Source organism: Rhinolophus ferrumequinum, chromosome 10, assembly GCF_004115265.2.
Source record: "Rhinolophus ferrumequinum isolate MPI-CBG mRhiFer1 chromosome 10, mRhiFer1_v1.p, whole genome shotgun sequence".
Lineage (NCBI taxonomy): Eukaryota > Metazoa > Chordata > Mammalia > Chiroptera > Rhinolophidae > Rhinolophus > Rhinolophus ferrumequinum.
Genome location: NC_046293.1, coordinates 88,069,090 through 88,139,415, shown reverse-complemented (window position 1 = coordinate 88,139,415; position 70,326 = coordinate 88,069,090). Strand labels below are relative to the sequence as shown.

Below are 70,326 nucleotides of genomic sequence, written 5' to 3'. Positions count from 1 at the left end.
TTGGTTTAAATTCTCTGCCCTCACCATCTTGAGGTTACTAATAATTATATCTTTACATTTGTGTTTTGTAAGTGAAGTCCAGTGAGACAGTAGAGCTGCATGTGCACAAAGGAGCGTCGCGTCATGTGAGTGCCATGTCACCCATCCACATAAGCCTTCTCAGTGCCCACAAGCAGAGTTCTGATGGACCCACACCCCAGGGGCCGCGCAGGGACAGTCAAATCGAGCACAAGGGAAGGGTGTTGGCTCTGTGAGTGAGTGAGCAGATGCTCAAAGGCCTGAGAAGCCATGCTTCCCATTCAAACCAGAACTTACTCTGCACACAGGAAGAAGGCAGTAACATGTGAAGAAACGCAAACGACCAAGGAACTCTATCATACCCTTTCCTACTATTAATCCCTGTGTTAGCCAACGTGTATGCTGAGATGAAGGAAGAGCTAGAATAGCCTACAGCTCCTTTCCCTTCAGTGCTTCCTCACTCATCAATAACCCAAAGGTAGAGTGTGTGGGTAGAATGTGTGCAAGTCAAAAAATGAAATAGAGCAGCACTATACACAATAGCTAAGACATGGAAACAACCAAAATGCCCATCGGTAGATGACTGGATTAAGAAACTGTGGTACATTTATACAATGGAGTATTATGCAGCCATAAAGAAGAAAGAAATCTTACCACATTTGCAACAACATGGATGGATCTAGAGAACATTATGTTAAGTGAAATAAGTCAGACAGAGAAAGATAAGTACCATATGATCTCACTTATATGCGGATTCTAAAGAAAAGAATAAGTGAATGAACTAATCAGAAACAGTTTGGGAGACAATGAGGAAAAACTGAGGGTTGCTAGATGGGCGGGAGGGGTGGGGGGTGGGGGGGAGGGTGAGGGGATTGGAGGGCAGTTGGTGACCACAGGATGGCCACGGGGTTTGAAAATTAATCTGGGGAACGTAATTTGGTGGTTACCAGAGCGTAAGGGGGTTGGGGGGGGGGATGAGGGTGAGGGGGATCAAATGTATGGTGATGGAAGGGGAGCTGACTCTGGGTGGTGAACACACAGTGTGACTTATGGATGATGTGATACAGAATTGCACACCTGAAATCTATGTAATTATACTAACAATTGTCACCCCAATAAATTAAAAATAAATTTAAAAAAAAAAATGAAATAGAAACATCTGAGTTAATTTGTACAGCATTTTCACTGTTCTGGTAAGAACAAAACGGACAAGCTATGAAATGTGAATTGTGTCATTTTGGTGATTACACATCTGAGTTAAATGCTCATATTTCCATTTAAAACTCGTATCATATAAAGATGAATGGTAAAATTCACAATAATAATTTAAATTTATTTTTTAACTTACAAATAGTAAATAAAAATACCACAAGTTGAGACGGAGAACGTGGAAGAAAAAGCTATATATATTGACACCTTTAATGACATTTTTCCTGCGTTTTGAACAGGGCCACTGTATTTCCATTTTGCACTGGGTCCTACACATTACCTAGCTGGCCCTGGGGTGACATACCAGGGACACGTGATGAACAAAATACAGTCCCTGTCCCAGAGAGCCTACTAGTCTAGTGAGAGAAATGTTAATTGAATAACCCCAGAAATATATCATTATAAGTTGATAAGTGCCAAGTAAGAAAATTACAGGGTTCTCTGAGAGCATATAGTAGTAGGACCTAATCTAGCCTTGGGGTCAAGGGAGACTTTTCTGAGGAAGTGATGTTTGAACTGAGATGTGAAGAATAAGCAGGTGTTAGTGAGGTAAAGAAAAGGGAATGAGTGTTCCAGACAGGGCACAGCATGTGCAAAGGCCCCAAGACAGGAGAAAGCCTGGCATTACAGCTAAAAGAAAACCAGGTGGCGGAGGGAGTCACGGCCCAGTCTTAGAAATCACATGAAGGAATTGATCTTCAACTGAAAAGTTATGGGAAGCCACTAAGAATTTAAACAGGAGAGTAATGTGATCAAATCCGTGTTTTATAAAGTTTCCCTGTTAGAACAGCCTGAAAGAAGCATGACTGGTTAGAAAGGAGGCTATTGCAGTAATCCAGGTGAGAAGTAATAGTAATTTAGGCCAGGATGAGGAGAGGGAGAAGTGAACGGGCTCAAGAGATAGGTAGGAGGAAAAGTGACGGAGTGGATGGGGGTGAGGAGACTACAGAAGAAGAGGAGTCAGGGATGCCTTCTGAGTTTCTGGTCTGGGCCACTGTGTGGCTAGTGAGCTCATTTACTAAAACAAGTATCAGTAGTGGAGGCTAAGGTCGAGGAAGGAGGAAGAGGGCGGGAGGAGGTTTGCGTTTACCTTTATGTTCAGTTGAGGTCCCTTTGAGACATCCAAGCAGAATTCTCAAGAATGCCACTGACACAGTCACCCAGAGCCCAGATGTGAGTGAGATTTGGACAGAAGTAAACTGGCTAACAAAAATTGCTGTGCTGGAAAAGGCTTAAATAGGCACTTTACAAATCAGACTATGAAAATCAGCAATAAGTACATAAAAAGTGCTCAACATCATTAGTCATTAAAAAAATGCAAAATTAAAACCACAATGAGATATGAGATAGGATTTCACTAAAATGGCTAAAATTTTCAAAGATTGACAAACCAGGATGTGGAACAACCAGAGCTCTCATATACTAATGGCGGACGTGTAAGATTGTATGACAACTTTGGAAAACAGGCAGTTTCTGCAAAGGTTAAACACATACTTACCATACAACCCAGCAACTGCATTCCTTGATATTCACCTGAGAGAAATAAAACATTTGTCTACACAAAAGACCTGCAAAATAATGTTTATCACAGCTTTTCCATAAACAACCCCAAAATGGAAACAACTCAAATGTGCATCAATTGTGAATGGATGAATAAATTGTGGGACATCCATACAATGGAATACTGTTTGTTCACAAAAAGAGACAAAGTACAGGTACATGTAACAACATGGATGAATCTTGAAAATATTATGCTGAGTGAAAGAAGTCAGATAAAAAAAGAGTACATATATATAATTCAATTTATACCACATTCTATAATACAACAGGCAAAAATAATCTTTAGTGATAGAAATCAGCTCAGTGGTTGTTGGGGCGGGTTGTTGGAGTGAGGGCACAGATTTTTGGGGATGCTGGAACTGTTCTAATCTTGATTGTGGTGGGGGTTACACAACTACGTACATGTGTCAAAACTCACAGAACTGTACACTAAAATGTGTGAGCTTTACATGAAAATTATATCTTAATAAAATATATTTTTAATTGAAGCCATGAGTATAGATAAGATTCACTAGAGTGAGAAGAGAACCAGAGGCTGCTAATCTTACCTACAGGTAAAAGGTGTTGTTATTCCCGTTTTACACATGAGAAAAATGAAGCTCAGAGTAGTGAAGTAACTTCCCCAAGATCACACAGCTATTAACTAGTACAGCAGGGGCCAGAGACATCTGGTGTTAAGATGTATGTTCTTTTCAGGGCCTCCCATCAGTCAGGCCTGGACCTATAGCTGAGCCTAATGGCCAAGAAGGGAGTAGGACCCCAACTCCTACTCTTTGAGGAAGAAAGGCAGTGGCCTTGAGGGTTGGGCCTGGATCTGAAAAACCATGTGCTGTTCTTTGTATACGAGATGATGCCCCTCACCCGTCACCACCTGCACAGGTGCTTAGAATGGAGGATACGTGGATCACTGCGAAGACGGCTTTGTCCTGAGCCATCCATATCTCTGCACCAGTCCTCACATTACCTAACAGAAGCCCTAGCAAGATGACAGGCCAGGGTTAGGGGTTCTGCCTGGGTCTGCCGGACACCCAGCAAGCCACGGTGAGATCTGCTCCAAAGGAAAATCATACCCTGTCCCACTCCGCCAGGAATCTCAACATTGCCACAGGTCTTTATACTTTCCAACTCCAGAAGTATAATATTTACCGAGGACAACTACATTCGAAGCCTTGTCCTGGTCCTGGGCTCATTTAATCAATACCAGCCCTCGTGGTCTGATCTCTCCCTGGCACTGTTACCACAGCCTCATGATGGCTCACTCTGCCTCCCAGCCATCCCACCCCACTTCTAATCTTGTGTCACTACCTTCTTCAAAAAATCTTCAATGGGGGGCAGCCAGTTAGCTCAGTTGGTTAGAGTGCAGTGCTCTTAACAACAAAGTTGCTGTTTCGAACCCCATATGGGTCACTGTGAGCTGTGCGCTCCACAACTGGATTGAAACAACTGCTTGACTTGGAGCTGATGGGTCCTGGAAAAACACACTTAAAATAAATAAAAGTTTTTTTAAAATAGGAGCATTTAAAAAAAAAAAAACTTCAATAGTTCCCCATTGCCTAAGCAGTGCTTTGCAAAATGCAGACAGTAGTAGATCATAAAATTAATGTAATGAGTTATTTTAAAATGTAAAATAAAATAGAACAGAAAATAGAGTGCATCATATGTGATAAGTTTAAATATTATCTCTTGAAAATTGTGATTCAATTAGATCTACATATGTGTGCATGTGTGTGTGTACGTGTGTGTTTATTTATGTACTGACTAGAGATGTAACATATATTTCTTGCTGTTGATCACAGTAAAAAAAAAAAAAAGGTTTGAAAGCATAAATAATCCTGCTATGATGGAACATTGAGTTCCTTTCTTGCCTGTCACTATATATGCACCCACATCCTACCTTCCAGCCACCAGAACGTCCTCCAAACACCGTCCCGTCTCGTGCTTACATAGCTTGTTCACGTCACTGCTTCCATCATTGTCTTTCCATTCGCCTTCACCTATTGCAATTCTATTTTACAACACACTTCTGAGAAATCTCGACCTTCTTCCCAATCAGAACTCATCACATATTTCTCTTTGTTCCCATAATGCATTTTCATATACCTCTCTTTAGCATTTTTCGTTCTGCTTGAATAAAGGTCATTCAAATGTCAGTTTCTCCCAGTTGCCTTGAGTTTTGAGCATGTATTTAATCCATTTTTGGTTTCCTCTGCAACTAACACAGTGCCTGGTACGTTGCAATCACTAGGGACATGCTTATTCGACTGAACTGAATCCTCAAAAAACACTATGAGGTGGGTATTACTATTTTGATTTTGCACATAAGGAAAGCAGAGCTCAGAGTAGTTAGGTGACTTTCCCAAGGTCACAAAGCTTATGTAGGAGTGGAACAGTGGACGAGAACAGGTCAGTTGGTTTTCCCACACTGCAGTCCTGATCTTGGCTGTGCCTGGTCTCTGGCGTGTGGGCCCCAGTGAAGACTCCTCAGGCACTGGCTTCGCCAGAGAGAGGCCTGAGCAAAGAGCCCCTCATGCACAGGAATGACCCCAAGCTGTGCACACATTCTCCACAGAGCTGGTCAAAGCTCCCCACACACCCCTTCCAGCTCTGGAGCGTGGGGTGGGGGTGGACTGCCTTGGCAGAGACTGGGTCTGGGCTTGGAGGAGAGGCTGAGAAAGACGGGAGGAAGGGAGCAGCAGAGGGAGAAAGTGAGCAGGCAAGCGGGAGGTGGGAAATACAGAAACCGAGGCAGAGATGAACACTGAAAGGGACTGAGAAACCCAGGGAGATGAAGGCAAGGAAGAGGGAAGAGAGAGGGAAGGACAGAAAACAGGGCGGAAGTAAGGCAGAAAATGGAAGGAAGGGGGAGAAGGACGTGTACAGGAGACCAGGGAGAGGCCTGCCGAGACCACGTGTTCCGCAGTCTCTTCTTTCCCTGCTCCTCTGGGGCTCCAGGCTTCTTGTGTTGAGTAGGGTCCTCTAGTGTCTGGCAAATCGCTGCCCCTCATCTTTTGTCTGGTCAGAAAGTGACCTGCATTCCGCTCAGGTGCAATGTCAGCTCCTGTCCCAGGCGGAGAAAACTTGCTCAGGATATGTGGCACTTTGGTGGCAGAGCTGGATTGGAACCCACAGCTCCTACCCACACTTCAGGGCCCGACTGCTCCTAGGGAAGTTTTCGCAGGGAACCACTTTCTCCAGGTGCGGGCTGTGAGTCACGAGACCTCCTTTCTGGTTCCTAGACCTGGAACAAAGTAACTGAGTGACCTTGGTGAGGTTTACTGACTTCTCTGGATCTGCAGGTCCTCATGTACATAATGAGGGCCAGATGACAGCTGCATCCGTCACTATTGACCACTTACCAGTGTAACATTGTGTTAACCCCTCTACATATCTCAAGCAATTAGACGTACATAGTCTTTGCTATTTTGTAGAACATAGGAATAGACCCACAGCCCACCCTCCACCTGCAGGGTCGTGTTTGCTATAACAAGGAGTATGTCCAGGAAAAGTATGTTACAAGGTGGGCTCTACAGAAATCTGCCAGACAGAAAGTGTCCTCCAGATGTACAGTCCTTTCTCTTCATTGTCCTAAGCATCCCCGACATCTGGAATCTCCATGGTTCATTTATTTTCTCTCCTATGTAGTACTTAATGAGCACCTCCCATGATCTGAGGATGCAACAGTTAAAAAAAAAAAAGCAAATATAATGGTAAAAGCATTGGAGAAAAATAAAGAAGAAAGGGGGACAGGGAGTGTTTGGAATGGGGGTAGACATGGTGTCATGCGGGGCGGCCTGCGGGGTCTCTGGTCCCACTCACAAAAGAACGCAGGACATGGTGAGGCCAAAAAGGAACACCTACGGAGCCATAGGTAGGGGAGTCATACCACTGTAGTCTCTCTGGAGGCTGGATTCACACGACGTGAGACCTGCTGTCCACGTTGCTGCCAACAGACCGACTCCCCTACCAGTGCAGCCGCGGCAGTTATATTAGTGGCTAATGGCTAACCGGTTACAGCTGTCGGCCAACTAGCCACAGCCGACTACCATCTACTACCCGAGCCAGCACCTTTCCACGTGAGGCCGAGAGCCTGGAAACTGCTCTCCGGGGTTTTGTCCCCACACATGGGTTGCAATTTTTTAAAGGGTGACCAAGGAAAGGCTGACTGTGATGGCAAAATGTAATCGGAAGGAGGTAAGGGAATGAGTCACGCATTTATGTGCAGGAAGAGCATTCTGGGAAGAGGGGACAGCAAGTGCAAAGGCAGGAGGCAAATGCTTGCAGTGACAGTGCAGTGAGCTTAGGGAGTTCTGTGAGGCATGTCCTTAGTCTCTTGAACAGCCCTCTGTGTGACTCAATTCTACTCTGATCCTTTGATCTTCATGATGTTTTAACAAAAGATTGTATAGTCACATTTCCTGCTTTTTCTCCAGCCCAGGTTTAACTCTATTCCATGTGCTTGGAGGCCATTTCTTGATTTTGGCACCTTCTGTCATGTGGGGAGGCTGAGAATTTTCAGAATCATCTAGTCTTGATTCCTTCTCAACTGTTCTTTAAACCAGTTTTTCCCTCAATTTATCTCTCTCCTCTCACATTCTACTATAAGCAGCAAGAAGAAACCTGGCAGCACCTCCACAGTTTGCTCTTCAGTTTATTAACCAGTTCATCACTTACACATCCTGTTTCCACGTAACGGCAGGGAACCATTTTTCTAAGCTTTCTGCCACTACCTAACAAGGATTCCCTTTCTCCAGTTGCTATTAATGAAATCCCCACTTCCTTTGAATTCTCGCTGGCGAGTCCTCCAAGTCCACATTTCTACTAACAGTCTAATTAAAGCAATCTAGGCTTTCTCTTCACGCTTCTCAAAATTCTGCCAGTTCTGCCTACACCACAGTTCCAAAGCCACCCCCACCTTTTTAGGTATCTGTTACAGCAGCAACCCATTTCAGGAACCAAAATCTGCATTAGTTATGTGTTCCCATGTAATAATTTTACCACAAACTTAGGGGCTTCAAACCCCACACGTTTAGAAGCTCACAGTTCCTGTAGGTCAGCCGTCTGGGGATGGCTTACCTGGGTCCTCCGGAAGGCTGCAATAACCATGTCCATGGTGACAGAGTAGATCTGTAGTTTCCAGGGGCTGCGGGAGGGGAGCATGGGGAATGATTGCTAATGGGTCTGGGGTTTCTTTTTGGTGTGATGAAAATATTTGGAATTAGATGGTGGTGATGGCTGCCTAACTTTGTGAATATATTAAAAACCATTGAACTGTATCCTTTAAAAAGGGCAAAATTTAGGGTATGTGAATTACTTTTCAATTACAAACAAAAAGGTGTTGGTTGGGGCTGGGTTCTCATCTGGGGCTTGACTGGGGAAGGATTTGCTTCTGAGCGCACATGGCAGCATCCAGTTCCTTGCAGGCTGCTGGATGGAGGCCCCTTTAGCTCTTTGCTACACGGTCCTCCCCATATGGCGGCTCGTAACATGGCAGCCTGCTTTTTCAAGGCAGCAAGGGCTTGCCCTGGCAAGATGGTCCTACAGTTTTACAGTCTTATGTAACATAGTCACGTACATGTAATCGCATCCGTCCTGTCACCTTTGCTGTATTCTCTTGGTTAGAAGCAAGTCACAGGTTCTGCCCACACTCCAGGGGAAGGGTGTGCAAAAGTGTGAACATCAAGCAGTGGGGGTTATGGGAGTCACCTGAGAGTCTGTCGTCACATAGGCCAATTTAAGGGACGAGGGCTTTACTCTGAGATGAGGGTTTTGAGTGGAAGAGTCACATGATCTGCCATGTTTTAAAAGGACATCTCTGACTGCCATGTTGAGAATAGACTGAAGGTGTCAAGAGTGGAAGCGGGAGGCCAGTTCGGAGGCTACTGCAAAAAATATCCAGATGGAAGGTGGGGTGTGGAGCTACTACTGGGTTGACACAGTTTCCTTCCACTCCTCAGGGGTCCCCAGAACTTCCCCAGGGAATGAAGACTCTCCTCCCTCAGCAGCCTTTAGCCTTTTCTCAGGGCCTGCCCTCCTCTTTCCTTAAGGTCTCTTCAGCCCAAAACACACACTTGCCAACCCACTAAAGCAAACAGCAAACTTGACTGCTGCTTCGTCTGTCCGCAAACTATTTATCAAGTGTCTTGTAACTATAGCATGATGCTAATACTCAGAATACAGAGAAATAGGACATGATGTGTGCTGGAGAAGCTTATGGCCCAGTGATGGTTATGCCACTATAGATGAGACACACTCTGCCAGCACATGAACAAAGGTGGGGGGAGGAGGGTGCAGGGGTATTTAGGGATGCAGATTTGGAGAGAGCTAAGAGATATCACCTTGTGATATAAACTAACGAACATGGCCTGCCACACGAAACACATTTTTACATTGCCAGGTCCAGTTGTCTCTAACCCCTGCAGCCCCCACTCCCCTCCTATCCCCACCCCCAAGCTACCTTTGGTCCTAGCCTAGAGAGCCTTCTGCTCCCAGCTTTCTAATTCTTCTCTTTCACTTGAAGCCAGGGGTAGGTCACTCGTAGCAACCTTTGCATCTAGGGAAGAGCTGTCCACTAGAAACACAATGTGAGCAGCATGTGTGATTTTTAAATTTCTAGTAGCCACATTCTTAAAAGTTTTTAAAAAGTGGAATTGATTTTAATAGTATATTTATTTAACCCATATATCCAAAATATTATCATTTCAACATGTAATTGTATAAAAAATTATTAATGAGGTACTTGAACAAATTTTTTTCATATGAAGTCCTAGAAGTTTATTGTATATTTTACACTTATAGCATATTTCAAGTTGGATGCTAAATTTTTATTGGAAATACATAGTCTATATTTAAATTTCACAAAATTACATTGAAAAAGTCAATTCAGACACCCAAGTTGTCTGACACATACTTAAGCTTTCCAATGACTGAATGGAGTCTCTATTTTTAAGTTAATTAAAATTAAGCACCTTGACAGTTCAGTTCCTCAGTGATACACACAAGCCACATTTCAAATGCTTAATACCCACACGTGACCAGTGGCTACCAGACATCTCCTGTGTGGGCCCTGGGGCCACAACTCAGCTTCCTCTTTCTCCAGCCACCCAGCTCACCCAGATCCTGCTGTGCTCAGCTTCTCCACCCAGACATTCACAGGACCCTACCACTCCCCTTCCGCCCCGCACCCCCATCTCCAGCCAGCAGGAGCCACCCATGACTCATATCCACCCCTGGCTCCCCTCGCCCACTTCTCACCTGGTCCTCCTCCTACCTAAATTATCATCTCTATGCATAAACATTAGCATACCGGAAAACCAATTTGCATACTGATTACTTCTGCTCTAGTCAAATTCACACACTTTCAGGATCAAGAGCATATTCCCCTCACTGAATGAAGCCCCAGGAAATTGGATCTTGTTTTCCTGTCATCCATTGGAGACGTGGGATTTCAGTATTTGCTTGGTCTATGAGATGCAAAGGAGGAACAGAGAAGATACCCGTGCATGGGTGGTAGTGTGGGTTGGAGAAAAGGTACTCATGGGTGTGTATGGATGTGGGGGTGTGTGTGTGTGTGTGTGTGTGTGTGTGTGTGTGTGTGAGGGTGGGGTGGGGAGGACATTACATATGTGGTTCATTGTGTCAGAACGATTTGGTTATTAAATAGCACCTTAAGGGATTATTTCACATTTCATACTTTTAAATTTTTATAATTTAAGTTCTTTCCCCCTGGCTGGGTTTTTTTCAAGCTTCAGATCTCTGGCTGGAATTGGCTTGATTTGCATAATCCCACCTCTGAGATTTAGCCCCTCCCATTAGGGTCCCCTTCTTGCCATGCTCCAGAAGCCTCTGCTGGGCATTTGCCATCCCTGGTCTTTGGGCAGCCACCCTGCTCTGGTCTCCTCCTCCCTGGAAATGAGCCCGCTGTGGTGCTGCTGGGAGGCTGGGATGATCCTGCAGGAGCTCTTTCAAGGATTAGACCTACTGCCCTGTGCCAGCTCCCACACTAGTGGAAATTCAGAGTTGTGGACACTGTACCAGGAAGGGAGGGGCACAGCTCCTGTAATGCAGATCCATGTAGGGGAGTGGGCTCTAGGTTCCAGGTTACTTAGAGCATGTTATGGTGCATGGGGTTCAATGAGATGGATGCTGGACGCACACACACACACACACACACACACTCACGCACCAACCTCATTATGACTTTCATAGACTAAGCACTTTTGCCTTCATGGGGACCTTATTCTATAAACAAATATTAAAAGTTAAAATTTAAGACTATGTTGGCACATAGATGAATATATTAATATTTTATATTAAAATATGTCTTTGAATCTAAAATTCATTTTTGTCTTCTGACTTTAATTAAAATATTTTTGTGGGTCTCTACAAGTATTGTGTCTACTGTGACTAATGGATATCAGCCCTGCCAGTGGCCCCGCTTCTGCTCCCCCTTGCTTATGCTCCCGGTCTCTGTTTACCCAGCCGCAGGCCTCCAAGGCTGTAGAGAAGACCAGCATTGGGGGTCGTGGGAGAGCTGTAACGTTCTCAGGTGGTCATTTTGGGCTCAGAGTAGGGCACTGCAGCTCGCTGAGCTCTCCCTCTGAAAATGGAGACCTTCCTCACTGGGAGATCCAGGTACTGCTCCAAGAAGGATGCATTCATGGTTGCACGGAGTCCTTCCTGTCCTCCTGATACCACTGATTAGAGGTAAGTCTAAACAAATCTGAAGGAGCTCAAGTTTGGCCACAGAAAGAGCTGGCTCAAGTCTGGACTCCTTACTATACGACACATGAGACCCTCTATGAGAGAGAATATAGTGGATAAGAGTGCTTATTGTAAAGAGGTGGCCCTATCTGACCTTGAACAAGTTCTTAAATATCTTAAAACCTCATTTTTTCCCCAATTTTACATAAGAATGATGGGAATATTTTCCTCATCAAATACTTATAAGCATTAAACATTGTATATGTACATGTATTTTGCACTCAATGAAGATCTATATACTTGTTAGGAAATAGGATTGTTATGCAAAACAAATACACATAGAAGATCTCCTATCTCTTCTCCACAGGACAGATATTTCGTCATAATTGAGATTATATATGTAAAGTACCGAGCTCATTACCTGGCACAGACTAGCAACTCCAAAAATCATACCTAGTATTGTGGTCTGGTGCCTACTGACTTCTCTAATCCCATCCCCACCTCTCTCTGCCTTTGAACTTCAGCAACACCAAACTGTTTATGGTTTTGTCTCATTGCCTACTCCACACCCAACTGTGCATTTTCTCACCTCCTGATCATTATAGCAGAAACTGGCTAGCTCTTCCTCCTGGGAATAGAAATTGACTGTACTTCCCAGTCTCCCCTGCAGTTGGATGTGGCCATTTGAACCAGCTCCAGCCAATGGAATGTAAACAGGAGTTGCATGCTCCTTCCAGGCCTGTTCCATCAAACCTCCCACAAGGCTCTTCATGCTCTTTCCCCTTCCAATCTGGGAAGCCCCGTGTTGAAGATGGTAGAGTCTTAGATGGAAAGTACCTGGGTCCCTGGATTAAAATGTGAAGGAGAGCCATCCACTGTTTCAGACGTTCCATTAGTCAGAAATGAGCTTCCATTACATTTAAGCCATTATAAAGTTTTTATTTAAAGTTTTCAGTTTGTTGCAGCAGCTAACCTTACCTAAATTAGTACACTCCTGCTGTCTGATGTCCCTGGAATGCCTATAACTCCACCCTGCTTCACCGAGGTAACTCCTACTTATTCTTTAAGCTTCGTGTCTGGCATCATGTTCTCCAGGAAACCTTCTCCGAGCAACCCCCGAAGTCACAAGGAAGGATTAGGTGTATCTAGCAGACACTGCACAGCTGACTACCCTCTGTCTATTCTCCCCTTCCTCCTAATGAAATTCCAATTTTGTTCAGGGGATTTCAATACCCATTTCACAAGACTCCCTTGCAGCTAGCAGCAGTCATGTGATCCAGTCCCTGCCAATAAATTGTAAGAGGAAGTTGCTGGAGGGAGAGTCTTAGAGAAGCTTTAAAAAAAAAGGAAAAGATTGGCCTCCTACATGCCTTTTGCCTTTTTTCTTTGTGCTTCCTTTCTTCCCACCTGGAAGTCAGCTGCAATGCCCCGGAATGGAGCATACGTATTACAACCATAAGGATGCCTGCCATGTGCTAAGGCAGAGTAGAAAGAAGATTCCAGGTTCCGCAAGGCACCATGGAGCCACGAAATCAGCCCCGTTCTGTCTACTGCTGGTTCTCTTCCAATGTGGAAAACAGCATCTCCTAATGCGTAAGCCCTGTCGTGAGGTTTTTGTTTGCACTACCGAGAGCAGTCTGAACTGAATGCACGCCTTGCTCCGTGCTTCGGAGCAAGCCCTCCACTGCTTCCATCAAAATGCAATCACACCTGGCAAGCATCAGCTTAAGTGTCCGTTTCCCTGACTTGTTTGAAGGCACAGAGCAAGCACTCCACCAATGTGGGCTGAAAGAATGGTGACAAAGGAGACTGTTGCGTCTTCGTCATCTTCATTCTGGGGAAAGGAAAAGGTATCCTCGGAGGATACAGAGAAAAGGCCCTCAGTCTATCTGTGCTGCCACCATGCTCCTGTGTCCATGAGTGGAGCGTCACTCTACGGCCTCTGAGGTCTCTTCAGACTCTTGCGTTCTCTGATGTACCTCACATCCAGTACACGCTCCACACCGAGGAGGGTAGAAAGGGTAAGACACCGGCTTGGCCTCATATGGATACAGCATTTCCTGCTCCTAGCATCTTTTTGTTATTGTTGTTTGTTTGTTTGAAGTGAGGTGAAAGTCATATAAAGCAAACTTATATGACTGTCATGAAAGTTTGAAAGTGAACCGTTCAGTGGCATTCAGCACCTTCACAATGTTGTGCAACCACCACTTCTATGTAGTTCCAAACATTTTTATCACCCCAAAATAAAAACTTGCACCCATTAAGTAGCCATTTCCCGTTCTCCTCTCCCCTCAGATCCTGGAAACCACCAATCTATGCTCTGTCTCCCAGGATTTACATATTCTGGATATTTCATATACATAGAATAACACAATGGGCCAACAAAGGCAGGTAGGGCCATAGGGTCCACACATTAGGCTGACATTCAGCTTTTCTTTTCCAGGGCGAGGTCAAGGATTCCCATTGCAGCTTGAGTGGCTGAGGTCAAATGTCTTTGCAATCCAGCTCCTTGGAAGTTTTTAAAATTAGGTCTGGGATGAGTCTACAAATAGTAGATTTGGCAGAGAACTTTTATGTAGTGAAAGGTGAACTGTATGGAGGTGACCTGGCTGGCCTGGGCCATGGGGCACTGTCTAGCTGCACTTTTGTGAGAAAACACAGCTAGGTTTCCTGTCACGTGGTGTGTGTTTGTGTGTCTATGTATAGACAGACATCCCAGAGCACGTCCAAATTTCCTTTTGTCCTTGAATAAACTTTACAGATCACGAAGAACTTCTGACATCCAATGACAGCTCTCAAAAGGAGGCAGGGCAAGCACTTTTAACCCCAGTTTATAAACGGGGCAATCAAGGCCCAAGGTCATACAAGGAATGAGTGGCGAGGCCCCGATCCTGGGTGCTGTCCTCTGCACACAGCACATTTCCCCTCCTTTGATGTAACCTGGATACCTTAAGTTACTCGGTCATTGCTCAGGAGGAGTGAGGGGGAAATGCGTTAGCAGGTTGTATTCGTTAAAAACAAAATACCATAGCCTGAATGGCTTACACAACGTGAATAATTATTTCTCATAGTTCTGAAGGCTGGGAAGTCCAAGCTCAAGGTGCCAGCTAATTTGGTTCCTGAGAACTCTCTTCCTGGCTTGCAGATGGCCACCTTCTCTCTGTGTCCTCACACGGTGAAGAGAAAGAAAAGAGCAAACTCTCCGGTGTCTCTTCTTATAAGGGCACTAATTCCATCATGAGGGCCCCACCTTCATGATGGCCCCAGTTACCTCCCCAAAGGAGGTAATTACCTCCCCAAAGGCCCCAGATCCAAATACCACCACATTGGGGGGTAGGGCTTCAACATATGAATTTGGGGGGACACAAGTATTCAGTCCATAATATAGGTGGACTCCACAGCTGGTGGTGACCATGTACTACAGCTGGTGAGACGGTGGAATGTTCTTGTCAAAAGACAATTCAACCTAACTCTCTTGGAAGGAGGGGCAGGGAAGGAGGACAAAACTTGGAGAGTGTTAGGAAGAAAGTAGAATTGCCAAATTTAGGAAATAAAAATATCAAATACTTATTTGATTTTGAATTTCAAGTAAGCAACAAATAATTTTTTAGCATGTCTCATGCTTAGTTTGGGATATAATTACACTAAATACACACACACACACACACACACACACATATATTAGTTTTTTTTTATCGGAAATTCAAATTAACTTGGTGTCCTATATTTTCCTCAGGCAACTCTAAAAGAGACAGACCAAGAACTCTAAGACAAGCCCCAATGGACTCCAGGAGGGACAATTGTGAGATCTCTGGACTAACACTTCCACTATATATTTAACCTTTTTAAAAATCTTTTTTAAAAAAACTGTTAGGTTGGTGCAAAAGTCATTGCGGTTTAAAAGGTTAAATAGAATTGCAAAAACTGCAATTACTTTTGCACCAATCTAATAGTTTGTTTTTTGTATGTGATAACAAAAAATTTGCCATTTTAACCATTTTTAAGTGTACAGTTCTGTGGCATTAAATACATTCACATTGTTGTGCAACCATCACCACTACCAACCTCTAGAACTTTTTCATCATCCCAAACAGGCACGTCAAAGAAAACCAGATCTGGACAGTAGTTAAAGCAGTGAAAGCAGATTTTATCTAGGACTTTGCAACAGGGGAAAAGAGACCTCAGCACAGAACTGGGGTCAATTCCGAACATAGCATGGACAAGTGGGGATTTACAGCCAAGGAGCTGGGAGTGGTGGTCCTGGATGGAAAATTACTAATGGTGGGGTAATTCTTTGCTAAACTCACCTGACAGGATTCTTGCTGAAAGCAGGCCAGGGCGACTAGCTATCACCTGGGGTATGTTGGAGCATGAGGAATTTGGTCTGATATTTGATCAGTACGGAGGGTGATCTGATTAATACAGAGAGTGGGGGATTCTGTCTAAACCCACTTAACAGGATTCTCGCTAAAATTCGGAAACGTCAGTAGAGGCCTAGTTGGGAAGAGAATTCAGTGAAGCCTGACTACAGTTTGGTCAGAGGCTTTGTCAGAAACTGTACCCTTTAAACAATAACTCCCCCATCCCAAATTGCTTCCCCACCCCTGGCAACCACCATTCTACTTTCTGCCTCAATGGATTTGACTACTCTAGCTGTCTTATATAAGTGGAATCTAATACAGTCTTTTTCCTTTTGTGTCTGGCTTATATAATTAATTTTTAAAGGGGTGGCGGTGAGGGTGGTGGCGGAAACTTAGTGAATTCTATGGGGAAAACGGCCCACATTAGTCAAGACGAGAAAATAAAGGCGCGCTAAAAGACGTATTACATGTTAAGTGCGTAGGCTGGAGGGCGCGGGCTGTTTGCAGGCCTGTGCTGGGGTCGTGCAGGGGGTACACACGGGGAAAGGCTAGGGCGTCTCTGAGCCTCGGGCGGCAGAAAACCCAGGTGAGGCCAGAGGGGTGGGCAGTGAGGGGCAGCGACGGGGGCGCGGGCCGGCGGTTAGGTGTTGGGACTACAAGAGGCAAGCGCCCGGCGGTTGGAGGGAGGCTCCGAGTGCGATTCCACGCAGGGGTCGGGGACTGACCGCGCTCGGGGCCCGAACTCGGGGAGCCAGCGAGCGAACCAGAAGCCGCGCGCAGAGCGGCGGCGGCGCCAGGACCCGACAGCGCCGGCGGAGCGGAAGCGCGGCGGGCGGAGCGGGCGGAACGGATGGAGCGGCGCGGCGCGGAGCGCAGGTGACGAGGGGCTGGGCGGCCGGGGAGGGTGCAGGCCTCCCTGGTCGCACGCCGAGGGGACTGGGGGGAGCAGCTCCGGGGCGCGTTGGGCGCAGACCCGGGCCCGCGCGGGGCCGGGCGCGAGCGAGCAGCGGCGAGAGGCGGGTGGGACTGCAGACCCTGCGCCCGGGCTGACTTCCGACTCCGCCGCTGGACTCGCCAGCCTGGAAGCGGCGCGGGGCCTCCGCCCAGCAGTAAGGCGGATTTCCACCCCTGTTGGTCCCGGGCTCTCCGGCCCGGGCGCCTGAGCCTTGCCCTGGCCCTCTTCCCCGGAGTGAGGCCGAGGCCTGGCCGGAGGAGGGCCCTGCTGCGAAGCGGCCCCGCGCCGAAGGCCGCAGCCCTCCGCTTCCTCTCGGCCCGGCCCCGTGACCCTCACGTGCCTCTCCACCCTCGGGGCCGGGCTCTAGGATGCGGACGGAAGCCTCAGACCTCTTGCAGCTCCCGTCCCTCACTGAGGCCGGTTAATGCCTCTGCCTCCTTCGCCCCTCTTATGCGACCCCACCCTGATCACCTACAGCAGACGTTTTGGACCTGGGAGCTGGGTGTTCGGGGGTTTGCAGGAAGGATTTCATGCACTTCCGAAATTATAAACAGCATTATGAGAGAGAGGTATGGTGTGGGTTCAGTTTTTTGAAAGCGTCCATAGTTTTTACCAGATTCTCAAAGGTAGCGGTGTTCATTAGAAATATGTGAGCCACACACGTGATTTAAAAAAAAATAAACAAATGAAATTAGTTTAGTAATATTTTTTATTTAACTCAGGATAGGCAAAGTATGATGACTTTAGCACGTAATCAACATACAGTAGCCCTCCCCATCCCCCCCATCCGCGATTTCGCTGTTTGCAGTCTCAGTTACTTGGGGTCAACCACAGTTTGAAAATGGAAAATTCCAGAAAGAAACATTTCATAAGTTGTAAGTTGCACGCCTTCTGAGTGTGTGATGAAATCTTGCAGGTGTCCCACTCAGTCCTGCTCTGCCCTCCCTGGGTTGTGAATCATCCCTTTGACCAGTGTAACCATTCTGTAGACCTGACTAGGTTATCAGATCAACTTTCCAGGTATTGCTGTGCTTGTGTTCCGATAACCCTTTTGGCCTTTATTTTGCCAAAGCCATTCACATTACTGTTATTACAGTATCTTGTTATAATTGCTCTTTTATAATTGTTGTTAATGTCTTCCTGTGCCTAATTTATAAATTAAACTTTCTCATAGGTATGTGTGTATAGGAAAAATTTTACATAGTGTATATAGGGTCCAGTACTTTCTGCAGTTTCAGGCATCCACCGGGGGTTCTGGAACGGACCCCTGCAAATCAGGGAGAACTGTAAAAAAAATTTTGTTTTGTAAGGAGGGCACAGCTCACGGTGCCCATGCAGGGATCGAATTGGCAACCTTGGTGTTTTCAGCACCACTCTCTAACCAACTGAGCTAAATGGCCACCCAGGACTGTAAAAATTTTTAATAAGTTATCTTAAATTATTTTTTCCTACTAAATCTGAAATTCGGTGTATATTTTACACTTATGCCACATCTCAATTCAGACTGGCCACAGTTCAAGTGCTCAATAGCCGCGTGTAGCTAGTGGCCACCACACTGGACAATGCAGGCCTGAGGATTTCAGTCCAAACTCTTTGCTGTGGTATTCAGTGCTTTTTACAGTCTGGCCTCTCTTTATCTTTCTTTTTCCTGCTACTTGCCCAAGGATGGTTATACCCTCACCTCTCAGGACCACTTGCCATTCCCCTATACACCTTTGTTCAAGCTGTTCCTTCTACCTGGAATGCTTTCCCTGGGACTGTTAGGGAGGTACAGCGTCTGCTAAGAGGCTTTTCCGGACTCCCTTAACCCCAGAAGAGGTTCATCACTCCTTCCTCAGTGTTCCCCTAGTACTGTATTCACGGCTGGATTAGAACACATCACATGCTGTTTAATTGTTCTTGAGGCTATTCCCATGGCCAGTAGAGTGCCCTGTTCATCTCTGTTGTGATCATGGCAGGCACCTAATAGTTGATAAGTAGATGTTTGCAGACAGAACGAGTAAACCGCCAACCAGCTGTACTCAGTCTCTTAATTCCTGAATGGACCCAGGACTTCCTTGTTCAGGAGATTGGTGCCTGAATCACTCCCTCGTGTGTGTGTACACACACAGATATGGTGACTAGCCATGACGAATGCATTTCAAGATGTGCACAGGAAAGTGTCTTCTACCTGTGGTCCCCTCCCCATCTTACAGATGGGAAAGCTGAAGCTCGGGACTAAATTAGGGTGGCCAGCAAATTTGCATCAATATGAATACCAAGAAGTGGAGGGATTCTCCTTGAAAGGAGTTGGGGGGGTGTCTCAGGATTAGATTCCTCAGACAGTTAGGGATCAGCTAGCACCACTCTTGGTCGTTTGATAGGAGGCAAGAGAAGTGAGGAGTAGTGCTGGGCCCTGTTGAGGATTCAAGGGAGGTTCAGGTCTGAGAAGCCGAGGACATGACTGTTGGGAAACAAGCTGGGGAGCAGAACAGTCATCTCGGCTAATGAAAGTGCTGGCCTGGGAAGGGCAGGAGAGAACAAGTAGGGCGGACGGAAGGGCCAGGGGAACCAGCAGAGGGAGCGGAGAAGCAAGCACCTACTTGGTGAAGATGTGGTGCGATATATTGGGAAAACCCCTTAGAGAGCAGTGCCATTCTCTGTAGAATGGGAAATAGCATCAGATATTCAGAGCAGGCAAGCGACTTACCCGAGGTCACATAGCACTTTAAGCCCAAATGAAGCCCCCTAAGCCCTCCCTGCCATACTCACCGAGCCCCACCCACACCGCTGTTGCAACCAGGGGCCTTTAACATGGAGCCTAGGAAAACAGGTCTGGAGCACAGTGCCAGGCCTGGTGAGTGTCTTCCTCCCCATCTTCTGCCAAGGGGCTGTGATTAGACCTATTTATAGGGGTCTGGGGCCTTAATATTCTGCTTGGTGCATCTCTTGCCAATCAAATCAGTGCCGTCTGCAGTGCGATTGCTACTTTAGTGGCACCAGGGAGTGGAGTTAATTAAGCCCAGTATAAATAGACTCTGCCCTGCCTTGCAATTCGAAGGAGCGCTTTTCCTTCCTGTTTCCTGGCTCCACATACCCCTGCTTCCTCCCGGCCCCCCTTAGCTGGAGCCTGGGCGAGCAGAGTCTGGACACTGCAACCTAGAGTCACTAACCACTGCCTGTCCTATCTGAGGACTAAGCCCTGAGTTCCTCAGGGACCAAAGTGAGAAGAACCCAGGAGTCCACATTCTCTGTGCTTTTCCATAACCCAGGTACCGTTTGGCAGTTGACTGAGGCAGATTTTCTCCCCACAGCTATCCCTCTGCTTCCAGACTTTTTCACTTTGCAGCCAGGGCTTCTTTCTTGTTCATCCAGGCTTGGGAGGTTGAAAGCTGTATGGTAATATGTGACACCTTATGGGGTCAGTCAGTGTTGTACCTTCTCTGAACCCTTCTTGTCGCCTCGTTCCTACCAATTTCCCTCCCGCATTCACTCAATAAGCAGCATACCTGTGGGCTCCTGGCCTCCCACCAAATGCTCTGTCCCCAACTCCCCACCTGTGCGTGCTGAATCGGTGGGGTGAGGGGCTGTGCGCCCTCCTCCCGGTACCTTGCCCTGTGGTGGGTGGGGGTGGGGGAGTGTGGGGTGGCCCTCATGCTCCGGTTTCCCCCACAGGCAGCATGACTCCCATGAGGACCCAGCACTCGTTGGCAGGTCAGACATACACAGTGCCCCTCATCCAGCCGAACCTGCGGCGAGAGGAGGCCATCCAGCAGGTGGCGGACGCCCTGCAGTACCTGCAGAAGGTCTCCGGAGACATCTTTAGCAGGTGGGTGCTGCCCTGGGCAGTCGTCTCTCCTTTCCCAGGAAGGTCCCTCTAGGAGTGACCCTTCTGGTGATGTTTGGTCCTGGGGGGCCCCAGCTTAGAAGCTTTTTCTCTCACGTGCTCCTAAGAGCTACGTACTGTCCCACTTAGCCCCCTGCGTTCCCTCCCTGTGGATCCCACAGGCCCAGTGGTGGTACCGCTCTCCTAACTCCTGCTCTTCCTCCCTCTGGGGGCCCACGTGCACTTATTCCCGCAGTCAGCAAATCCTGTGTTCAGGCACTGTGCTCCTCTCCTTAGTTACAGCGGTGAATAAGGGAGATCCCAGAGGTAGACTGTAATTAATCAATTGCATGTTATTTAATTCTAATTGCGATAAGACCTATTTTTAATAATTTTGTAAAAGCTGGTATTTATATAGCATTAACCATGTACTTCCAATGAGCTGAAGCACATTAACTCATTAACCCTTACAACAACCTTATGAGGAGGTTCTGTTGAAATCTCCTTTAATAGATGAGGAAACCGAGGCACAGAATGGCTAAGAGACTTGCCCAAGTGCAGAGCCTGGGGTCACAGCCAGGTATGGTGGCTCCAGACTCTGGAGTCCCTACTGTCTCTCTGTGAAGATAAGTTGCTATGAGAGCTGTGAGTGGGAGGCCCGACTTGGTCTGGGAGGAACCGGAGGAGGCACATGTAGGGGAAACATTCAGGGTAAAAGCTGAAGAGTGAGGAGTTGTTGGGGGGGGTAGGCTGGGGACCAGAATGCTTCAGAAAGAAAGAAGTGCACGAGCCAACGCTCTGAGGTGGGAAGGACCTGAATTGAAGCCAGTGTGGCCAGAGCAGGAGAGTGAAGTGGGTGAGGCCTCAGAGGTCACTGATGATTTTGAGGTGGTGAGTGGCAGTTTTTGTATCTCCAGTGCTTATCCAGCATAGTCCTTGGGCTATAATGATTCTTCGCTTGGTGTTTATTTCACATGAATTAATGGTGTTTGCTGTGTCCTTGCAAAGGTCCCAGGTTTTGTCCTGGATACAGGGCCTATCCTTCTCTGGCCATAGCAACCTGAAGTGGGCTTAGGTCGTCTCCCTCCTGGGTGCCCACACCATGCCTCACACAGGGACCCTTTATCCCACCCAGTGTCAAGTATTTACCTGCCTGAGTTAGGTTCCTCTCGTGGTCCAGGTCACACCCCACCCTCCCGCTTGTAACCCAGCCCAGGAATTCCCTGCTGCGTCACCAGGCCACGTCTTCCTCCTTCGTCAGTTGGGAGTCCACCTCCTCCTGAAGCCTTCCCCAGTGGGAGCAGAAAATGAGGCCACTGTTTTCAGTTGGACTTCGTATAAACACCAGATACTCTGCACTCTTCTGCCTGTTACCTACCCGCTGACATAGCCGCCTGCCCCAAGCCTGTCCAGAACATAAATGTAACCAGGGAGCGGAGCCCCACGTGGTTCAGGGGCTTGACTCTGGAGCAGGCAGCCTGGGCTCCCTCTGGCCTCCCCATTGCTTGCTCTGGAACCTTGGGCAAGTAACTTAACCTCTGTGAGCCTCAGCGTTCTTATCTGTAGTATGGTAGCTTCCTCATGGGTTGTCTGAAGATTAAATGAATTAAAACTTGCAGAGGAATTAGCGCCGGGCATATAGCAGGCATTCAGTAAACATTTGCTCTTTATATCATCTCTGCTCATTTGCTGCTGATGGTGGTCCTTCATTAACCAGCTATCAGTACAGAAAGTGGTAGGTGCCCCCTTTGTGCTTATTTTTGTGCTAAATATGATCAAGGAACATAGAAGTTAGAGGACACAGGCCTTTAAGAGCTGTCAGTCCTAGATTATGGCTAGTGATTGAAATGGATGCCAAAACAACCCACCGAAAATACTTGTTTCCTCAAGGACTGTGACTGCTGCTTGCCTCTCTGTAAGGAGAGCACTGGTGTTTTTAGCAGGCTTTCCTTTCTCCTCCTGGTATGTGACACCTGTAGACAGTTTCCTGGGTGAGAGGGCAGGAAAGCCACCTCCTGGGAAGGGATGGAGAGCTGGTGGAGCGTGGGTATGGGCCCTCCATGTGGCCCAGGGGGGAGGATGCGTCCCAGGAGCCCTCACAGCCAGCTTCCAGGTGCCTCCATTGGTCCCACTACGTGCCCACTTGCCGGTTCCTGAGGGATGCTGAAGTTGTGTGCGACGTGGTTCCTGTCTCAGGACGTACCGTCCGGACCGGGAGAGCAGTAGGTCTCGGCTGATTCTTAACTGCATAGCCTCTCAGACTCTGGAGAGGAGAGAAATAAGTACGAATTAATGGCATGTTTGTTAATCCAAACACCCCAAACTAGTTTAAGCAAAAAGTGGAGCAGGCTTTGGAGCTGAAGGGCGTAAAGGACGTACATGACGTCACTGGGACCTGGTTTTGCGTTCGTTGCATCCTGGCGCTCTGCCTCTGGTTGGCCCCATTCTCAGACAGGCCTTGCTCTGTGGTGGCAAGGTCACAGCCAGCAGGGCCAGCGCTCCTGCATTGAGGTTCAGGTCCAGCATTTCCTTGGAAGCCCCACTCATTGGCCTGGTTTAGTTCTCATGTCGATCCCAGAGCCAGCTGCTGGGGCAAGAGGGCTGTGACACACTGGTCCCGTGTGACACACCTTGGTCACATGCATTACCCTGAGCTCTGGGTTTAGCCTCACCTGAAGTGCAGGGACTGAGCCTGAGGGAGTGATGGATTATGCCTGGACAAGGAGGAAGTCCACGCTAGTGAAACCCACATGCCCCGTGCACGAGGTAAGGGAAGGCCTCCTAGGGAGAGGGGCATGGACCTGGCCACGGGAGGCACAGGCTGTGGACAGGGAGGCTGGGACTGGGGGCCTGCAGGCATCTGGGGGGTCTGAAAATGGGTGCCAGAGGCTTAGAAGCAGAATTTGGAATGCGGTGCGTCCCGGCTCCCCGAGTGCGGTGCGCCCCGGCTCCTGCAGTGCAGTGTGTGCTGGCTCCCGAAGCACAGACCTTGCTGCTTGTCCCATACTTTCAGCTCCTCCACTGCAGAAAAGAAGAGGGTGTGAAAAGTGAACTTGCCAGCATCTGTGGGCCTCACCCTGATCCTGCGCCCTTGGGAGCTTGCTTCCCTCTCCTTTATGTTCTCCGCAGTGCTGTGGGGTGCTCCATGGCAGAGGAGTGGGAGGAGACAGGAGGGAGGGAGGGTGAGTGAAAAGTTGGGATAAGTAAGTTGGGGCCCATGAAGGCTTCTGCGAACAGGAGTGGACTTTGAGCTTGAACCAGGAGTTTTAGAGCCTGGGTAAGTTCTTGAGCAGGGAGGTGATGGGACAGAAGAGTTTGGCGAAGGTTCATCAGGCAGCTGTCACAGAGCGGACAAGAAGGGGAGATAGTGGATTCCAGGGACACCCTAGAAGCTGTTACTGTGGCCAGGCCATGGAAGGGAGAGGCTGCAGTCCAGGGGACTTGCAGGCAGGGAGGGCTGGATAAGTGACATTTCCACAGGAACAATGACGACGTGATGACAGGATGGGATGTGGATGAAGGAAAGGGAGGAGTCAGAGATGATTGGCAGTGGGGTGGGAGTGCCTAGACCTAGCTCCTTTTGCCTGCCCCCTTCCCCATCCTGCAACAGGCAACAAGCATGGGCGCTTTTCATTTCTCTTGGCTTTTTGTGGTGGGGATGTGACCCAGTTTGCAAAGCCCCCCCTTTAAATGGGCTCTTCCTGCATGGAAACCTTGTAGAGAAGAGACAGTTTCTCTCTCTCCTCCCGTTTCAGGCCCAGGCCCCTCAGCCCACTGGAGCCTGTGCCCGGTTCTGCAGGTAGGCGAGCTCATGGAAAATTAGCATTCCAAGCGGGCCTTCCTTCCTCCTGCACTGCCGCAGTGGGAGCTGTGCAGAGACTGGAGCGAATGACAAGTACCTCTCAGGCTCTCCTCGAACCCCTCCTTCCAGCCCTGTCCCTGGCTTCTCTTCCTGCTTGGCAGATCTCTCTGGCCCTCACCTGCCCCCATCTTCACCTGGGAGAAGCCAGGCCCCCAAATATCTGCCCCGAGACCTCACTGCTTCACAAGACTTAGATGACGAGGCAGAAGGTGTTGCAGTGGCATAGCGAAGAGGAGCCTGTGACAGTGGGGTGCTGTCCTTGTCACTCCGTCAGCCCCACGGGGGAAGCCACAGCCTGGTCTCACTCCTTCCTCATGGGAGAGTCCATTTTCTCTGGAAGCTTTTTCCTTTTCTCTCTTTTGTCCTTACACTTCCTACCTCTTCCTTTCTTCTCCTCTCTCCCCCTTCCTCCTTTCTTTTCACCTTCCCCACACTTTCCTCTTTTTCTTACTCCCTGCTTCCTCTCTCCTTCCCATTCTCCCCCCTTTGTCTCTACTGATTGGCACCTGGTGACTTCCAAGGTTTGGAAGCATTCAGTCAGCTGCCTGCATAATTAGCAGATCATTCCTAATTATCCCAGAGCTGAAAGATGACGGTGAAGGCAAGAGCCCAGGCTCACTGCTGTGCCCAGGGATAGGACACATGAGGGGAGGACAAGCAGCCATTATGGGGCAGGAGCTGGTGCTCCCTCCCCCCTCGCCGCCCCTGTAGACGGCATGCTGATCGCGAGGGGCCGTGGGCCTGCCTGGCTCATTGGAGGGAATGAGGGTCAGCTTTGGAGGTGGTGGGATGGGAGCGAGCACTGCCCCGGCTGCCCAGGCCCCTCCCTCTGCCACACCCGGAGCAGAGTGGTCCCTGGGTGTCTCCTCGAGTGCCTCCCACCCCAGCCTGGAGCTTCTTCTGTCTGCCCAGCACTTCCTCCTCTGGCTTCCCCTCATCCCTCTGTCCACTATGGGTAGTGACAGCAAATGTTAACCGAGTACTTAGGATATGTCAGCTAGTGCAGGAACGCTAGACATACATCCATGTTGAGCCTTGCCAGTAATTCCACGATACAGAAGTTACTACTCCTACTTTCAACTGAAGAAGCTGAGTCATAGGCCAATTAAGTGACTTGCCCAAGGTCACCCTGTTACTAAATAGATGTTAACCCAGATCTGTGGGATATTGTAGTTGTCTCTCCGGTAAACTGGAATCTCCGTGAGAATGGGCGTGTGTCGTATGATTCATCTTTGTCCCAGGCTCTGAGTGAGCCAGTTCTTCCCTGGTGCTGACGGATGCAGCCCTTCCTCTGCGAGTGTCTGGCAAACATGTCACAGGGACATGGCTTCAGTGATGAGCTTGGAAACTGACCGCCAGGCCAGGGGGTTCTAAATCGGGAATGACAAACAAATTGCCCTTTGGCCACCACTGCTCATTATTCATCGCACTCAGTCCCAGGCGTGTGGCCTGACGGTCCTTCCTAACACAGCCTTCCCGACGTCGCTGCCAGTCAACAGAAGACGGCGTACGAACTGAAAGCTCTTTCCCATCTGTGGTGTGTACTCTCAGCATCGTGGCACGTGACTATGAGATTAGAGTGTTTGGGAACTCTGTCCGCAAACAAGCCGTTAGACTCACAGGTCCTAGGGTAAGAAAAGAACCCTGGACCTCATGTCTTCCATTCCGCTCCCTTGGAGCATCTCCCTTGGAGCATTCCTGACAGGTGGTCATCCAGTTGGAATTTGACTGCTTTGGAGAGCTAGGCAGTTATTTACTAGAAAGTTCTTATGTAGAACTGAGAGCTACTTCCTTGTAACTCCACCCACTGGTCCTAATGCAGCCCTCTGGGGTGACAGCATAAGTCTCATCGCTTTTCCAACTCACAGTACTTAGGATATTTTTGATATGTGAAAGGAATGATCGTGTTCTCTACATCATCTCATTTCTAGCCAGACATCTTTCACTTACCTTTGTGTGACATGAGTTTCTCACTCGTCACCATCCTCATTATCCTCCTTTGGACGTTCATGAACTTGTCTCTTTTTATTCAGCCAGTATTTGTTACATGTCAGGCACTGTCTCAGGTGCTGGAGATATAGCAGTGAGTGAGGGAATAGTCTAGAAGGGAATTCAGAGTCCTCTTAAAATGTGGATTCCGTTTAAAGGGGACACAGCTGTGGATGAAACTGGTGCCTGGCATAGATTAGCTCATTAATTCGGGGCTCTGTTTTCTCTCTAGTGCCTCTTAGAGAGTGGATGTTCCCTGTTTATTGGAAGAAGGTAGGAGAGGGCTCGAGCTGTGTGCCTTAAGATTGCATTCCCTTTTTAAGCTGCTTAACATACTTTTAGCTGAAACTGAGCTTACAGTCAACCAAAACCTCAGGTCTTTCTTCACCTGAACTATAGCTAAACCTCTATCTTCTGTACTTATGCACTTGACTTTTTAACCTAAATACTGGGCTTCACATTCATTCCTCGTCAATTTCACCTTAGTGCTTATAGTCCATCCTTCTAGCCTCTCAGGATTCTTTGAGTCTTGATTGCATCATGCAGCCCATTTCTGACCCTTCCCCGTTGGATAACCCGTTTCCTTATCAAGTGTTGAGTGAGCTGGACGGGGCCCCGCCAGAGACCTTCGTGCAAGGCTGAAATCAATCCATTCTTCGGCAGTGCCCTTGGGGTGCTGGGGTTTGTCTGCTTTGATTTTCCTTAAATGTACTCTCCGCCAACCCCCACAGTTCCATCTTGTCCGCAGGATTTTGTGAGAAACCGTCAAAATCCTTGCTGACTCAAGATGCACTGTACTTAAGGCTTTCCCCTGATACACCGGTCTAAGCACCCTGTCAGAAAAAGAAATGCTGCAGATTTAAAGCAGTGCTGGCCCCTGGGATGTGCCTCTTCCTTTCCTAAGTGCTTACAGACCCTCTATTTAATAATCCATTCTGGAAATTTGCCAGGGCTCATTGTTCGGCTTGATGTTCACAGTTTTGAGAAAGCAGCCCTTCTCTCCTTAATGAAAGAACCAAAACAGAGCAGCCTCTGTCCAGCTCCGGCTCTCATTCCCTCCCTCTCAACCTCGGCTTCGAGTGGAGTGGTTACGTAACCACTAAGGCTTGGCACCCAGGGCCAGGGTGGCAGTTGGGGGCTGGAGGAAGCAGCGGTGCTCGAGTCCCCTTCCCAGTGGACGAAGACCTCTCCCCCTGCCAGAAAAGATGGGGCTCATGCTGGAAAAGATGGGTGGTTCTGCATTCTCTCATTGGAAGGAAACTATGCCTTCTTGTTCTCGCTCTGCATTGGAACCCCACTCAGACCATTGTGTCAAGAACTCAGCTGCTCAGCGTGCCAGCTTGTGCCCCTGCCCCCACCTCTGGACCGGGAGTAATCAGGGAGACTTTATCGGGATGGAGACCCCTGGGTTTGCGAAATTGGCTGATGCGGTGGGTTCTCAGGGGGCCAAAGCCTTCTAGAGTTGGTAGGGGTGTTTTAGAAAGGCTGGGCCAGAGTCTTAACTGTTCATTTCAACCTTTAGAGGACTCTCCGAGCCCCCTGGCCCTGCAGTCTCCGACCCCTCAGACAGTGGGGGCCCCCTCTGTTGTTCACCGTTTCCTCCCACCTTTCCCTGGGTACTCAGCTTGCAGCTCCACTCTGTTTCTCGTGCGTCCCTTCTCTGCTCGCTCCTGCCAGGTGAATGCGGACACGTGACCGCTCAGCATGTGAAATGTGGCTGTCATGGGCAGGGCCTGGTGTTCTTGGACGTGGGGAGGAGGGACTGGCACCTGTGAGCAGAGGTAACCCTGAAGCGAGAAGCCCCTTGCTGTTGCTGAATAATGTAGGAACAGCGTGCGTGAGGCTCGTGTGCATTTTCATTTAGGGCACACGAGTGTTAGTCATTCAGTAACCAGAGGGGCCCGTACAGGTGCCAGGCACTGGGAATACACAGGAAACAAAACAGTCCTCAGTCCCTTGAAGCACGTGTAGGCAAGACACATGTCAAGCGGCGCTGTGTAAAATAAAGTGGGGTGGGGGTTGGAAAGTGACAGGTGCATTTTCGGATTCCGTGGTAGGGAAGACTATAGCGGGGGGGCCTATGCAGTGAAGCAGCGGCTGTGTGGATATTGGGGGGGGGACATTCCATTTGATGCCAAGGCCACTTGACAACAGTGAGTTTGGCATGTCCAGGGAATAGCAGGACAGCAGGTGACACTAGAGCCGACTGATCAGGTGGGGGCAGGGGGTGGACTCCTACAACCACGAGAACCATGGTCAGGACTTGGGACGTACTTACCTGAGCCATTATCATGTCAGGGGCAGTTCCTCCTGAACGGGGACTGAACTTAGGTCCAGCCTTGCCTGTCAGTCAGCCATGCTCAACTCTGGTTTTGTCGTCGGGAAATAGGTGAATGTGTCCTGTCAGTCATGATGATTGTCTCAGCTTGCTCCTGCTTGAGCTTGTCAAGTCCAGGAGGCAGGACCCATGTCCCTTTAGATGGCATGTCCAGGCACCAACTCTGGGCAAGGTGATTGCCCACCCCTACCCAGACCTCCAAGGTACTCCATACGGTGCCTTCCCAGACGCTTCAGGTCGGATAATCCTTGCAGAGGCCACCGGAGCAGTTCCAAAACTGGCCCTGACAAGCAAGTAACACTTTTTAAAGAGCCCTTGCCCAGGCCCCTGGCTTCGCAGGTCTGCTGTGCAAACAGGTGTGCAGGACGCTGTGGGGGCTTGAGGAGCAGCCCCCAGCCCTGTCATTTTTTCTGTGGCAGGATCTCCCAGCGAGTAGAGCTGAGCCGGAGCCAGCTGCAGGCCATTGGGGAGAGGGTCTCCTTGGCCCAGGCCAAGATTGAGAAGATCAAGGGCAGCAAGAAGGCCATCAAGGTAGCCTGTGTGTCCTGCGGCCGGCGGGCAGTCGCAGAACCCCCCTTTCCTACCATATCCCTGTGCTTCCGAGGTTGCCAGGTCCCTGCCCGCACCGTCCAGCCACACCTCTAGCTTTCCTCTTTCTCCGAATCCCCCCACCTGAACTCTGGGCTCTCTGGAGCTTCTCAGGGCCTCTGAAGAAGTGACCTCAGACTCCCCCTCCGCCCAGGTGTTCTCTAGTGCCAAGTACCCAGCTCCAGAGCGCCTGCAGGAGTACAGCTCCATCTTCATGGGTGCCCAGGACTCGGGACTGCAGAGACGCCCCCGGCACAGGATCCAGAGCAAACACCGCCCCCTGGATGAGCGAGCCCTGCAGGTCTGATGGGCACACAGCTCCCACGCTTGCAGAGGGTGCCCCGTGGTGGTCCTGCATGTGGGGGAGGAATTAATGGCCCAGCCTCAGGTTCTGCCTGGGATGCGGTGGAGGTCACTGCTCGGCCCCAACACCCGCCATCCCTGTCACATCCCACCCCCCAGGAGAAGCTGAAATACTTCCCTGTGTGTGTGAGCACCAAGCCGGAGCCTGAGGATGAGGCTGAGGAGGGACTCGGGGGGCTTCCCAGCAACATCAGCTCCGTCAGCTCCTTGCTGCTCTTCAACACCACCGAGAACCTGTATGGCCAGAAGGGGGGCGGGCTGGCTTAGTGGGCGGACGGGGGGCAGGAGACTCGTGCAGCAGCCGTCCGCAGCTGGGGAGCCAGAACCCATTTCGTTGGCCTTGGAAGGCTTGGGATCCACAGTACAAACGATCGTTGCCCCTAATGAAGTGGGAAAGGTGGAGGAGGGCCCTGTGCCTAGAACAGGTGATAGATTGCCTGAGCTGCACCCCACCTCTACAGGTACAAAAAGTATGTCTTCCTGGACCCTCTGGCTGGTGCCGTAACAAAGACCCATGTGATGCTGGGGGCAGAGACAGAGGAGAAGTTATTCGATGCCCCCCTGTCTATCAGCAAGAGAGAGCAGCTGGAGCAACAGGTGGAGATGGCGCTTAGTGGTGGGGTTACAGGCGGGCGAGGAGGCGGGGCCCTGCTGGCCCTGCTAGGGTTCTAGGCAACGGGTCTGTTGAGCCCGTGGGCCCATCCAGGTCCCACTGCCATGACCCCTGCAGGCCCCACTCACGTATGCCCACTGATCCTGCAGGTTCCGGAGAACTACTTCTACGTCCCTGACCTGGGCCAAGTGCCTGAGATCGACGTGCCATCCTACCTGCCCGACCTGCCAGGCATCGCTGATGACCTCATGTACAGTGCTGATCTGGGCCCTGGCATTGCCCCCTCTGCCCCTGGCACCATTCCAGAGCTGCCCACCTTCCACACAGAGGTGGCCGAGCCTTTCAAGCCAAGTGAGCAAGAGCCAGGAATGGGAGTTGGGCCACTTTCTTCCCCAGACACCTCACTTTCTCACACTTGTTTCAGACCTAGAAAATGGGGTGCTAACAGCACCCCCACCGCCACCACCCCCACCGCCGCCTCCCCCAGCCCCAGCAGTGCTGGTCAGCGCCCCCCCACCCCCACCCCCACCGCAGACCGTGGCCTCTCCAGGTCAAGGTGCCGAGGATGAGCGCAGCACGTCACCTTCAGGTAGGAGCAGCACGGGGCAGGGGACGCATGTGTGGGGAGGGGAGGGGTCCTCTCCTTGGGGGTGCCGGAAGGACTTCTGTAGGCTTGCTAAGTGGTCATAAATTCAAGATTTTCAGAATAGTTCTAATTTCATATCTTGTTCCATTAGGTTCATAAAATAGTGGTTTTTAGGCTGTGTCTGTAATGGCCCAGGAATTCTATCCTCCAGGGCAGAAGAAGCCTGGCCAGATCAGCCAGGCTTTGGGTCCCCCATTCCCACTTAAACCAATGGAAAAAGGGGGGGCTACTAACGTAATTGAAAACTGCAGCAACAAAATATCCACGTGTCCTTTAATTGCAATTTCAGTTTTAATATTTTACCTCCCAGTCCTCTCCAGCATGCAGAAGTGGCACAGACCTCCTTGTTGGCTCATCTGTCACGTTTAGACACTCAGCACAGCAGTAATTCCCAGGGGCCACACCTGCAGGGTCACAGCTGACCCGGGTAGGGGCTGGAGAGGGACCAGGAGAGCCTGGACGCAGACTCCCCGAGCCGCCAGCGCAGGCGGACACGTCGGCATCCAGGCTCGTAGTCTCCGGAAGCCCAACTTCACTCTTCGGGAGGGACCCGTCCTCACAGCAGGCTGCCAAGGGCTCGCGGCCCCCCAGAACCTTAGGCTGGGCAGGCCGGTCCCACCGCCGAGCCCTGCCTGAGCAGCCTTCCTTCCTCATGCCCCTCCTCACCCCCAGCTCCAGTGCACGGAGCTCCCAAGGAAGTGGCTGACCCCTCCAGTGGCCGGGCCACTCTGCTGGAGTCCATCCGTCAGGCTGGGGGCATCGGCAAGGCCAAGCTCCGCAGCGTCAAGGAGCGCAAGCTGGAGAAGAAGAAACAGAAGGAGCAGGAACAAGGTGAGGGGACGCCGCCCCACTCCAGGAGAGGGCACTAAGAAAAGGGCCACCTCTTCTAACCACCATCAGGCTCCAGAAGGTGCTCCTTGCCACCCAAGTGTCAGAAGGCCAGCCCCCTGTAGTCCCCAGGGCGTTTACTGGCAGCCCTGGGTGGCCTCCCTGACATCTTCTCTGCTGCCTGGGCACTGGGTTCCTGCCCGGTTTTGGAGCCTGCTTAGTGGAACTCTGCTCTCCGTTGGTAGGGGTCGGCCTCATGGCTCAAACTATGAGAGAGAATCTTCTCCTGTCTGCCAGGTGTCTGAGAAAATGGTCTGGACCTGAGATATTTGAGAGACAGGGCCTGGAGGGGTAGCCCAGTCCTGCTTCTCTAAGCCTCTGGTGCTACAGATTACGTCTGCTGTGACTCCCACACACTGGCATAAATGTAACCCCTGGGCATAACGCAGCAGCGGTGCCCTGGAGGTCAAGAGTCCCGAGTGAGAGTCCCAGCTCTTTGAGCTTTGCACTGTAACCCCAGGCAAATCGCCTAACCTCTCTGGGCTGGTTTCCTCATCCATACAGTGGGGCTGCTCATAAGGGCCCCTGTCTCACTGGGTGGCCGTGAGAGTGTTACTCAAATGTTAACCATTTTCTCATCAGTACCGCAGAGCTGGTATCAGACAGACTGACCTCCAAGAGCTGGGGATAGCGTGGTGGCTGTGGAGGGCTGGGGTGTCAACAGTGAACGAAAAGAGGACACATGTGACTGAAACTGAGAACGTCCCCTCCTCCTCCCTCACCTGTGGTTTTCCTGTTGCAGTGAGAGCCACAGGCCAAGGTGGGGACCTGATGTCGGATCTCTTTACCAAGCTGGTCATGAGGCGCAAAGGTAGGAGGCAGGGCCGGCCGGGGACCTGGGGCGTTTGTATCCTGCACTTTCTCTTCCTGTTTCCAAGTCTGGAGGGGCTGGGTGCTAGTACCCCAAACCTCCATCCTCACCCTCTGCCTGTTCCCTCCCAGGCATCTCCGGGAAAGGACCCGGGAGTGGGCCCAGCGAGGGGCCTGGAGGGGCCTTTGCCCGAATGTCGGACTCCATCCCACCTCTGCCTCCCCCACAGCAGCCAGCAGGGGATGAGGATGAGGACGAGTGGGAATCCTAGGGGCTCAGCCACTCTTTCGTCCCCCAGACCCCCAGGAGGGGCACCGTGGAGCACTGCCCACGTTTGGGCCTGGACCATCTTCAAGGAGCGGGGAGGCTGGCTTCTGAGGGTGGAGAGGCCCTGGCTCTGCCTGCACCTCAACCCCTTCACCAGCGAGCTCTCCTCTTCCAAAAGACTGACATCCAATAGTACACACATCAATAAAGTATAACGCTGAACTGAGCATAGAGCAACCGTGCACTTTTAATTAAGAACTACCGCTGTGCAGGCCTGGTCTCAGGCGATGGGGCAGAGTGCTGAGTGGACCGAGCCCCTTTCTCAGGGGTCAGGGAGAGGAGAGTCAACGGCAGCTGTTACAGATGGAGGGAGGGATATTTTCACACAGGAAAGTGTCTCAGTGACAGACACAGGCTGTCTAAAAATAGTCGTGCTGAGAGCCTAATGGCCCTTGGCGTAATTGCTAATGTCAGGGGAAGAGGTGTCTTGCAGTTTGCTCAAGTGGCTGAGAGGGACAGAGATGCCGACGGGGAGGAGCTGGAGGCAAGCCAGGGAGGGAAGGACGCTGTAAAGGGCTGGGGGACAGGTGAGGGGCCGCCCTGAAGCAGAGGTGCGGCCCGGGGCTGGGAAGCAGGGCGTGGGGCTCTTCTCCCCGTTCTTACCCAGGGAGGCAGCTGAGGTTACCAGAAGCCCCAGGACAGAAGAGCCCTGGACACCAGAGGACTGGAAATGGGGAACTGTAATTCTAAGGAAAGGGTAAATATCTGTAACAGCTGACTTTAGTGAGCAAGGGGAGAGGCAGGACGGGCCTGCTCCCTCTCATGTCCAAGTGGAAGCTGAGAACCGAGCAGAGACAGATGGGGCAGTGGAAGGCTGTAGCCTCCAGCCGCCAGGAAAGGCTGGCCAGGAAACAGGGCAGGGAGATCCACGGGCCGTGTGAAGAGGGAGGGGAACCGTCCTGGCCAGGACCCATTGTTCATTCAGGATTAACCGGATTTTCTCCTAGTGGCTTTTCCACCTATTCCTGGGTCCTGGCAGCCCAGCGATGGAGCAGGGGGCTGGTCTGGACTCCAAGCAGGGGTGTGGCTGTTCTCAGGAAAGGCCAGACTTCTCGTGATGAAACTAGGGAGACAGGGAAAGACAATGAGAGGCTAGATGCGGGTGGGGGGCTTTAGGGGAGAAGGAAAAGGCAGGCTGACCTTCCGGAGAGCAGCAAATGCAGGGCCAAAGGTGGCTTTGACCTCCACGCGGTCTCGGATCCAGCCTGGCAGCTTGGCCAGGATCGGCGGGCGCGCATAGCGCTGGTCCAGCAGCACTATGCTGGCAAAGTCCTTCTGGTGCCTGATGGCCCTGCCTGGACGCAGACAGAGGCTGGGGCTCTGCTTCAACCTACCTCTCCGACAGAACATTTCTAGTGTGTCCCCTCCCCTTCCTCAACCCTGACTGGAGAGAAGGCAAGGAAAGTCCCTTCCGGTCACCTCCCTTTCCACCCATCCATCCCCAACTATTCGTCCTGACAGCCAAGAGCAGTCCCGGGCTTACCTATTGATTGGTTGACAGCCTTCATACACAGATTCTCCACCAAAGCCTTCCCTGGGGGGAGCTGACCTGGGCTTCGGGGCTGTGAGGGGCAAAGGAGAGGACTGTCAGAACTCTCCCCTCCTGCCTAAAGTGTTCTGAGAACGTGACACTGCCAGGCTTTCAGCAAGACCAGCCGGCTTCATGGGTGCAATGCCAGTGTCACGAGAAGCTCAAGGGCACTGAGAGCTCCTGTCCCTCTGGAGGAAACACACACATCAGAGCTTGGGGCAGTCACAGCTCTCAGCCCTGGAGGCTACAGCTGTCCCTGCCCTGCCCTTGCGTCCCCCCAGGACCTGGAGGTACTTACAAGGGTGTGATCCAGGTAGGCCACCTTCTCCTGGAGCTCCGGAGACTTGATGTTGGGGTAGGGCATCCCTACCACCACCACACACCTGGGGTGGGGGCACACATGAGCCCACAGCACCATGGGCCCTCAAAGCCCAGGGCGAAGGGCCTGGTCCGCCCCGCATGTCACCAACTGCTCCGTCTACCACCCGGGCAGCCCTCAGGCTGTGCTCAGGGCTCCTGCGTCTCCCTCCCCACCCTACACCTACTACCTGGAAAGGGGCTTTTCAGCTAAGAGGTGCAATCGAGCCAACAGACTTGAGTCCCGGGAATGTTCCAGTCTGCCTAATTGTCCACCTGGTCGCAAGGGCCAAACCCAGAGTTGCCGAATCACTGCCCCTTGCAGCCGACTGGCCTATAGTCAGGTCAGACTCAGGCGGCCTTAGATTGCAGGCGGGGGCCCAGCTCCTTGGAGTGAGGGGTAGGCGGGTGTCAGAACCCCAGGAAAGGAGAAGCCCCCTACTTACCGGCCGAGGTTGTCAGAGAAGTTGATGCCTTCACTCATCTTCCCTCCGACCACAGAGAGCAGCAGGGCCCCCGTCACCACGCCTCCCACCTGGCCACAGCACTGCAGGAACACCCAAAGCTGGGATGCCGTCCAGGACGTTTTTCAGCTGCCAACCCCACATGTTTTCTGGACCCAAGCCTCCGAGTTACACCGCTCACCTTAATGCACCTGGAATAATCCATCAGCACCTGCTCCACCTCGCTTGCTCTCTTGGGTTCCTGAAATATCTGAAGGTAACAGACAATGTCTCCCAAAACAGGGTTTCAGGATACCTGGGTTACCGTCTGCTCCAGGCTGTGCACTTTCCAGCCTGGGGACTGGAGAACCCCGTGGGTTTTGGGAAATCCTCTGGGTGGAAACCATGGATTAGAAGTGGAAGGGAAAGGAACCAGGAGAAGCTCAACCGTCTGGTCTGATGTGCACGAGAAATCCCAGGAGGAACTCTGGGAGCCACTGTCCCCACAAGTGGAAGGTCCAGATGCGGGGTCACTCACCTTTTTCCTGACAGCCAGGCGGGCCAGTAGGCCAGTCTTGTCCCAGTGGGCATGGACCTGGCGTTGGTACTCATAGGAAGGGAAGAAACACACCACCCCTCCAGGCACCACGTTGCACAGGTTACAGAGGACGCGGCCGGTCTCATCCATCTAAGGAGGGAAGACGAGGGGCCCTCCATGGGGCCACAGCCAAAAAGGCTCCTAGCCTTAGGGCTCAGAACCAAGTACAGACCCAGGGTGAGGGGGGTCAGGGCGGGGGGCTGCAGCCAGATGTTGCCCTCTGGCTGGGAATCATTGGATGGGGCCACCCTCCCTACCAAGGACACCCAACTGCCAGTCCTTGGGCCTGGCGGTATCTGTGACACCCCCAGCAGTGCCAGCACACCAGAGCTACACCTTCCCAGCTCCCAATGTGCTGGGGGCACCTGGGGAGTAAGCACCACTGAGACAAACTGTGCCACTAGGGATGTGCCCCCAACACTCGCACCCCTGCCATGGCAGGGGCCGATATAACCAAATGGCAAAAGAACCAAAGGAAATAAGCCCTTTCTCATGCCTGGAGGTGTCAAGAAAACTTATTTAGCAGCGTAAGGGGTGAGGGAAGCTCAGACCTCCCTTGATAAACATCTAGATACTATTCACCCTGTGCCAGCTCTGTGACGGAAGGCCCAGTACTAATTTCCCGACGCCTGAACACTGAGGACTGGCCAGTGCCCCCCACCCCAGAAATCCCTCTCCCACCCTAGCCAAGGCCGTGGTGAGGCAGGCAGGCCGGCTGGTACTAACCATCTGCGGCAGCTCTCTTTTCAGGTATGTGAATTCCAGCTGCCGGTTGGAGGGCCCGCTGCAGATAACGAGGGGCAGGATGTTGTCTGGAGGGATCACGTGACCTGAGGAGACCCGGTGAGGGGCTGGAAACTGGACCCGCAGACTGCTCTGGTCCAGAAAGAGCACTGCCCAGCCCTTGTCTTCCAGACTGAGGGCAGCATAACACCTACCCACCCACCCTGCTTCCACAATCAAGTGGGGACGCTCAGGCCTCTCCCATGTCGACGGAGGCGGACAGAGCATGGAGGTGCTGAGCTCACGAGAGCTAGCAAAGGCTGCTGCGCCTCCCGCGTGGCCTCCTCAGGCCTGGTAACAGCGTATGGCTCCACTATGACAACAGAGGGTCCACTCCACCCTGGACACACATCCTCACCACAGGAAAACTCCACCACTCGCTCGGCGTCCACCCCAGCACATGCCAGCAGCTGCTCCCGGAAGTCAGACACCTGCAGATCACAACGTCAAGGCTGTGACCTCCCAGAGGTCCAGACCCAGGGACCTGAGGTCTGAGCAGGCAGGGGCCTTGGCAAGGAGGGGAGGAGAGTCGCTTGGAAAGACAGAAGTCTGGGCTCGGAGGCAGCAAGTATGTAACAGAAGGGAAAAGAAAGGCTGGTAACAAATTAGCACAAAGGATAAAACAATTTAATGACACCAGTGTTGGTGGTCTCATTTAAACTACCGGCAGGAATGGCCAAAGAGAAGGCGCAGATTTGGCACAGTGGTTCTCAACGCTGCCTATGAAACAAAATCACACACACATACAGGTCCCTGCCCAAACTATTGAGTGAGGATCCCTAGGGGGAGGAATGTGACTTTTGTATTTTTAAAGAGCTCCATCCAGATTTTTCACCTATCAAATTGGCAAAGATCCAAGTCTGACCACTCTGTGGAGAAACAGGTGTTCTTCCACACTGCTGGCAGAATACAGAGCAGTACTACTCCTGGTGGAGGGAAATGTCACAGGATTTAACAAACTAGATCTATTTTTACTTTTTAACCTGGAAATCCCCTACCTAGGAGTCTTCCCTGAAGATGCAGCTCCACAATCCACGTAACCCATGCACAGGGACACTTCTTGTGAAGTTATTTGGGAGCAAAACTGCCTTTGCAGAGGGACTGGATGGATGAACTGTGCTCCATCCCCAACAGAAAAGTATGCAGCCAACAAAAGGAATGCAGACCATACATGTAGTGATCACCAAAACATACCGATAAATAAAAACGGATTATGTCACCTTTGATGTAAGGAAAAAAGAGTAAGTACATATAGTTGCTATTTTTGCAAAAAAAAAAAAAAAAAAAAAAAGGAATGAGAGAGAGTAGAAGGCTAGAGCAGCAGTTAATAAAACATGCTTACCGAAGGGCATGGAAACCGGCTGCAAAGGGACAGAAGAGAGAATTCCTGAATCTTGTTATATAGTTTTGACATCTGAACCATATTCATGGTTTACATGTTTTAAAAATAGAATTAAGTCATAAACAACAAGGCAAAGTCTAAAAGTGAAAACAAACTGAAACAAAGCCTAGCCACCGGTCAAATTCACAACATACACACACGAAGAAAAGCCTGATATCGAGTGGCTTCATATCCTTAGTGACCATACATCCTTCGTAGGATGTATTCTAAGAGCAAAAAATAAATGCAGAGAAATAAAACCTTAATCAAGTTTATTGTTAAAATATTAGAATATTTTTAAAACTATTTTAAGTATATGCGGGATATAGCAAATGAGTAATTATGCTATTATGAGAAACCAAAGTTTGGCTCACGAGAAAAGAGGTACAGTGTAAGGTGAAATCAGTTGATTTTGCTTTAGAAATACCAATATGGACTCAGGATGTTTGAAAATGTATTTTGTAGGTCTGTACTGAAAAGGCCTACACACAGTGGTCATCCAGGAGCACGACAAACACCCCAGCACTCAGATTTTGGTTTCTAAGCACCCATCCCCAGGAAAAGAAACCAGGGCACTTTGGAGAAATGAATGATTCCAAATCTGGGGAAAATAAAGTATCAGGTGGCCTGGGACGTTCTGTCATGCCAGAAAGCAAGAAAGCGTTCCAAGGCTAATGGAGCCACGTGGAAAGGGCCACAGGCAGCATGAGTGGGTTCCCACAGGCCATATCTGAGACAATTCAAGCATCAAAAGCAACAATGACACTAAATGGTCTTAATACATAAATGAGTAGAAATCTGTAAGTCTATACACAAGAAAGAAAAATGGAAAAAATATAAAGCTAAGGGGCAACCAATCTAATAGGCAGCCAAACCACTGACTGAGGAAAGAGAGGGGGAGGGGGGAGAGATGGGGAGGAAGGGGGAGGGAGGGGGCAGAGGACACTGAGTAGCTTTCCACGTAAGTCCCGTTCTAGGACGGCTCCTAAGGAAATAACCCCTGTGCAGAGATTGGTTATGTTCACCACTCTATTGTTTAAAACAGAGAAAAATTGAAACTCGCCTCAATATCTAACAAAAGAAGAGTGGTTATATAAGATATAATATATTGTTGTAACAGGATAAAGTGTAGCCAGAGTATGGTGGAATAAATGCTTATTTGCTGACAAGGAAAAATGTTTATAACATTTTGTTGCTGAGTGAAAAAAGCAAATCATGACAGCATATACAGATAATACCATTTTTGTTTTGTTTTTAAAAACATGTATGTATATTTGTAAAAAATGATGCATACAAAGACTATTATGATATGCACCAAAATGAATCTTTTGCTGGTGAAATTATGATCCTTTTTCCCGTTTTTGCTTGCCTCGCTTTCTACAATGGAAATATAATACTTTTCTAAACACATATTTAAATTTATAGAAGAGAGGGTAAGTTATATGTACGGTGGGTACAGGAAGGGTATGGCACTGGGGCACCTACATGAGGGGGAGAGACTCCAGAAAGACTCTCTGGAGACGTGTGATCCCACTGCTCCAGATGCACGGCGGGAGCAGTGGCAGTGCCCTGCCAGTGAGATGGTACAGCAGTGCCATCTGGTGGACACTGCCTGGCCTGCTCAAGCCAACCCCCTTCTGGTGTGGGGACTAAGGGACAGTGAGAAGGCCTGCAGGCCCCACCCACACCCGTGCACAGAAGGCTGGGTCTGGCGGCCTTACCGGCTGCATGGTGCCCCCAGCAATGACCACTGCCCGGCATTCCTTCACCACCTGGGCAAAAGGCACAGCTGGATTCAGGAGCAAGAATTTCAGGCTGCTCTGACTGAGGCTGCCTGAAAAAGACAGATCACAGACAGCTACACGGGGAAGGGGCAGTCGGAGGCAAAGGCGATCTCTAGCTGGGTCTACAGAGAAGGCACAAGAGAGAACACTTCCTCTTTAAATTAAATCCCATTTAATCTCCAGGACAGCCCTGAGGTAGACTGTACTATCACCTCCCTTTTCACAGGAGAAAACTGAGGGTTCAGAGATAAACTGGTCCAAGACACACAGCCTGATGGAACCAAGACTCAGTCCAAATCTCCTCTAACTTTAACCACGAGGCCGCACGGCTTCTTATACCATGTGAGACGACTCACCTTCCCAGCACCTCTGCTGCCCTCCTCACCACCCCCACCACCTGCACAGGTCCCAGGAGGCCAGGGACCACCACCCCGTTCCTCATCCTGACCAAGGAGCTGCCAGGATGGGTGTTGAGACTCCTTTCCCGCGCTGGCCCCCTAGCTCCAGGCTGGCTCCTCCCTGGATTACCTTGGCGGCTGAGGATGACCCTGCCATCCTGGTTGGCAGTGGTGAGAGCTGCAAGGAAGCCTTCTACACGCATCAGGGGAGAAGCCGGCCGAGGCGCTCTGGCCTCCCCCTCCTCAACCGGAGCTGCGGGAGCTGCACAGAGAAATAGAAAGAGGGTCTGGGACTACGGCCATGGCGGAGGGCCTCCCTGCAGGTGGGCTCCGGCGGCTCTCTGGGGAAGAGGAGCCCACGAGTGAGAAAGGGCTGTCCTTGCCCAGGGCCTGCAGCCCAGTTCCCCACCCTCCTGACTTACCCTCAGTCACCCCCGGCTGTAAGCTCTGTAGGAAGTGCTGGAACCCAGCCAGTCTGGGCTGCTCCCTGGGGAGTGCAAGGACTGCCCCATACCTTTCTGTGAAGCCAAAGAGCTGGGCAGGAATGAGAACAACAAAGACCAATGAGGACAGCAGCAGAGAGGCTCCCATCTCTCACTTGCAACCCACCCCCCCCACCCCCACCAAGCATCTTGGCAGCCCCTCCCCACCCGGGCAAGGCTGCTACACAGTGAGGAAAACGGAGAGAAGGGCGGGAGAGAAGAAGGCACTGTGAGGGCAGCAAGCAGGGCACTGCTGGACCCTGCCCAGGCCCCAAGGAAGGGGGCTGTACCTTTCTGCTGACCATGCTCTTTTCACAATAGCGCTGCACCTGCAAAAGCCAAACCCACTATAGGTGCATGGAAAACCTAACCAGGGCAACAAAGAAAGATAACCACCTTCCAAAACCCAGGCAGGATTCACCAGCTCCTGTGGCTGACCTTGTCACCCTCCTCTCTGAGGTCACTCCACTCCCACTGCCCCCACTCCCACCCCAGTGCGCTCCCCCCACATGGCCTCTGCCAGGACTCAGACATGGCCTCCTCTCAAACAAGTGTGCATGGCTACGACCCTTCTAGAGGTGTTCAGTGACATCTATGTCCCCTCCGCTGTCCTTCAGCATGCCGGCACCTAAGCTGGACCCTGAAAAATTTAGCTTTAAAAAAAAAAAAAATCCTATGCACAATGGCACAAAGGAAGTAACTTATTCAGGGGACCTGTTCAGGGGACGCCTGGAGTGCAGTTTAGTTAGTGAGTAGCTTGGAATGCAAGACAATGAGTTTGAAGCCTTGAAATATTTCTGGAAAGAACGGTATCTTTCAATTAAGATGCACTAGACTGTAGTTTGTAAAAGCCCTTAGGAGGCAGAATGAAATCGAGGAGGCCAGAAAGAGGAGGAAAAACAGCGTGCACTCAAGGAGTAGCTGTGGAAATGAAAAGGCAGAATAAATTCAAAAGCTACTCCAGGCTCCTGTGCCTGGCAACTGTTTGGCTGTGGGACAGAAAGGGAGGACTCCAAGATGACTGAGACTGCCAGCCGGTCTGAGGGGTCGGGGCAAGGGGTACGTCAGGGGCAAGTTGGTCTGAAGGAAAAACGCAGGGCGGAAAGAAAGCAGAGCCGTGAGTGTGCAGCTGGTTTGCATGCCATTTGCTCACTTGTGTGTGGGGCTGTGTGTCGCCCTCCTGAGGTGACTGGCTGAGCCTCGGCCTCCTTTGCTGTAGGATGCTGATGGCACACCCTACCCTGGGGTCCCACAACCAGGCACAACACTTTGAACACAGTAAGTACTTCATCACTGGAAGTAAACGAGTCCCCAAGGTTGTGAGCCAAGTGACAGTGGCTGCACCCCTCCTGGGAGAGCACCAAACATGTACAGCTGGAGCAAAGACCTGGGGCAGCAGCAAACCCACAGGTGCAGTGGCAACGACAGCAGGGTCCAGCAGGGTGGCCAGCTGTGTTCTCACCTCAGCCTGACAGCAGGATCACACTCAGAAAACTCACTTCCGGCTCTGCCCAGCAGCCCAAGGGAAGACCGTGCCCCAGGATGGAGCCAGGCGGAGGCCTGGCTCTCTACTTGTGTCTACTGGACAAAGGACGGCACCTTTCCTCCCCAGTCCCTATGACCCTTCGACCCTAGGTTGCTGGCACGTGGCATTGCTAAGGGTTAATGACCCTGCGCTGTGGAGCCTCAGTCCTCTTGGTCTGCCTGAGGACAGAAGAATTTACTCTTCCTTCCAGGGTTAAGTGTCCTACCCACAGGTGGTGGGAAGCCTACGATTTGATGCGCTAGCATGAAAAGGTAAATCCTCTACCTTGAACAGGTTGATATTGTCAATCTGGCTCTGAAAGAGGAAGTCATTGATGGTCTTCAGCTCTGTCCCTAAAGGCACACAAATGAGAGCCTTGGCATCCCGCCCGCTCTGAAGACCCAGGCTTTCAGGTCTCAGAGGGAAGCTGGGAACCGGCTCAGACCAGCTCTGGCCCATGAGGGCCACCCCCTTACCTGTCTGTGAGAGGCTCTGCGTATTGGGATTTTGCTTAATGTTCCCTAAAAATAGAATTCAGACAGGTCAGGGTGGGGGTCCTCTCCCTCCCCCATCCATCTTCTCACACTTGACACTGTACTCGTCACACAAGAACATTTGCATCTGACCAGTTTTCTCCTTTTTTTTGTCATTTTAGTACCCACAGACCCCACTGAGAACAAGAGTCTGACCCATATGTGTGATGTGGAGCCCAAAGCTTTGTGACTTCATTCTTTTCACGCTTCCTCAAGGAGGCGGGGACAGAGTGACCACCCCGTTTGATGCAGGTGCCAGCAGGACAGGCCCATGCTACATGGGCAGTGGCAGGCAAATGGAAGCCAAGGGCACCGGCACCAAACAAAACCCCTCCAGAACAATCCCGGCTGCTTTCTGGACTTTGCTTCTATGAAAGCCTTCAAAGGGACTGCCGAGGAAGAAAAGGGCTGGGGCACCCAATGCTGGAGACGCATGGGACCTGGAGCCGGCAGACTCGTCCCTTTCACTGGCTCACGTCCCTTCTCTGGTCTTAGCACTCGTTTGCTCATCTGTCCCTGACGGCGGCCTGTGGTGCTTTCCTCACAGTGACCCAAACTGCTATCACTATTACGTAAAATGTATTATATTATGTTACATTATTATTATTATTATACTACCTGTGGAGAAGGGTCTGGCAAAATTAAAAGGATTCAAAACAGTGGCAAATAAACTAAGATTCTAAAAAAAAAAAAATCCAAGGTCAGACAATTCAACCAAGCTATAAAAATTTACGAATTTTCTAAATCGGCGACCGAGATGATTCTTAGGATACAGAAAACCCAGGTGTCCTGAAGCACCCAGGGGACCGCAGCCAGCACGACGAGCGGCAGCTGGGGTGGGCACAGCGCTCCTTACCACCCAGCACAGTCACAAACTTCTCCAGCAGATACAGGATCTGTTTGATGTACATCAGGTTCTTGGCCTTCAAACGCTTCCTGGGGAAAAACCAATGGACATCAGGTGATGTTACTCCAACAGAAACGTCCCTTCTAAGGTCCCCAAGCTGAGGCCTTTCTGTCTGGTGTCTTTCAAACTGGGTCACAAGCTACAAATCCTCTCCCAGAAAAAGGGCTGCCTTCAGAGTCGGCTGCTGTGTCCCAAGCATCCTTGGCCTGTGCTGGGGACACACCACCGTGAGCCAGGGGACGAGCAGCATGCCAGTCCCCCCACCCTCGCGCCGAGCACGGCCAGACGTCAACCTCAGAGGCCGACTGGAGCGCTGAGGCTGAGTGGGGTTTTCCCTTCCCCTCAGGAGGTAGTGTCTCACCTGTATCGTTCCATGTACTGGAACAACTGGGAATGTGCCTGACAGAGCTGGGGAGAGAAGAGAGAATGGTGTGAGGGCAGACCAGGCTCCGGGCAAGCAGCCTATGGCTGTGCCATTGCAGTCTTCGATTATGCCAGCTCAGGACACACCAGAGGCAAACAAGGTGGAGAGTGGGGCTGGGTACAGACAAAGTATGGGTGTTTACGGCCCTGAGCCTGGTGGGACCTGAGAGAGGGGAAGGAAGGGAGATTCTGCTGCAGTGTCCACTTTGTGTCATGGAAAAAAGCAAGAGGTGGAATCTCTCAGGTAATGATCTCCCTGCTAATTTTTACTGGGTTGGGAAAAGACGTGTCGTCTACTAAGAGTGATGGGTCAAAGTAACCATCACATCCTGGCCAAAGGTCAACCCAGGCATTGTCCGTAGCAGTGCTGAGGTGCCATGTGGGCTTCAGGGTCAGAAACCAGTGTCACATCCCAGCTCCACACTTAGCTGTGTGACCTTAGGCACTGCTTACACCTTTCAGAAACTTCAAGTCCTCGATGTAAAATAGGAATACCAACCCAATGCAGTCAGTGTGGAGACCAGACACGCCTCCTACAGACAGAGGCTGGCACACAACAGGTGATAAGAGTGGTTTTGAGCATTCCTCAAAGAAATGTCAGTAACAATGACATCCAAGTACATGAGGACCCTGCCTCTCTCATGCCATCATCCTGGGTCATGGAGAGCTAGTAAGTAGCATCCTGGGCTGGAGGGACTCAGTGTGACACAGGCCAGTGACGAACAAGGGAACGTGCCACCCTCACCCTGCCTGAGCCGGATCCCACAGCGCTGAGACCTGCTGGGAAGCCAGTCGGCCTCTGACGAGGCAGCGCCTTCACTCGGCGCAGCGCTACCCGGCCCCATCGCTGGCGGGGCTCCAGGCCTGGGCGGGTAGAGAAGCGTCCCTCTGCCCCGTGGCGGGCGCGCCGCGCTGCGGGAGGCCGTCCCACCTGGGAGCCGCTGACGTCCGTGCTGTGGATGCTGGTGATGGTGTCAATCAGATTGTGGGCCTCGTCGATGATCACCACCTGGCCCTGGAGCCGGATCCCCGCGGCCTGCCGGGTGGCCGCGTGCAGCAGCATCTGGTAGGGCAGCACCACCAGCTAGGAGGAGATGGCGGCCACCTGAATGGTGGCGGGACTGCCTCCTCCAGCCGGCTCACCCCCGTTTTAGTTCCTGCCCAGAGTCGGTGTAGACAGAAAGCTATAGGCTCGTATTGAGCTTTTAGCAATGGACTCTTTCCTCAGAAGTTTTATGTGGAATATCAAATATATGACACATGAAACTGAGGCTCGTCTGACTCCTGACGGAACCCCGGGCAGGGACAGGGGAGGGGAGCCGAGCCCCTGCTTTCCAGCCCTGTCCTTGTCCCTATGGTAGCCCCTGTGGCACCCAAGGTTCCTCAAAACACCGTGGAAACCACTGGTGTACGAGAGGGCAGCCTGGGGTTCTGCTCCTAGAGATGCCACTTCCCAGCTGTGTGACTCTGGGAAAGTCACTTAACCTCTCTGAGTCTTGTTTTCCTCATTTGCAAAATGGGCTTGATAAACTCTATCTCAAAATAGGGTAAAGGAGTGACGCTGAGTAACAGAAATAAAAGCACTCTGTAAAACGAGGCCCAGGTTTTCATACTGGCTCCATCATTCACTTGCTGTGAGAAAACAGATAAATCACTTAACCTTTCTGGAGCCCCGTGTCGTCATGTGTAGAACATGGTTAATTCCTGCCTTAGTTATTTCAGTGGGATACCATAAAAGCAAAAAATGAGGTGAAAAGTGCCTCAAAAAGTCAAAGTCATACAAATTTCAGGACATCTTCTTGTACTTTCCACAGTGTCTACAGCACTAGTCCTGCAGTCTGGCCGCCAGAGCCCGGGAAGGCACGAGACGCTGAGGCTGGGAGAGTCGCTGGACTTCTCTGGGAGAACCATACACACGGTTCAGGGTAACACATGTGCTGATGAGCTCTTAGTGCCATGTGCAATTTTTACTTAGTTCCCTGCATCTTTTAAAGTTGACTTTCACCTTTTCTTGATTATATGGAATCCTTCACGAATATCCTACTTCTAAAAGTCACTCAAATTAAGTAGTAGCAAGAAAATAGTTAAATCACACCAACCAAATAACAACGACCTCATTTCCGACCTGTCAAATGAGTAGTGTTTCTCTGTTTAATACTCGATACGGCCAGTCTAGAAGACAGGACTCTGATAGGCTATAGGGAGGTACACACTTAGGACAGCCAGTCTGAAAGGCCATTAGGAAACAGACTTATGTTCTGTAGCTCCCTTATTGCTTTCTTCTCAGTTTCTGCCCTGGCATCTCTCACCGTGGTTTCCCCAGGAATGCACACTCCTTCCCAGCTCTTATCTGCTGTCCCTCTATAATGCCAACTGTCCCTGTAGCCCAGAGTTACCAAGGGACCCAGAACCTCCTTTGATCCTATGTACTAGGAAAGTGGTCTACGTGTCGTCAGTGTGCATGTGTCATCAGTCCAACTACAACCAGTGACATCTTTCGAATTACGAGGAGTGAGGAATTCCCCTGTGGCCCAGGCCAAAGTCAGAGCTAAGAGGTACTGCCCAACCCTCCGGGGTCTTCACCTGCGCTGCTGGGATGGCAAACCGGCTCCCGTAATAGGGACAGGCCCCAGCCTCCTTCCCCAGGGTCACCAACTGCTCAATGTCCTTCACCTCCACGAGGACCTCGTCCCGGAGGAGCTGCAGCCGTGTGTAGTTGTAGAAGGGGCAGGCAGTCCGGGGCTCCCGCCTTCTCCTCTTGGGCTCCTTCTCCTCATCCTCGGCTCTGCTCTTGTTCTCTGTGGGTGGCACCAGCATGGGGGCAAAGGCATAAAACACGGTTACTGTCCCTGTGGCCAGGGGTTGGCCTGCAACGTCAAGTCTGCAAAACCCTTCCATGCATTACTTATGCTGGTCTCCTCATAACATTCTGGTATTTACTTTGTGTTCAAAGCCAGGGTTTCAGACTAGACACTGACCCAGAAAGCAAAAACAGCTTTCCCAAGGAGAGGATCTTCAGGAAAACACCATTTCCATTTATGACACTCTGTATTTCCCATGGCACTGGCCCACTTCCACTCCTGCCCCCACTTTCCCAGTACTGCCCAAGGCCACACGATGGTCCCAGAGCCTCTTTCTGTAGCTCGAGGGTGTTGGTGGCTACCATGTTTGCTTCTCTGCATCTCCATGCAGCGGTCGTTGATAAGCTGCATAGAACCCAGGTTTTTCACGTCTTCATTTACACAAAGGTTCTGTAAGACAGAAGAGAAAGAGTTAAAGAAACGGTGCTGGCTCAATGATACACAGCAGCCCACCAGGGCCTCCCAGCCTAGCCCTCCTGTTTCCTTCCAAGGGCCAGCAAGGCCAGGGCAGGGCCGATCCTGCCCCTGCTCAGCCTGCCTCAGACCCATCATCCTTCTGTGCCTGGAAGAGGGAGACGAAGGCACAGGGAAGGGAGCAGAAGGGCACCTGGGACAAGCTGCCTTGTCTCCGTCTACCTGCCGAGAGCCGAGGGAGACGAGCCGGGTGTCCTTGCCAAAAGGGCTCTTCTGGACCTCGTGTACAAACTGGGCCAGCTGGGAGTGCGTCCGACTGCAGTAATAAATCTGCTCCAAAGAAAAGCAAGGGATTCCAAAGAGGAGAGACTAGAACATCCCCCAATATTCTGTGGAATTCAAGGAATGCCCTGGCCTGACAGGCTGAGGCAACGGGAAGAGCGGCCACAAATACACAAACCTACACTAAGGCGACTCTGTCCCATGCAGATCTCAGCACATGCGGGACCCAGGGCTTCCCCACCTCACCCGTACCTCCTGAAGTTCAAGAGAATGTCCACAAGACAGAACTCCTCCCATCAGCCTCTAATCCAACATTCTCGCGGGGGGCGGAGGGGGGTGGGGCGTGATGTTGGGGAAGGATATATCCCTGAGTGATGACTCGTGACCCGGAAACGGTCCCTAAGATTCTGGGGAGTGTGTGAGGGAGGGCTATTCCATACACACCTCCCAAAGGGCTCGGCAGATGGGGCTGGCAGTAAAGCAGGAGGAGGCTGAACTGAACACTCTCCTGGTACTCCTCTAATACTGAGAAGAGTGAGGAGAGGAAAAGAGAAAAATAGCGGGGGGATGGGGGGTATCTAATTTCAACAGAGAAAACAACTCTAACATGAATGAAACCAAATGTTTTGAATTTGAGAAGTGTTGGCACCACACATGCCTCACAGCACGCCATGCAAATGAAAATATGAACAAAAGAAGAGAGGACCATGCCATCAGAGATCCAAAGGGCAGAGCACTCTACCCCACCTCCCCATGGACAGAGAAAACCCTGGTCCTGGCCCAGAACGCGGCTCCTCCACGCCCTGGGGCACATGAGCCCAGGTATCACCCCCAGGACGTCTCCCCAGGTGCTCAGCCCAGCCTGCCAGGTGAGCATCTAGAGAGAGACCAAAGTCTGGGTCTGGGGAGCCACGGAGTTGGTGGCTGGAGGCTCCTCACCAACAGGAGGGTGAGAAGCAGCTGGGGGACTCTCGCATTCTCCCTGGGGGTGGAGAGCCCTGGACTCAGGACCAAGCACAGCAGAAAGCCCAGGACATGGCATCTTACCTTGGTGATATGTTCTTCCTCCAGGTCATCCTCATCCTCACCTAACCTGAGAGAAAAACAAAACCAAAAAAACAGTCTTGTCAGTGAACTCAGGTCAACTAGAAACACATTAGCTGAGCATCTGCCACGTGCCAGTGACCTAAACAAGTAAGAGTGGAACAGAGGATGGAGCTCTGAGTGGAAGGAGCCAGACACACCCCAGCCGTGAGGTTCCACCAAAGAGGCACGTGTCGCTCGTTCTCTCGGTCAGAGATGCCCCAGGCTAACACCAATGCCACCCTTCCAACGCCGCTCAGGACTGAACAGAGAAAGGGCATGGTATTCCCAAAGGTGCAGTGTCTCACTGTCTGTCATCGAAGGCTACTCTCCCCTCACTGTTCACCCTCCAGCGAGCTGGACTTCTCTTAGTTCCCCCAGAGAACTTTACTCTATCACCTCAGAGCCTTGGACATGCTGTGCTCTTAGCCTGGAATGCTCTCCTCTCACGTCTTCCCTTTACAGAGCCAACGCCTAGTCAACCTGGAAATCTCTGCCTAAATATCACGTCTGCCAGGCAGCCCTACTCAACCTGGCAGGTGGCTGCCCCGTGACACACTGCTGTGGCCCCTGCACCAGTTCCTTGCAAGACTCACCTCATTCAGCATCACTTCTTCTTCGTCTCCTTTCTCCCTGACAGGACTCTCATGTCCATGGGCATGACCCTGGTGTGTCCTGTTTCTGTAGGCTGCTGGGGTCCCACCCGGAGCCTGCACACAGCAGGAACTCCACGCACAGCTCCTGAGGGAAGCCCCGACTGACTGACTGACTGGCTGGCCACAAGATGCCGTCACTTATGGCCAGATACACTTCTCTCCTCAGCACCTCAGGCCTTTCCAGCAATGAACGAAGAGCTCATACGCACTGGAGACGGGGAGGGTGCTCAGTCCTGCCTTACTTGGCTGGATGTTTAGTCCACAAGGTTAGTCTAAGCTCCTTAGAAAACACAAAGTACAGATACAGATACACCTACACTGTGCATAAAGTAGGGCCACCATATGGATATTTCTTGTTCACACAGCAGTTCAATTTTTTTTTTAAGCAGAAATGCTAATTGTCTTGGGCTATTAGAAAAGGAGTCACTTATAGGGTCAACTTCCTGGTCAATAAAGAATTGTTCAATGAGCTTTGTCTGAAAGGCTGGGATTTCAATCACATGCCACATAGGGAACAAACTCAGCAGGATCTAGGTGCAGGACGGGACATGTGAGGAAATAAAGAGCAAAAACTTTGCATTCAGAATTGGTTGGGTCCTGAGAGGGGCTCGTGTCTCTGTCGCAAGGCGAAGGCACTGGAAGCTGTATAACCTAATCTGCAGGATGAATGGCTCTTGCCCAGGCCCTAAGGAGCACTTTGTTTCTCTAATTTCAGAAACTCCACACAAGTTCTTTATCTAGCTCCCAAGGGGCTCTAGGAGAGGCAGAAGAGTAGACAAGCAATCTCGTCCCCACAGTGGGATCCATAGAGCAGTCCAGACATCTCAGCCCTGGGCAGGCCACTGACCATCAACAAAGAAAAGCCCAGGACCAGATGATTTCACTGGCAAATTTTACCAAATATTTAAAGAAAAGAATGCCAATCCTTCTCAATCTCTTCCAAAAAAATTGAAGTAGAGGAAACACTTCCTAATTCATTTTACGAGACCAGCATCACTCGATACCAAAGCCAGATAAGGACACCACAAGAAAGAAGACAGGCCAATTTCCCTGATGAACATAGATACAAAAATTCTCAACAAAATACAAGCAAACTGAATTCAGTAACATGTTAAAAGAATCACACAGTGTGAGCAAGTGGGATTTATCCCTGGGATGCAAGGATGGTTCAACAGAAGCAAATCAATCGATGTTAGACATCACATTAATACAATGAAAGATAAAAATCATATGATCACCTCAATAGATGCAAAAAAGCATTTGACAAAATTCAACATCTTTTTACGATAAAAACTCTTAACAAATTGGGTATAGAAGAAATGTATCTCAACATAATAATAAAGGCCATGTATGACAAGTCCACAGTAAACATAAAACTCAATGGTGAAAGACTGAAAGCTTTCTTTCCTAAGCAAGAATTTTTGAGATATTATATCTGTATTCATTTTACATAAATTCATGATCATGATCACCCCATGTATCCTTTTTTTTTTTTTTTTTTTGGTTACAGTTGACATTCAAATATTACATTAGTTTCAAGTATGCAGCATAGTGGTTAGACATTTATATAATTTATGAAGTGATTCCCCTGAAAAGTCTAGTACCCGCCTGGCACCATGAAAGGTTGAAAAGCTTTTCCTCTAAGATCATAATCAAGATAAGGGTGCCCACTCTCACCACTCCTATTTAACACAGTATCGGAAGTCCTAAACAGAGCAATCAGGTAAGAAAAAGAAATAAAAGGCATCCAAATTGGAAAGAAGAAGTTAAACTGTTTGCAAATGACATGATCTTATATACAGAAAACTCTAAAGATGGTAACAAAAACTGTTAGAACTAATAAATTCAGTAAAGTTGCAGGATACAAAACCAACATATAAAAATCAATTGCATGTCTATATACTAACAACAGACTATTTGAAAAAGAAACAATGAAAACAATCCCATTTACAATAGCATCAAAAACAAAATACTTAGGAATTAATTTAACCAAGGAGGTGAAAGATTTATATACTGAAAACTATAGAACACTGATGAAAAAACTGAGGAAGACACAAATAAATAGAAAGATAGCCCATGTTCATAGGTTGGAAGAATTAATATTGCTAAAATGTCCATAGTACCGAAAGCCATCTATAAATTCAAGTTTCCAATGGCATTTTTTCACAGAAATAGAAAAAACTCCTAAAAATCGAATGGAACCACAAAAGACCCTGAACAGTCAAAGCAATCTTGAAAAAGAACATAGCTGGAGGTATCACATTTCCTGACTTCAAACTATATTACAAAGCTGTAATCAAAACAGTATGGCACTGGCATTAAAACAGAGACCAATGAAATAGAATTGAAAGCTCAGAAATAAACCCACGCCTATATGATCAACTAATATTTGACAAGGAAGCCAAGAATACTCAGTGGGGAAAAGACAGTCTCTTCAATAAATGGTGCTGGGTAAACTGGATAGTCACATGCAAAAGAGTGAAACTGGACCTTTATCCTATACTACAGTTACCCAGAAATGGATTCAAGACTTAAATGTAAGACCTGAAACCATAAAACTCTAGAATGAAAGAGGGAAAAAACTCCAATGTCAAATTGGCTTTGGCAGTGATTTTTTGAATATGACACCAAAAATACAAGCAATAAAAAGCAAATGTACACAAGTGGGACTACATCAAACTAAAAAGCTCCTGCACAGCAAAAGAAATAATCAACAAAATGAAAAGGCAACCTCTGGAATATTTGCAAACCACATATCTGATGAGGGCTTAATATCAAAACATATAAGGAACTTCTACAACTCAATAGCAAAAACCCAAATAGTCCAATTAAAAAATGGGTAAAGGACTCCAATAGACATTTTCCCAAAGAGGATATACAGTAGTACCTCGGTTTTCTAATGTAATCCATTCCGGAATACCGTTCCAGTTCTGAAATGTTGGAAAACGGCCAACAGCTAGGCCTCAGGATCTTGCACTCGGCGGAAGCCGCGTGACATGTTCGACTTCCAAGGTGTGTTCGAAAACCAAAGCATTTACTTCCAGGTTTACAGCGTTCGTAAACCGAAATGTTCGTCAACAGAGACATTCGAAAACTGAGGTACTACTGTACAAATGGCCAACAGATACATTAAAAGATGCTCAAAATCACTAGTCATTAGGAAAATACAACTCAAAATCACAGTGAGATCTCACCTCACACCTGTTTAGAATGGCTATTATCAAAAAGACAAGAAATAAGTGTTGGCGAGGAAGTGGAGAAAAGGGAACTCTTGTGCACTGTCGGTGGGAACATAAATTGGTGCAGGCACAATGGGGAATAGTATGGAGGTTCCTCAAAAAATTAAAAACAAAACTACCATATGATCCAATAATTCCACTTCTGGGTATATATCTGAAGAGAATGAAATCACTATCTCAGAGAGATATATACAACCCCACGTTCATTGCAGCATTATTCACAAAAGCCAAGACATGGAAACAACTTGTGTCGTTGATGGATGAATGAAGAAAATGTGACATATATACACATACACACACACACACACACAGAATATGGTGTATATATGTGTGTATATATATGTATATATATGATATATACGTGAACATTTTTCAACCACAGAAAAAGAAGAAAATCCTGATATTTACAACAGTATCAATGAACTTTGAAAGCATTATGCTGAATAAGATAAGTCAGAGAAGGACAAATGCTGCATGATCTCATATGTGGAATCTAAAACACCAAAATCACAAAAACAGAGAGTAGGCTGGTGGTAGTTGGGGTGTGGGGTGTGAAGGTGGTCAAAGGGTACAAACTTCCAGTTATAAGACGAGTAAGTTCTGGGGGTCTACTGTACAATGTACAGTATGGTGACTATAATCAACAAATGTACTGTGTACTTAAAAGTTGCTACGAAGGCAAATCTTAAAAGTTCTCACCACACACACACAAAATGGTAATTATCTGAGGTCATGGATGTGTTAACTAGCTTTAGCGTGGTAATCACTTTGCAATATATGCATATATTAAATCATCACACTGTACACCTCAAATTTGCTTACACAATGCTATGTCAATTATATCTTGATAAAGCAGGGGGAAAAAGCCAGGACACTGGGAAGCCGGGTGTCTGGCGGTATATTGCCCACAGACATGGATTTATCCTTCACGAGAGTCAACGGAGGGTTTCAGGCCTTGGAGTCACACTCCAGACACGGTGACCACAGTGTTAATGAAAACGTGGAACACACGGGAACTGTTGTCACCTTTACGGGAGCAGGAGGACCCCTTCCATGCCGAGGGCCTAAGAGGGGTGATCTGTAGGTGCACTCACGCCTTAGGGGAAGGGAAGGGCCACTGAAGCTCAGGGCCGCAATGACCTCTCTAATGCCCGGGTCACTCCTATGCCTGAACCTCCCACAGCGCCCCACTGCGCTGAGAAAAACACCGAGACTCCTCACTGCCAGCTGCCTCGTCTTTGGCCTCTTCTCTCCCTTCCTCATCTGCTCAGTGCTCGGCACCCGGGCCTTCCTTCTGGTCCTCAAACACACCAAACCCGTTCCATTTCCAGACCACTGCACTCGCCAGTCTCTGACTAGAACTGTCTTCGCCCCACGGTTTTCTCATCCTTCAGGCCTTGGGGCAAACATCACCTCCTCAGAGGGTCTTTCCTGACTTCTCCACCTGGAGAGGCAACCCCGCACTTCACCCCCTTTACCCAGTTTTACCCTGTCCTCACAGGTAAATGTGCTACTTTCAAGTAAGGGCTGTTTTTACAGTTCATTGTCTGTCTCCCTCCACAAAACACAAGCTGCGGGCAGGGGTCATATGTGTTTTGTTTAGCTCGGTATCTATCTGCAGCACCTAGAAATGTGCGACAACCTGAGCAGACACTCAAAAGGCCATTTGTGGGGTAAAGCATGAATGAAAGCAAAAAGGGTCTCACCAGGGGCAGTGCGGTGCAGACGTGTTTGCTAGTTCGCCCTTGTGTTACAGCTCATAAATTAGATACCCATAAACCTGGACCTACAGAAGCCTGAAGGTGAAAAGAAAAACAGCTAAGGACGCCTTCGAGGTTTATGTCACAAACGAGACACAGCGTAGTTTGGTACTTAAGAGCCTGAGAGCTAGAACTGCACGGGTGGGTTCAAGTCCCAGCTCCCCCCGCTGGCTCTGCAGCCTCGGCCAAGGCACCACACCTTGCTGGGCCAGTTTCCTCAGGTGTGTAGGGGAGACACAAACGTTGCTGTGAGGACAACGGCGTTAACACACACGTAGCCAGTGCCTGGCAACTGTCACTGTCATTATCATTTATGCACCCTAAGAAGGACCCTGGCTGAGAGACACGGGGCCGTGGCTGGCACTCCATCCCTTCAGATGCCCTATGAGTGACATCTGGGCACAGGGAGGGGTGCCTCCCCGGGAGCCCCCACTTAGGCTCGGGCAGGCGGTGAGTGGAGAAGCGCTGTCTTACCCATTAGCTGCTCCTTTCTCCTCATCACTCTCGTACTCGGAGAGGACCAGCTCCTCCTCCCCAGATGCGAGCTGCTCTAGCGGCTCGGCCCCTGTGCCTGCTGCCAGCACCTCCCTGCTGAGGCGGAGGAGACGCTCAGTCTCATCTTCTTCCTGTCTCTGCATTGCAGGCGAAGAAAGAGAAAACTCAGTACTGGGGCCCGCCTCCCTGATGGGACCAGCCCCCGTGCGGCTCTCCAGGGCCACACACACGGCAGTAACACCGGCCTCGCCGTGTCACTGGCGTCAGTGCCTCAGGTATCAGTACCTTAGCACAAGCTGCCCAACCACTGGGTGATAAGAACTTAGCCAGTGGGGGTCAGAGAGAGGAGACTGAGGTCCTGGCCACTCAGCCAGAGGTCCCAAGCAGGGTGACACTGCTTGGACACAACCCCAGCCACTCCGGGAGATGCCACTCACCTCGCACTTGGCCACATACTTGAGCTGTGCATTGTGCCGGATCTGCTGCAGGCGTTCTTCTCGCTTCTTCCTCCTGCTCTGCTCCTCCTAAAGGGTGAAGAGGCCATTAAGCAAAGCCCTGCAGGAAGCCCCAAAGCAGGCCTTCCCTAAGAGGCAGCGGCGGCTCAGCCTCGTGCCTCTTCACACAGGGCAGGTCTGCCTCCCCGGCCAGCACTCAGGCTGCTGCAGCATCTCGTCACCAGACCCTGAACCTCGCCAGGTCCCAGCCTCATGCTCATTGCAGAAGTCTGCATGCTCCCTCCCAAAGCCGCACTCTCAGTCCAATGCATTCCTTAATTTAATTTGTAGTCACAAAAACATGTTGCCAATGGCAACAGTGAGGCAGGTTCCTTTTCCAGGTGGGCAATGAATGAGAACTGCCAACCCCTTGTCTAGAGAAGACCTGTTGACATCAGTTTTAAAAGACTGCGAGGATACAGCGCCACTGACTCAAGAAGCTGTCAGAGGGCTGAGGGGCACTGCAAAGGAAGAGACAGGACACCTCCCGCTCAGAATCAACCCAAAACAATCACGGAAGTCGCTTCCTAAATCACTCCCACTCCTCACCTTTAGTCGGTCCACCAGGTCCCTTTCCTCTTTCTTCTGCACAAACTGAGTAACCCAGTCAGGTTCTCCTGCAGGCCTCCGGGTGTCTGGGCTCTCGTGACAGGAGGATGAGAGAAATGGGGGCTGGGCCTTCCCACCATTTAAGGGGGCAGTTTCACTTTCAAGGAGACGTGCTTCCTCTTGACGTTTCTTCTGTTCAAAGTCACGGAGCCAGGAAAGGGCCCCACAAATAAGACTCAAGGATTTTCCCTACAGGAAGAAAACTGTCTTCAGAAATAGAGAACAAAAACGAAAGATTCCCAAACAACCTTTCCCTATTTTAGTAAAGCCTTCAAGGAATTAGACACTCATGAAAGAGGACTTCCAGAACAGTTTCCAAAAGTGGCAAGAACGATGGAGTAAGTGTGTTCGAAGCAAGAGGTAGTATTTTGAGGGGGATTAATGGCAATGTGTCTTTTACTGTAATCAATTTAAACATTCACCAATTTGTTGACCATTTGTATTTAGTTAAGAAAAGATGGGTCCTGAGCCAGTATGACTGTTGTTCTTAAAAAGGGGAAATTTGGACATAGAGGCATACATGGAAGGGCGATTTACAGGGAGAAGACGGCCATGTACAAGCCAAGGAGAGGGGCCTGAATAGATCCTCTTCTCACTGCCTTCAGAAAGAACCGACCCTGCCCACATCTTGCTTTCAGAGTTCTGGCCTCCAGAACTGTGAGAGAATCCATTTCTGTTGCTTAAGCCTCCCAGTTGTGGGCATAAGGACTATTTTTACAGAAGAAGGAACTAAGAGGTTGGATTCCAAGCCTGCTGCCAGCATGCTCCAAGATGCAGAACTCGGGCAAACATTAATCCATCACATAGAACAGACCATCTGAAGCCTACTGAGCAAAAGGATTCCATTACGGCCATTCCCGCTGTACCTTACAGAAGTTACAGGTAAACCTGCCCCTATTCTCCTTGCATCTTGCAGAAGTTCTCCACACCAAGAAGTGTTCCATGGAAACAAGAAACACACATAAACCTTAGTCCGGCAGATGGGGAGCGGGGTCTCTCTTCCACTAGTGATTAGAGGCCGCCACGCTGTGGGGTCGCCTTTCTTTTCTTACTTACTCTCTGCTAAGTAAACTTACTTGCACTTTAAATTCTGTATTGGCTCACGGTTGCATTCCTTCCTATGTGAACTTGGCCCAGAGCCTGAGTCCCCACTCCAGGGGATTCGCCTCACTGGCATCAGTGTGATTTTATGGTAACAGTGTGAACAGACTAACACAGTCCTTCTAGAGAGGCTGCTGCAGTAAGTTTCACAAAGCTGCCTCATCTGGTGTCCAAAAGGCAGTTGAGGCTAGTGACCTCTGGAGGGGCCAATACTTCCCGGTCCAGGCCGTCAGCTCCCGAGCCTGCTTAACTCAGGGGTGATCTGGGAGTATCCAGAGCAGGGGTCTGAACCTAATTCAGAATTGAGTGAATTGTAGGTGAAATGCACGTGTGTTTAGAGTTGAGGGAAACAGCGGAGCACAGTGGCTAAGACTTCAGACTCCACAGTCAAGCTGCCTGGGTCAAATACTGGCTCCTCCACTTCCAGCTGTGACCTCAGGTAACCTCTCTGGGCTTGTTTCTACAAATGCAAAATGGGAATTACAGTAGCACCTTTCTCAGAGTTGCTGCAAGTATTAAGAAAGTTAATACATGTAAAGGTTAATACCTACAATAGGACTAGAATACCTGGTACATAAGTGAGCAAATAGAGCCTTTGTTTGCTATTATAAAGTGATAGTAAAATTATTATTATCCTGGGGTGAGAATCTATTAGTTTTCATCAAATTCTCAGAAGGCCCTCTGACAGACTGACACTTCTGAAGAATGGATGGCTCACACATCTTTAGAAAAGCCCCGTATGTACTATTTCTGTCAGTTTCTGATAAATACTGAGTGGTAAAGATTTGCAGACAGCACTCCCCAAGAAAACCTGGCCATTCTATGCTGCCTGTGGGAGCCATCAGCTTTAGCTGTCTCTAAGCTAGGGGTGTAGGCAAGATGTCCCCCTGCAACTACGGCCCAGGGACAGACTCCTCGTTAGAGCCAGGACCCACCACTTGAAAGTGAGCTGAGGAAGTTCCTGAAGGGACGGTCAAAGTTGTCTTCCAGAAACAACTGTGGATATAGTCTAACACAAAGAAAAAAATTAATTAAGGCCCTGCAGTTCTATATTCTGTAATAGGGCCACAAAAATTTTAGACTGGAAAATGCGAAAAGGCTATATAACCAAATGGTCACCACAGTTTTGAAATAAATTTAATGAAGTACCTACAGTATACCTATCTTTGAGCAATGGTGTTTCCTGGGGTACCATCCAAGATAACACAGCAAAAAAAAATTTATGCCGAGATAAATTCATTCATCCTCAACACATAACATCGTAGCAAGCGCTGGGCCTGATGCTGGGAACACAGATTTGCAGAGCTCCCTAGAAAACGCCCCCAGGCTTAAACTTAAACATACAATTTGAAGGGCTTCCTGGATCCCTGCAGGGCACAGACTGCAGGTTTTAGAACTCCCAGAACTGCAGTGCTGTACAAAGCACAGCGGGCACAAAGGCGAGAAGTCAACTCATGAGGTGGACTCATGAAAGGTTTAAAAAGGTGACTCTTAAAGGGAAAACAGGCATCATCAGGCAGCTAAGGGAGGGCACTGGGCATGCCAGCAGAGGACTAGCAGGGGAGGCACAGCCTGTAACAGCACGGCACCCCCTGCACAGGACGGGAGAGGAACTCCATCAGGGGTGTGGTACAGAAGGCATCAGAACGTGAGGTCAGTGAAGGACCCACCAAGGAAACGAGGCCACAGCACCGAGAGCATCAACACGAAGGGCTGAGCAGAGGGAGAGGACGCCTGGAATGGGCCGGGGGCTGAGACGGAGAGACCTGGGAGCGGGGCGGTGGCCCTTCAGGTTAAGGGAGGCAGACTGACCATGTGCCCTTCTACGTCCTTTTCTGAAACACACTAAGATGACACCAAAGGGATAAGAGCTTATACCCACAAAAAACAAAGGAAGTGGAAGGAGAGACAGCACCAAGATTGAAGAGAGATGGAAGCAGCGACTCGGAACTGGCTCAGCAGAGTAAAGGACCCTGAGCCTGCAGCGACGTCCCCTAGTTCCCCTCAGAATGCCCAGAGGCCAGCAGGGCCAAGGCTATGCTGAAAACAAAGGACGAATGGAAATTCTTTTACAGAATAATCAGATCCCCAGCAGCAGTTCCCACTCCTCACAGAAGCAGGAGGTTTATTCTCCGGTGAAGCTGAGCCAGGAGGGCCCTGGAGACAGCAGGTCAAGTGAAGGGTGGGAAAGAGGGCTGAGCTGAAAGCAGAGCATTAAGTGAAAAACTACACCTGAAGCCACTTCTCCAGGACACCCTCAAGAATACTGACTGTCAGGTTTGGACCCATTAGGCAAGAGTTTAGAAGAACCTTCTCTGGAAAACCTGGATGGCTCTAGGGAAAACTCTACAGATACTGACAACTGGAGGCCCCAGCAGAGAGGCCCAGCCCACTGGGCCACAGCCGCCAGCCTGCACCCCAGACCTTTCACTCAGCCTTGTAGTGACTTTTTCTTGAACACCGACAGAAGACAGCCAAGGATCACCAGACATTTGAGGAAATCCTCCAAACCAAACACAGAACCCAAACTTGGGGGGGAGAATGGGACAACACAATGCAGGGGAAACAAAACTTCAAAATACTACCATAAATGGTATCTTCAGAAAGATATTTCCATGAAACAAGAACAGGATGTTAGTCTTAAAAATCAGAGACTAAGAACAAATTCTTGACTATTAAAGAGATGACAGCCCAAATAAACTGAATAGAAAGACTGGGCAATAAAGTTAAAGAAATCTCGAGGAAGTAGAATGTAAAGCAAAAACAAAACAAGGACAAACCCCAGTGCCCAAAGAAATGGGCCATTAGAAGAAAACATAGTCATAGGATTCACCAGGAGGTCCACAACCCAATGAATGGCAATACCAGGAAGATTATCAAATATAAGAAAATGTATCAGAAGTGGCCTGCACAGGAAATCAAACATATGCATCAACTTGCAATTTTAGAATACAAACGATAAAGAGATGATCCTGAAAACTTTGGAGGGTGGGGTAGGATCAGGTCACAAAGACCTGAGGTGCAGATTGCCACTGGACTTTTCAATAGCAACAATGGAAACCAGAGGATAGAGGGAGCAATTGTGAGGGAAAATTATTTGAAGCTAGAATTGTATACCCAACCAAACTATCAATACCAACCAAGTGAAAAGGCAGAATTAATACACTTTAAGACCAACAAAGTCTTAAAGTTACCTCCTATACAACCCTTCTCAGGAGGGTTTTCTACCAAAACAAGAAAGTGAACCAAGAAGATATGGAATCCAAGAAACAGAGAATCCAACACAGAAAAAATAAGGAAAGAATATACACAACAACATGGATGAATCTCAAAAACATTACTCTGGCTCAGCAAAAGAAACCAGACACACAAGAGTATATACTATGATTCCATTTTATGAAATAATGGAAAGAAAACTATACTACAGAAACAAAAGTGGACCAATGACTGGCTGGAAACAACTTCCAAGAAGTACAATGAACTTTTGGGGTAACGGAAATGTTTTGCATCTTGATTTTGGTGACAAAGGTGTTTATATCTGTCAAAGCTTGTTGAAATTGTAGACTTAAAAGGGGTACAATTTATTGTATGTTAATTATACTCAATAAAGTTGATTTTTTTTTTTTAAGGAGCAAAGGAAAATCCTAGGACAATGGCTGTGAAGTAGGTCTAAGAAGCAACTAATTCTGATTAAAACAAAAGGAAGAAGGTCTTCAAGAAGAAAGTCTCCAGGGTAAAATGGAATTGATCATTGCTATAGAATGAACTGTGTCCCCCCAAAATTTGTACGTTGAAGCCCTAATCCCCCATGTGACCATACTGGAGAAAGAGCCTTTAAAGAGGTGATTAAGGTTAAATGAGGGCATACAGGTAGAACCCTGATCTGACAGAACGGGTGGTGTCCTTAGGAAAAGGGAAGAAACACCAAAGATCTTTCTCTCTCTGCCATGTGTGGACACAGCAAGAAGATGGCAGTCTGCAAGCCAGGAAGAGTCTCCTCACCAGAATCCAAAGCCTGCCGCAACCTTGACCTTGGACTTTCCAGCCTCCAGAACTGGGAGAGAATAAGGTTCTGTCATTAAGCCGCCCAGTCTATAGCATTTTATTGTGGCAGCTCTAGCAGACTAACACGATAATTTTATGTATGGAATACAGATATCCCCCGCTTTCCAAAAGTTCTCGTTAGGTAAGCAAAGTGGCATCACATGAACGTTCGGAAAGTGGGCAGATCCTCTTCACCGTATGTCCTTTCGGCTTATGAGAAGTTTCATAGGACATGAGCTACAGTCGTCCCTCGAAGTCCATGGGGAGATTAGTTCCAAGGCCCTCCCACCAAAGATTTCAAAGTCTGCATAGCTCATGTCCTTTATGTAAAATGGCACAGTACTTGCATATAACCAATGCACATCCTCCTGTATAATTTAAATCATCTCTAGGTTAATTATAATACCTAATAAAATGTAAATGTTATGGAAATAGTTGTTACACTGTTTACAGAATAATGACAAGAACACTGTAGGTCTACCTACATAGTAAACCTCAGCAACAACATAACATTTTTTCCCCCCAATATTTTTTGATCTGAGGTGGGTTGAATCCACGGATGCAGAACCTGCGGACATAGAGGGCCAACTCTACTTTCAAATAGTGCGGCCTGTATCGTGTTGAGAAACCACTGGACAGTGTGTGAGGAATTAGCTAAGTATATTAAAAACTAAACAAACTTTAAAAAGGCAATTATTAACTCTAGAAAAATGATAAAGTATTCAAGAAAAAACAATCATAGTATACTTAGCAGAGACTACAAATAGATAACTACATTGGGAAAGGAAAGAAAAGGGGATGGTAAGAAAGCTACATCTTATCTATCACAAGAGTAAGGTACTAATGACTGAAGCCAATAAACCAAGCGACAGCAGCATGTAGCTTATCATTTCATATGTGCTATGAAAGTATTTCTCAAGAAATAGATAAAACAATTAAAAGCACCTGCCCAGGGAACCAAATTTGATAAATCTGACTTTTTAAATAACACGCATTATTCTTTAAAATGTTTACATTGCTTTAAACAAAGGAGGAGGATATGTTCAACAATGTCAAACACTGCTGAGTGGTCAAGATAAGGACTTGAGATATCCTGACGTATTAACCAGAAAGTCACCACTGATCCTAAAAAATATTTCGGTCAGTAGGTAGGGGAAGAAATCCTACTGCACATGGGTTTAAATGGAAGGTTAAAATGCTAGTAGAATACTAGTTAAAAAAACAAATCATTCGGTACATTATATTCATGGTCCACATTTTGCTAACTGGCACGACTTATTCTCTCACTGTACATACATTAAAGAACAAAATGAAACAACAGAGTACCCCAGTCTGCACCCTTCCTATCCCAGGAGATCGTGTCATCTCAAGAGTGGCACCCTTCCATCAGCAAGTGAGACAAGGAATGAGTCACTTTCATTCATTCATTCATTCATTCAACACACACCTATTAAGAGCCTCCTGCGGGCCAAATGTACCAAGCTTTGCTAAATGACAGGGACACAGAGGCATAAGGTCCTTATCCTCCAGGAGGTGACGGCCTCGCTGAGAGACCTTCACATCAACATATACATTTCACTATCACATAGTACTTGCTATAAAATAAAGTGCAAGAGAGAAGTGGGGACCAATCACCAGAGCCCCAACAATTCCCACGGCCAACTTCTAATAAAGCCCTCATTCCAGGCCTGGAAGAAAAAACGTAAGGAGCCCACCACTGGATCCCTCCCGCACTCAGTAACCTAGTTCCTGGAGACGAAACCAGTATGTTTAAGCTGGGAATAAGTAACTTCTCTGCTGCTCAACATCAAAGCAGTTGTGTGCCGAGAAATCGGGAACGTTCAGTGTTATGCTTGCACTGCCACTGCAAGTCTCACATGCCCTTAGCCTCATTGTTCTCAGACCTTGAGACTGTGCTTAACAATTTAACAGAGGGAAGTGAGCACTACTCAGAAAGATAAACTGAGAACTACTCTGCCCAGCTTCAGACCATGAAGATCTCTGCACAGGCCACCAAGCATGCCAGGCTGCCTCTGGCTGGGTGCAGACAGGGTCTCCCCGGAGCTCACTTAGGCCCCAACTATTCATACTTACAGTGCCAGTTGGACTCTCAAATATCCCAATCTTGCCAGCCTCTAACACCTGGTATAGCTCTGCCATGAAGTCTTTCTGGATGGAATAGGGCGTGAAGGGAAAAGGGAAATGGATGCCACCAGCCTCCTGGGTTTTATTAGCCATCGTCCTAGGAGAAGGAAACAAAAGGTAGTTCTCTTACTTCTCTGATGAGCCAGAAAACTGGCTTGAAATCTGGAACAGTTGCTAAGAGCAGTCTCAATACTAGTTACGGAATTTCTCCTTGGGTTATACTTTTTTTTTCTTTCTGCAAGCAGAGCATGTTCTCTCGATCACGTATATCCCCATGAAGCCATACCAAATCATGCAATCCATCTAGGGCCATTTATCAGAAATGGCCCTAGCAGACTGCAGCCTAGGAAAGCCCCTCTCCAGCATCCCCCTGCCGTTCCCCTGAGGTGCCTTTGCTGCTTGGACACCCTTCTAAGGCCTCTATGAAAGGCTTGGCGGTTTCCTCTGGAAGACCTGCGCCCCTGGGATCAAGGCTGTTGCCTGTAATTACTTTTGCAGCATTCTTCTCTCCCATCTCCACATGCAGCACTCACATGACAAAACTGCTTCACTCTACCATTCTGGGAAGACCTGTAAGTAAACCCACGACACACAGGCAGAGAGTAACAAGTACCTTTATTTTCATACGGTGCAGGTTTTACATACCCCTTCTTCCTTTACTCACTATTTGGAAGACTGACTCTTCCAGCCTGGTACCCACACTCTCTCTTTGGAAGTCACTGCTCCAAGCTAGTAAGCAGGCCCATCTTTTATAAGTACAAATACTAATAAACCTAAAACCATTTACATCTCTGCTACATATCTGGCCTCAATAAGACGAGTAACAGTGTCAATTCACTTATGAGGGGAAAGGTAGTTGCCAGGATGCTCTTCCAGCTATAGTTCAGGGGCAGTTCAAATGACTAGAGGTGGAAGGATAACTGTAAGAAGGGTGACTTATAAAAAATGAGGACAATTCAACACTGAGAGAGGCACGTAATCAAATAACCAACCATTAAAACACAAGGGGAAGAAGACAAGCATCTAACAAACTGAGCACCTACTATGTGTTAAGCACTCTGTAGGCCCTTTTACTTTTACTCTCTCATTTAATCTAAATAACACTGTAAAGATACAGTTGTTGGATACTGATGCTTACAGAAATGAAATAATTGTTCAAAGTCTCAGCAAATTACAGGAAAAACCAGGGATCCAAACCCACCTCCATATGGCTGTGTTTTAGTTAAATTTTTCTGGCTGCAAGAGATAACTAACGTAAGTAAAAGGGAACGTTACTGAAGAGATACCTATTGAGAGATTAAGAATTGAGACAATCTGGGAAAAGCGAGATCAGAAGCCACTGACAGGGTGGGAGTTCTTGTAGACTAGACCTACAAAGTAGTCCAGATTTCATGACAGCTCCAGGAACCTCACCAAGTAAATACCCATGGAGTTTCATTCTCCAGCTCACTCACACGCTAGACGGAGCCACCGACCCTCTCCCTCTGCTTACTCACAGCTTCTGCTCGTTTCCGAACCTCAGCCTATAGATGGCCTCTTCAGTCTCCTCTACCTTTTGGCTTCAGCTCCCACTGCCAAGTGAAAATTCTTTCATGTTGCTTAGTTCTAAATCCCAAGAGAAAAACCTGGTGGGCATCTCCTCCCATTGGTCAGCCTACAGACCATTTGGTGAAGCACCCAGCCTGATCTAATCAGACTGGGCCTCGCACTTGCTTCCCGCACTGCCTGGGAAAGGACTGGTCCTCAGCATTTAGGACTCAGCAACTCAGAGAAGCCTCTCTCTCTCTTTATTTGGCCATTCAATAGTGGTCAAATACCACTACCCACCTAAATAAATGCGCGGGACACACGCGCACCGCTCTAAGTCACTCCTTTATTTCATTACTCTATATTTAATTTCTTCATAGCTTATAGCATTACCTCAACCTATTTTATTTACTGTCCTCCCCCACTAGAATATAAACTGCATAAAAAAAGGAACCTTGTCTGCCTTGTTCTTCCTACCCATAGCACTCAGAAAACCAGGTGTCTTAGCAACTAGTAGGCATTCAATAAAAATTTGATGAATGAATGAATGGCTGGCTTGACTTGGGGGCTGTAAGTAGAGGTTTCTGTGGTTCAGAGGTGTGGGTATTGGAGGTCCCATGCTTAAATACCTAGTCCAAGGGCCAGTTCTTAGTTTCAAACTGTTTTCCTATAACCTCACAACAACCCTGGGTGGTATTTCATTAGCTGTTTTATAGATGAAGAAACTGACACTCAGAAAGGTTAATGTGACTTTCCCAACCACTCAGCAAGTACTTGAATCCAAGATTTGAATGCACACCTGCCAGACCTTCAAACCCCTGAGCTTTTTATTTCCTCACTCTTCCTCCCACTCGGGTAACTAGGGTCACTTTAGAATGACCACACGAAACAATACAGAACTAAAATAATTATTATTTCACTACCTGTGGGTGGAAATTATGGATCTCATTATTCTAGAAGCAGTACAAGCTAAGCCAAAAGTTAAAGAAGGGTTTAGATAAATCCATCAATAATGGATACACCAAGTGCTATTAAGGATATTTGGTGTAGCCTTTTCTGACCTCTTCAGGTTGGTTGTGAGGACAACCATGACCTCCCACACAAGTTCTCCCTAGAACTCCCCACCAGTGCTCAGGCACACACCAGTACAGCAAATCCTATGCTCATTAAATAATATAAATGAAAGCAACTCAGGTACACATTAGTTCTGAAAGTGTTCATTTTCTTCCATCTTCAATTATCATTTGTTACTGGGGTATAAACTATTGTGACAGACTGAACTGTTTCTCCTCCACCCCCAAATTCATGTGTTAAAGCTCTAACCCCCAACATGACACTCTTTGGAGACAGAGCTCTTAGAAAGTAATTAAGATTAAATGAAGGCAGTAATTAATATTAAATAAGTAATTAATATTATTAATAATAAATAAATATTAAATATTAAATTACAGTGGGGTCCTATCCTTGTAAGGATTCGTGGCTTTCTAGGAGGAAGAGAGAGAACGCTCTCTTTACCAGCCAGGTAAAGAAGGTAGGAAGGGGGCCTTCTGCAAGACACGAAGAGGATCCTCACCAGGAGCTGAATAGGCTGGCACCTTGATCTTGGACTTCCAGCCCCTAGAACTGTGAGAAAAAGAATTCTGTTCTTTAAGCCACTCAATGTATGGTAGTTTGTTAAGGCAGCCCGAGCAGACAGAAACGACTATGTTCCAGGTACTGTCCTGCTGTTACGCTCCTAAAATGCTTTCACTTCACACACCTGGGAGACAACACAGCCCCAAGAGAAGAAACGTTTTCTGCACCTGCTGTTAATCCAGAGCCAAAGCACGCAGCAGAGCTGCAATGCTCCGCCAGCTGGGGACGAGGCCTGGCCCACAGGCCCCCGCCCCGCCCCGCCCCGCCCCGCCCCGCGTCTCACCTTGCTCTGGCCTTGCCTCCCTCCCAGCTCCATTCTAAGAGTTCTCACACTGAGTAGGAAAAGCTTGCTACTTCTCGGGATTTATTTCCACTTTTCATGACACACCCTCCAACAATCTGATCAATTCCAGTCACCCCAATCCTCTTTACTGGACCCCACTCTACCTCGATCACCTAAATGGCAGTAGGGCAGAGCCATTAACATTATGGGCTCTGGGGGTCAGATTGCCAAATTTGGGATCCCAGCTGTATCCTTAAATTAACATCCCTAATTCTCAGTTTCCTCACGTGTAAAAGAGAAATAGGTAAAAGCGCACACTCATAAGGTTGCAGTGACCACTAATAAAATAATTTATGAAAAGCGCTTAGCATAGATGGGCTGCTGAAATCCTCGGAGCGCGTTAGCTGCCTATTACGTATTAGCCCTAAGCACGCCTCCAGTTCATCCGCAAGTCCCGCACTCACTGGCCTCCCCTGCCCCCTCGCATTGGTTTCTCGCCTGTCAATCACGGGTTAGCCCCACCCCTCCACATCCGGAAGGTTTCTCCCGCTCCCAACTCCTTCGCACACAGTCAGTCCTCCGTTTGCGCTTACACCGGAGTTCCCCCTTTCTTATTTCGTTTCTCCTTGTCTCCAGCTCCGCCACCAGTCGGCACCGCGCTCACCCTTCTCGTCGGCAGGACAGCTTCGCTTGAGGCTAAGCCAGTGAGGAGCCTGAAGGAATGTCGCTGAATTTGAAATCGCCGCTCTGCCCGACATCAGCCCTAGGAGGAGCGTGCTGCGCTGCCACTCCCCCGCGCTAGTGCGCGTGCTCACGCGATGACTTAATGGGGCATACGTTTTATTTTTGCGCCACTGCGCAGACGCGCACAGGGGCGTGGTTTTCTCTTTTTGCGCCATTGCGCTTGCGTGGCGGGCTCAGGGTCTGGCTTTTTTTTTCTGGCTGTGAGAACGATGGACACGGAGGACCCTCAGAGGGTGTGGTCAGACTCAGAAAGTCTTCCTCTGGTCTTGATGCCTGTCTTCCTCTGCCCACCTGCCAGGTGCAGGATGTGTAATCTTTCGCCAGTTAGCATCAGATGTACTAGTAAGCGCTCAACAGTTGCATGACTTGATCAAATGGACCAATGTTTACCAAATAAGGGAAATGCTGCAACCCAGAACAGAGAAACCTATAATCTGGTCGCCTGCTCTTGTCAGGCCTTAATATATATGAACCTGTTATATAACTTCTAAAATGAATGGTACTTGCCCTGCCCAATGCAACTGGGTTGTGTGGGATCTTTGACATTTAAAATTACAGTTGACATACAATATTTTAGGTGTACAACATACTGATTAGACATTTGTATAACTTAAGAACTGGTCACCCCATAAGTGTAGTAACCATCTGACACCACGTGTAGTTATTGCAATATTATTGACTATTTCCCTATGTTGTGCTGTATATCCCTGTGACTGTTTTATAACTGGCAATTTGTCCTTACCCTGCCCATGTTTCACCCATCCACAAACCTCCATCCTATCTGACAGCCATCAATTCCTTCTATGAGTTTGATTCTGTTTCGTTTGTTTATTTTGTTTTTTAGATTCCACATTTAAGTGAAATTAGGTGGTATTTGTCTTTCTTTGTCTGACTTATTTCACTTAGCATAATACACTCTAGGGCCATTCATGTTGTTGTTGCAAATAGCAAGATTTAATTTTTATTTATGGCTGAGTATTATTCCATTGTATGTATGTACCAATTCTTTATCCATTCATCTATGGATGGACACTTAGGTTGCTTTCATATCTTGGCTATTGTAAATAATGTTGCAATGAACATACAGCTGCATGTATCTTTTCCAATTAATGTTTTGGCTTTCTTTGGGTAAATACCCAGGAGTGGAATTACTAGGTCACATGGTAGTTCATTTAATTTTTTTGAGGAATCTCCATACTGTCTTCCATAGTGGCTGCACCAATTTACAGTCTCACCAACAGTGCACGATTCCCTTCTCTTCACATCCTCCTCAACACTTATTTGTTGATTTATTGATGATAGCCATTCTGACAGGTGTGATGTGATAGCTCATTGTTCTTTAAATTTTTCATTTCCCTGATGGTTAGTGGTGTTGAGCATCTTTGTATATGTGGACTGGCCATCTGTATGTCCTCTTTGGAGAAATGTCTATTCAGGTCCTCTACTTATTTGTTAATCAGGTTTTTTTTTCTTTTGGTGTTAAGTTGTTATGAGTTCCTCATATATTTTTTATATTACCCCTTATAAGTTGTATCAGAGTGAACATACTCTCCCATTCTGTAGGTTGTCTTTTTATTTTGTTGATGGTTTCCTTTGCTGTGCAAAAACTCTTCAGTTTTATGTAGTCCCATTTGTTGATTTTTTTTCCTTTGTTTCCCTTGCCTGAGGAGACATATCAAAAAAAAAAAAATTACTGAGTGATGTCAAAGAGTTTACTGCCTATGTTTTTTTCTATAAGTTTTATGGTTTGGGGTGTTATATTTATGTCTTTAATCCACTTTGAATTTATTCTCGTATATAATGTAAGAAAGCGATCCCGTTTCATTCTTTTGCATGTGTCTGTTCAGTTTTCCCAGCACCATTTATTGAGTAGACTGTCTTCACCCCATTGTATATTCTTGCCTCCTTTATTATAGATTAATTGACTGTATAGGCGTGGGTTTATTTCTGGGCTCTCTATTCAGTTACACTGATATTTGTATCTGTTTTCATGCCAGTTTCATGCTGTTTTGATTACTACCTTGTAGTATAGTTTGATATCAGGCAGCATGATACTTCCAACTTTATTCTTCTTTCAGGATTGCTTTGGCTCTTCAGGGTATTTTGTGGTTCCATATAAATTTTAGAATTATTTGTTCTAGTTCTGTGAAAAATGCCATTAGTATTTTGGTAGGGATTACATTGAATCTGTAGATTGCTTTGGGTAGGATGGATATTTTGACAATGTTAATTCTTCCTATCCATGAGTATGCTATATCCTTCCATTTATTTGTAATTTCTTCAATTCTTTCTTCAATGTCTTATAGTTTTATGAATACAGGTCTTTCACCTCCTTGATTAAATTTATTTCTTGGTATTTTATTCTTTTAGCTGCAATTGTAAATGGGATTATTTTCTTAATTTCTTTCTGATAGTTCATTATTGGTTTGTAAAAATGCAACCAATTTCTGAACATTTATTTTGTATCCTGCTACTTTACTGAATTCATGTGTTAGTTTTAATACCGTGTTTCCCCGAAAATAAGACCTAACCAGAAAATAAGCCCTAGCATGATTTTTCAGGATGACATCCCCTGAACATAAGCCCTAATGCATCTTTGGAGCAAAAATTAATATAAGACCCGGTCTTATTTTCGGGGAATCACGGTTGGGTTTTTGGTGCATTCTTTAGGGTTCTCTATATATAGTATCTCATCATCTCATCTGCAAATAATGACAGTTTTACTTCTTTCCAATTTGGATGCCTTTTATTTCATTTTCTTGTGTGATTGCTATAG

The 70,326-nt window shown here is 48.7% G+C and overlaps 2 protein-coding genes across 5 annotated transcripts; one reads left to right on the top strand and one right to left on the bottom strand.

The window, feature by feature from the left end:
- Positions 1-16,572: 16,572 nt before the first annotated feature.
- WASHC1 (WASH complex subunit 1) lies at positions 16,573-33,200 on the top strand. 4 transcript variants are annotated; one of them, XM_033117001.1, is made up of 11 exons: positions 16,573-16,724; positions 20,458-20,611; positions 29,217-29,328; positions 29,540-29,686; positions 29,848-29,984; positions 30,210-30,345; positions 30,511-30,712; positions 30,786-30,950; positions 31,680-31,838; positions 32,638-32,706; positions 32,838-33,200. In XM_033117001.1, exons 2-11 carry the CDS (start codon positions 20,463-20,465, stop codon positions 32,975-32,977), a joined length of 1,416 nt encoding a protein of 471 aa, XP_032972892.1. In that variant the 5' UTR covers positions 16,573-16,724; positions 20,458-20,462; the 3' UTR covers positions 32,978-33,200. The 4 variants fall into 4 exon arrangements, with proteins under 4 accessions (XP_032972892.1, XP_032972893.1, XP_032972894.1 ...); XM_033117002.1 differs by lacking the exon at positions 16,573-16,724 and adding an exon at positions 16,755-16,957; XM_033117003.1 differs by lacking the exon at positions 16,573-16,724 and adding an exon at positions 16,999-17,372.
- Positions 33,201-33,318: 118 nt separating this feature from the next.
- On the bottom strand, positions 33,319-63,458 carry DDX11 (DEAD/H-box helicase 11). The gene is made up of 26 exons (XM_033117005.1): positions 63,311-63,458; positions 56,012-56,260; positions 55,406-55,492; positions 54,948-55,105; positions 48,783-48,828; positions 47,676-47,783; positions 47,342-47,429; positions 46,762-46,976; positions 45,110-45,262; positions 44,117-44,163; positions 43,705-43,784; positions 42,792-42,836; positions 42,601-42,668; positions 41,081-41,119; positions 40,731-40,842; positions 40,439-40,570; positions 39,848-39,960; positions 37,104-37,176; positions 36,689-36,792; positions 35,903-36,052; positions 35,567-35,635; positions 35,368-35,468; positions 34,863-34,947; positions 34,517-34,595; positions 34,174-34,328; positions 33,319-34,096 (listed from the first exon to the last, which is right to left on the bottom strand). Exons 1-26 carry the CDS (start codon positions 63,452-63,454, stop codon positions 34,067-34,069), a joined length of 2,730 nt encoding a protein of 909 aa, XP_032972896.1. The 5' UTR covers positions 63,455-63,458; the 3' UTR covers positions 33,319-34,066.
- Positions 63,459-70,326: the final 6,868 nt, after the last annotated feature.

What these genes read in the sequence shown, in the direction of transcription:
- WASHC1 (XM_033117001.1), top strand. Translation starts at nt 20,463, where the DNA reads ATGACTCCCATGAGGACCCAGCACTCGTTGGCAGGTCAGACATACACA. An exon ending in GAGAGCAGCTGGAGCAACAG is followed by an intron (nt 30,346 to 30,510) that starts GTGGAGATGGCG and finishes CTGATCCTGCAG; the next exon opens with GTTCCGGAGAACTACTTCTA. An exon ending in GGCCGAGCCTTTCAAGCCAA is followed by an intron (nt 30,713 to 30,785) that starts GTGAGCAAGAGC and finishes CACTTGTTTCAG; the next exon opens with ACCTAGAAAATGGGGTGCTA.
- DDX11 (XM_033117005.1), bottom strand. Translation starts at nt 63,454, where the DNA reads ATGGCTAATAAAACCCAGGAGGCTGGTGGCATCCATTTCCCTTTTCCC. An exon ending in ATTATTCCAGGTGCATTAAG is followed by an intron (nt 35,469 to 35,566) that starts GTGAGCGGTGTA and finishes GTGTTCCTGCAG; the next exon opens with TGCTGTGGCCAGGTGGGAGG. An exon ending in CCTACCTGGATCACACCCTT is followed by an intron (nt 34,596 to 34,862) that starts GTAAGTACCTCC and finishes TGCCCCTCACAG; the next exon opens with CCCCGAAGCCCAGGTCAGCT.